The 61748-nt window shown below is 40.3% G+C and overlaps 5 protein-coding genes across 5 annotated transcripts; all 5 read right to left on the bottom strand.

Moving 5' to 3' along the window:
- Nucleotides 1-2092: 2092 nt before the first annotated feature.
- Nucleotides 2093-3013, bottom strand: LOC117038479 (olfactory receptor 7A17-like). Its single transcript, XM_033135447.1, has one exon. The coding sequence runs from the start codon at nt 3011-3013 to the stop codon at nt 2093-2095; it is 921 nt and encodes a 306-aa protein (XP_032991338.1).
- A 17138-nt stretch (nt 3014-20151) lies between these two features.
- LOC117038478 (olfactory receptor 7A17-like) lies at nt 20152-20982 on the bottom strand. The gene is made up of 2 exons (XM_033135446.1): nt 20635-20982; nt 20152-20349 (listed from the first exon to the last, which is right to left on the bottom strand). The coding sequence occupies exons 1-2, from the start codon at nt 20980-20982 to the stop codon at nt 20152-20154; spliced, it is 546 nt and encodes a 181-aa protein (XP_032991337.1).
- An 8281-nt stretch (nt 20983-29263) lies between these two features.
- Nucleotides 29264-30193, bottom strand: LOC117038477 (olfactory receptor 7A17-like). Its single transcript, XM_033135445.1, has one exon. It carries the CDS (start codon nt 30191-30193, stop codon nt 29264-29266), a length of 930 nt encoding a protein of 309 aa, XP_032991336.1.
- A 276-nt stretch (nt 30194-30469) lies between these two features.
- Nucleotides 30470-42318, bottom strand: LOC117038476 (olfactory receptor 7A17-like). Its single transcript, XM_033135443.1, has 3 exons — nt 41411-42318; nt 39954-40002; nt 30470-30502 (listed from the first exon to the last, which is right to left on the bottom strand). Exons 1-3 carry the CDS (start codon nt 42316-42318, stop codon nt 30470-30472), a joined length of 990 nt encoding a protein of 329 aa, XP_032991334.1.
- An 11040-nt stretch (nt 42319-53358) lies between these two features.
- LOC117037933 (olfactory receptor 7A10-like) lies at nt 53359-54288 on the bottom strand. The gene has a single exon (XM_033134470.1). The coding sequence runs from the start codon at nt 54286-54288 to the stop codon at nt 53359-53361; it is 930 nt and encodes a 309-aa protein (XP_032990361.1).
- Between the last annotated feature and the right edge of the window lie 7460 nt (nt 54289-61748).

Raw genomic sequence — 61748 nt, 5'->3', positions numbered from 1 at the left:
CGAATCACTTAATAAAGCCAATTCCATCTCCAAATGTACTTGGTTGATTTTTGGTGTTTTGGTAGGGATTGCATTAAATCAATAAGTTGTTTTGGGTAGTATGGACATTTTAACGATGTTAATTTCTCCTGTCCAATACCACAATATACGCTTCCATTTATTGTATCTTCTTCAATTTCTTTCTTCAGTGTATGTACTCTTCTGAGTATAGGTCTATTCACTCCTTGGTCCAAATTATTCCTAGGGATGTTTTTGATGCAATTATAAATGAGATTGTTTTCTTTATTTCTCTTTCTGATAGTTCAGTATTACTGTATAAATATTCAATTGTTTTCAAAATATTAACTATGCATTTATCAAACAAATAGAACAAATGATCTTAAAATTGATATGGAACCACAAAAGACCATGAATAACCACTTGACCTCTTGAGAAACAGCAAAGTTGGAGATATCCTGTTACCTGATATCAAGCTATACTACAAGGCGACAGTAATGAAAACAGCATAGTATAGGCATAAAAACAGACACTTAATTCACAATGGAATAGAATAAAGAGCCCAGAAATAAACCCACACTTACATGATCCTTTGTCTCTGACAACGAGGCAAGAATATGCAGTGAGGTAAAGACAGTCTCTGCAATAAATGTTGTTGGGAAAAGTGAACATATACATGCAAAAATATGAAACTGGAACACAGTATACAAGAATAAACTCAAAATGGATGAAAGACTTAAATGTAAGTCTTGGAACCATAAAACTCCTGGTAGAAAACACAGACAGTAAATTCTCTGACATTGCTCTTAGTAACATTTGTTTCTGATATATACCTCCTTGGGCAAGGGAAACAAAACAAAAAATAAACAAGTGGAACTACATCCTACTAAAAACTTCTTGCACAGCAATGAAAACCATCAAAAAAAGAAAGACAACCTTCTGATTGGGAGTAGACATTCTCCAATGATACATCGGATAAGGGTTATATTTCAAATTTGTAAAGAATACCTTAACCTCAAAACAACAAACAATCCGCATTTTAAAAAGGGCACAGGGCCTGAATAGACACTTCTCCAAAGTGGACATACTGATATCGAGTAGGTATATAAGAAGACGGTCAAGGTCACTAATCATCGCTAAATTAAAACCGCAATGAGATATCGACTCACACGTGTCACAATGTCTGTTGTAAATCAACAAGCAACAAGTGCCGGTCAGGACGTGGATAAAAAAGGAACTCTCATGCACTGCCAGTGGGATTGAAATTGGTGCAGCCAATATGGAACACAGCAATTCCACTTCTGAGTAATTATCCAAAGAAATCCAAAACACTAATTAGGAAAGATATGTGAACCCCTATGTTCACTGCAACACTATTTACAAGAGCCAAATATGTAAGCAACCTAAGTGCTCGTCAATTGACAACTGGATAAAGAAGAGGTGGTACATATATACAATGGATTATTACATGGTCATAAAAAAGAGTGAAATCTAAATACTAGTGACAACATGAGTGGACCTGGCGGGTATTATGCTAAGTAAAAACAATCAGACAGAGAAAGACAAATACCATATGATCTCGCTTATACGTGGACTGTAAACACAAAAATAAACAAAACAGAAACTACTCATATTTACAGAGAACAAATTGATGGTTGCCAGAGAGGTGAGGGTTCCGGGGCTGGGTAAAAAAAAGAGAAGGGATTAAGAAATACAACTTGGTAGTTACAAAATAGTCACAGGGATGTAAAGCACAGCATACAGAATATAGTAAATAATATTGCAGCAACTGTATATAGTGCCAGGAGGTACAGACTAATGGGGGGGTCACTACATAAATTATATAAATGTCTAAACACTATGGTGCACACCTGAAACTCATATAAAATAATATTGAATGTCAACTGTAATGGAAACAGGAAATAATTTTGAAAAATTATATAGACAAGTTGAACTCAAACAAATGGAAATTCCAGAATATAAATAAAAGAAGGCAATTCCACAAACACAATCTGATCAAAGAATCACAATGTCTGGTTTTAGACTTGGAGCCATGAAATCAAGGGCACTTTTTCAGTCAGGACGACCGTCCCTTTTATGCTGTCATCCCAAAGGACCTTTTCAGAGCCCCCTTTATGTCTTTATTCCTGAGACTGTAGATGAAGGGGTTCAGCATGGGGGTGACCACTGTGTACAGGACCGAGGCTGTAGCACTAGAGCGTGCATTGTGGGTAGCAGGAGAGCTGAGGTACACTCCTAGGCTTGTTAAATAAAATAAGGAGACGACCGAGAGGTGAGACGCACAGGTAGAAAATGCTTTATACTTCCCCTGAGCAGAGGACATCGCACGTATGCAGGAAACGATCCTATAGTAAGAGCAAAGGATCCCAGTCAGGGGACCACCACCTACCAGCACTGTTACAAAATACATCACCAGGTTATTAACAAAGGTGTCAGAACAGGCAAGTTGGACCATCTGGTTGAGTTCACAGAAAAAGTGGGGGATTTGCAAGTCTGCACAGAAGGAAAGTCTGAGCACCATTAAGCTTTGTAATAAGGCGTTGAGGGCACTCATGATCCAGGACACCAGAACCAACAGTCCATACACCCGGGGGTGCATGATGACCGTGTAGTGCAGGGGGTGACAGATGGCCACAAAGCGGTCATAGGCCATCACGGTCAGGAGGAAGGTATCCAACCCTGCAAAGAGTATAAAAAAGTACATCTGCGTGATGCAGCCTTCGTAGGTTATGACTTTGCTCTGTGTCTGGATGTTCACCAGCATCTTGGGGATGGTGGTGGAGGTGAAACAGATGTCCACAAAGGACAGGTTGGAGAGGAAGAAGTACATGGGCGTGTGAAGGTGGGAGTCTGAGCTGACGGCCAGGACGATGAGCAGGTTTCCAAACACAGTGATCATGTACATGGAGAGGAAAAGCCCAAAGAGGAGGGGCTGCTCCTCTGAAAGTCCCAGGAGAACAAATTCTGAAACTCTTGTAAGATTCTCTGGGTCCATGAGGAAGACGTGACTTCCAAGACAGAAATATCACAAGTAATTTTCATACAAATAGACTTTACTCAGATTCTCTAATACTACGATTTATATTTTGTAGCCAAATAATTACTTCAATATTTTTGTATGGATCTTGTTCCCTCTAGGGGTTTCCCGTGCCATCACAGATTAGGAATCTTTCCCCCAATCTGCTTCTTTCCAAAGTGTAATGTATTCTACAGTTTTCATGAGAAATTCTTCATGTATTTCAGGAATATAAATTGAGTGCTCACCATGTTTTAGGTACTGTCTAGCCTGTGAGTACTAGAGTGCTGAGAAACAGAAGTTTATACAAGTCAATGAAGGAGAAACAATATGTAAGCTAAAATAAAAATATATAACATTTCATGTGGTGACAGATCATGTGAAGAAAAGGAAAGGAAGAGTAAAACAAGACAGTGACTAGTTTTTTATTTTTCAAGATCATTTAGTAAAGTCCAGTAAACAAGGTGACATTTGAACAGAGACCTCAGTGAAGAAAGTGAGGGATAGGCAAGGAAATGTGGGCAGTGTGTACTTGGAAGGAGGAATGGACAGTACAGAGGCCCTGGAGTGGAACAGAAAGGCTTTAGTGATCAGTCCCAAGTGAATATTGGAGTATCTGATGGACCTTGATTATAATTATTTTTGGCTGCTTCTCGGCAGTGTTTCTCATCCAGAAATGATTTTGTGCCTGGGGTATCTGGCATTGCCTGAAGGAATCCTGATAACATCTACAATCCACAGGAAAGCACCCACACCCAACCATTATTCAGCCTCCAAGTCAACAGAGAGAAGGTGAGCAAACCTAGTCAAGACCAGCACTTCAACCTGTATGTACCTACGATCAACAGCATCCTACCAGACGCAGAATGTGAGTCAGCAGGTCCTGGGGGCTCAGAGAGTCTGCATTTCTAACGAGCTCCCAGGGGGTGTTGATGCTGCAGCTCCTGGTCTGTGGCCCAGGCTCTGAGGAGCAAGGTGAGGTCCTGTGTCACCATCAGGGGCAGGCAGGTTCAGGTTTTCTGAATCAAATATTTCTCTGCATATATTAATATTTAAAGCAATTGTATAGTCACTCATTCCAGAAACTATGATAAAAAATGCGTTCATTTATCTTATATAAGGGCCCCTGAATGTATAATACTACACTTTTAAGAGACTTTGTAGTGAGCAGAATAAAGGCCTCCAAAATATGTCCACACTCTATCTCCAGTGCCTTTGCATTTGGCACTTTTATAGCAAGGGGGGATTAGGGTAGGAGATGGGACAGGCTTGCTAACCGGCTGACGTTAAGAAGATGACCCAGTGTCATCCAGGTGGCAGGAACGTAACCACAAAGGTCCTCTATGTAGAAGCGAGAGACAAGATGAAGAAGCTAACTGTTGGCTTTGAAGGTGGAGGAATGGCCATGAGCCAGGAAAGGCAGGTGGCCAGAACACAGACTGAAATAGGAAGGGAAACAGCATTTCACCTGAACCTCTAGAAGGAACCCAGCTCTGCAGACATCTTGATATTAGTCCATGACACTCATTTCGGGCTTCTCACATCCAGAACTGTGAGAGCATATACTTGTTCATTTTAATCAACTAGGACAGGAATATTTTACAGCAGTGAAAGACTCTGATAGAGACATTTATTCAATAAAATTTGCCTAGGCAACTGTGTTGAAGCCTCACCATTCATTCATTCATTAGCTTCCCCTGGATGAGGGCATTTTACTTTGAAAACCCACATGAAGTGGAAAAACCTTTAAATCAAACTGGAGACATCGCACCCCATTAGCAGGTGCACTGAAGTCCTCATTGCATAAATGTAAACGTGGTGCGAGATGCCTTTGTGGCATTAAGATTTAAGGTACAAATGGGGAACATTTATTTCTCCATCAGCGAAGTGTTTTGTTCTCAGCACTGTGTCCTCTTTCCCTAAAATTTGGTCAATCCTCAATTTATATTCTCCAAGTATATGACAGAATTTCATTAAAAATATAGAAGACAATGACCACATGGGGAAAAACTCTGAGTGTGGGGTGGAAATCCCTACTAATTGTTCCAAAATAAAAGTAAACAAGTAACAAACCAAAATATATGTAGCCTTGCCAGGAATGCAGTAATGCAACGAAAACAATTTAGTATTCCTCTTTAGACATATGAAATACTTTTTCCATGTAAATACCCAGCATGAGAGAAGTTACTTAATGTATGTCTCACAACTGTGTGTTGCAAGGTAGCTCCTACCTACAATGACCTGGAACTTTCCATTGAAAAGAAAACATGCTCAAATACACCCCATTTTAGAAATTTCACTTCAGTGCACCGGCCTCCGCACTTAACACTATTTTCCTACTCCCTGAACAGGAAAAATCCTCAGATACTGCAACCATTTTATGCATCTCACTCATTTTACAGGTCACCTAACAGTACATCCATATCCATCACTTAATTGTTAACTATGGTCCTTTTATGGAAGATTCAAGCATCCTTATTAACGTATCAAATGAATTAGTTATAAATCAATTAATAACCCAAGAACACTGACACGGAGATCTCTAGTCTCCTGGCTGGGCTGTTAGGGTAGCAGTGACTCAGGTGAGTGTTCTCAGTTTCTGACCTCTCTGACCCTTTCCTTCAGTACCTGCTGGGCTCTCAGACTCACCTGGATGGGGTCTCTGAGAGGCAGTACTCTGTGTGGAAGTCAGAATTACTCCCTGGAAGGTTCATGATGGAGACTGAAGCTCTGTCCCCACATGAGACAGCAGGAAGGAGTGAAGCATCAGTTCACAGCCAGCTCAGGAGTCAAACGCAACACCAAGGTCTTGTCCACCAACGTGGTACAAGCTGAGGGACCAACAAAGGAGGCGTTACAGCACTCCGTGTATCTGCTCATCAGGCAAACTTCCCTCTTCTTATTCCAACTGCTAAGATTCCGATTTCCCCCAGGGGCCTCTGGACTAAACAGAAATTTTTCCTAATGAATCTCTGATCCCAGGAGACTGGGTTAGAATTCTGTTTTTAATTTAATTTTTATTTCACTATGTTCATGATCTCCCTGAATTTAAAAGGACATCAGTCCCTGAATCTGCAAGTATCCTGTGCCTGGACCATATTTATTAGAATTACACAATACAAATATTAGATGCCTTAAAATATAATAAATCTAGAATTGTTTTTTTTAATTCAACATACAAGGTACCAGCCTACTGAAGACATAGTCATTTAGGAAAGAAATTCTCCCCAAAGATAAATTTTTCATCTTTACACTATTTCCTTAAAACAGCTTTCATAATTTTGTCTACGAGCATTAGTATAGAAGAGGCACATCTTTAAAACACAACTTGCATTAGAAAAATGGTCTCAGGGATGGATAGAAGGTGAACCGCATTTGGCCTTATGGTCCCCCGTTTTTACTGCTGGTCTGGTGAACACTGTGAGTCGTGCTGTAATCCTCTTGACTATCAATGGCCTGAGGGACATTTGTCTTGGGAGCTAAGAGCTGTGCTATACAACACAGTAGCCCCTAGGTACGTGTGACTATTAAAAATTGTAATTAAAATTAAATTTAAAATTCAGTTCCCCAGTCATACCAGCCTCAATATAGCCGCTACCACATTAGACAGTGCAGACATAAAATATGTCCCTCACAGAAAGTTCTATTGGACGCTTTGCCTTAATGTCTTTCAAAATCCCCAGGTGTTGCTGGGCTGTTTCTCCACCACCCTAACCCTACCTCACTGAGCCCTCTCCTCCAACTTTATCACTATTTCAGGAACATTCTTGCTCTCCAGGCAGCTCCACATTGACTGTTGTGAAAACGGGGGCTGTGTTTTAAATCACCGTTTACTAAGTGCCATGCAAAGGAACGTGAGGCACATATCACTCAAGTCTGACTGTTACTCCCTGTTTGCTGGCTCGCACCCAATCTGCCTATTGAGTCCCAAACGGCCCTCTCGCTGATGATGCAGGAAGACACGGAGAGCCGCACGCAGACTTGAGGGCAGTAAATCCATGTATTTCTTCAGTACTTTTCACAAGTCACGTGTCGGTTTAGATCCTTTGTGATAATTGCTTTTCCATAATAAGAAATTTTACCAACGCGGGGACAGAACTTTGTCTCAAAACTTTCCCCAGGGGAAATTTGAATGTGAATTAAATATTAAATAGCAGGAAGTTCTTGCCGATGTTCCCACCTCCAATAGTGCTGACAGAGGAAAGTTGACATGAAACAATGCATGCGTAGTATTTCAACGAAGTGTCCTACTTTGTGCTTTCAAATGCCTCCTAGCAGAAATGTAATGCAGAGAAAGGAAATAATGCAAATGTTATGTGGCAAATGAAGGTGATGAACATGTAGGTGATCACTGTACTAGTCTTTCAGTTTTCCTCTATGTTTAAAATATGTCATTATAAAAAGTTGAAAAATATGTTATGCCACTGGCATATCCTCTGGGCTTCAGTGTTGGTTTTTTTCCTCTTATTTTTTTTGTAGTTTGTTCCTTTTTATTGTTTATTGCTAAATAGTATTCGACATATCACATTTCGTTTATCTACTCACCAGTTTGTGGACATACAGAGGGTGCCAAAAAAAATGGACACACGTTAAGAAAGGAAAAAACTGTACTAAAATAGTAATACAATGAATGACGCTAGTATTCATTTGATTAACGCCATCTTTTGAGCGAATGTCATACTACATGTTGCTACTGTAATTCAATTCAACTTCAAAAAGTAATATGTAGATAACATCTTTTAAAATATGCACATTTTTTTGACACATCCCTCGGTATGCATTGTTTGGGCCAAATGAATAAAGCTGTCTTGATTATTCAAATACCAGTTTATGCGGCTTCAATGTTTTTATAAAAAAGTAGCTTAAAACATTAATAATGTTTTTAAAAAATGGCTTGTGCTCCAGCCGCATACAGTAATGTTATTGTTCAAGCCTCAAGTTCAATAAATTTCAATAAAACCAGAAACACTAGAATTTTCAGAAAAGGTTCTTCTGGGTAATTTAGCTTTCAGGTAAACGGAGGGTTTGATGACACGGTATCTTTTTGTTTTGTTTCAATGTGTCCCCAAATTCTGCTTTTGCAAGCATAGTACAATAAGCCTAACAATGTTTCACACAAAATTAAAGGTTTGCAGGGTCTCCTGATGACCAAACAGGGAGCTCAGTCCAGGACTGCAGAGAACAATGTCCAGCAGAATGCGTTCTCTGGGCTTTGAATCTAGAACACAGCAGGAGGTTGCTTTCCAAGTAATTCCTTATATGGGTTATTTTTGTAAAACCTGCTCCTAATGATCTCAGAACCATTTCTTTGTGCCTGACTATATGTGAGGCACTTTACATAAACGTTCATACTCTCCTAAGCTCACAGACTCCTGGTGGACAGGTGTCACACCAGTGAAGATGGTGGCCCTGCAGTGCTCTGGCCACATAGCACACGCACCTTCATTGTAATCAGGTGTGTCTTCCAGGTCTGTTCTTTCTATTCTACTGCTTGGTGCCAACCTGCACATGTAACTGCGTCTCTGAAAAGAAAATTCTACGGACTCAGGAGTAAGCGATTTGGTTTGTTTTCATAGTCTCCTACCAGGGCCAGTTGATATGCTAGCAAATTCCTGCACTAATTTCTGGGAAGCAAGCTGATTACCACCTATGTATTCTTGCTCATCTCCTGAGCAGAATAATAATTGCCAGCACTTATTGGAACATAATGTATGTCAGATACCGTTAGGGTATTTTTAGTGATTTTCTCATTCAATCTTCTCCAATATCTATGGAAAAGGTACTATTAGCATACACATTTCACAACTGAGAAAACTGAAGAGTCTCAAGGAAGTGAAGTTGCCCATGGATGAAAAGATTATTCCCTTCATTCTCTTTTTATTAGTTTCAGGTGTACCAAAGTATGTAACGGTGAGGCATTTACACCCCTCCAAAGTGATAACCCCCTTCCCCAATCTACTACCCCTCTGACATCGTATGTAGCTGTTACAATTTCGTTGACTCTATTCCCTATGCTGTACTCCACATTGCATGACTATATATATATTAAATTATAGTTGATATTAAATATTATTCAGCTTCAGGTGTAAACAGAAAATATGTTTTTTAATTATTTAAATAAAATTTTTAATGAAATATTTTTAAAATAAAATTATTTTTATAAATTCATTCAATTTTAATTACTCATACATATATTAGAATTCTTAACCTTTAAAAACCTTACTTTCTAGTGAAAAATAAGAAACAAGCAATTGTGAATTGTCTGTTACATGAGACTTTATACATTTATGAACACATATTATAATTTCTAGAAATATATTTTTGCATAACACATACCTCAAGGCTATGGGCCCCCCCAGTACTTAGCACAATTATCCCCAGAAATTACTGCTTCTCATGGTGAGCTTCTTCCCTGTCTCCTGGGTGAAGCATTGGATGCAAGTCTCTCTCACAATTCTTAAGTAACGCTATCATCCTTTCTTCAAGAATTTCAAAAGTAGAGAACCAATGATTTCACTGATATGTGGTATATAAAACTGAAAACAACAAAAGAACAAGACAAGCAAATGAAGGATCAAAAACTCATAGACATAAACAATAATTTAGGAGTTACCATAGGGTAAGGGGGGAGGGAGGCTTCTAGAAGAGGGTAACCGGGGTCTAATATATTTGATGGAAAGAGAACTGACGCTGGGTGGTGAACACACAATTTGAGATATAGATAATGTATTACAGAATTGTACACCTGAAATCTATGTAACTTAACTAACAATTGTCACCCCAATAAACTTTCACTTAAAAAAAAAAGAATTTCAACCAATTATACAGGTCTGGTTTAGTAGACTGTTGTTTCCCACACCTATTTTATATGAGGTCTGACAATTACGTTTGTGAACTCATCCTAGAAAAAGTGCTACATACCTCATTGTTGAATGTCACTGTGGTCACCTTTGAAGTACTCCCCTGAGAGGCTATGCACTGACACCAGCATCTAGTCCACCCTTCAAAGCAGTTTTAGAACTCTTTATGGAAAGGCCATCAGAGCTGCATCATATTACGCTTGATGTCCTAAATGTCATCAAAATGTCTTCCTTTAAATATTTCTTTCATCTTTGGGTGAAGAAAGAAGTCATTGGGGGCCAGATCAGGACAGTAGGGAGGGTGTTCCAATACAGTGATTTGTTTACTGGCTAAAAACTCCCTCACAGACAGTGCCGTGTGAGCTGGTGCATTGTCGTGATGTAAGAGCCATGAATTGTTGGTGAAAAGTTCAGGTCGTATAACTTTTTCACGCAGCCTTTTCAGCACTTCCAAATAGTAAACTTCTAAAACTGTTTCTCCAGTTGGTACCAATTCCAAATGAATAATCCCTCTGATATCAAAAAAGGTTAGCAACATTGTTTTGACTCTTGACTTGGACTGATGGAACTTTTTTGGTCATGGAGAATTGTCTGACTTTTTTGTGCACTTTGACGCTTTGTTTCAGGTTCATATTGGTACACCCATGTTTCATCACCAGTGATAACATCTTCTTGCCTCTCCAAAAGGTCTTAGCAAACTTTGACTCTCCTTTGCTTTTGTTCATCAGTGAGCTCCTTCGGAACCATTTTTGTACACACCTTTCTCATGCCAAGATTTTCAATTAAGATTTTCCTAACTGTTTCTCTATCAATGTTTACTTGGTCTGCTACGCTTCTCACAGTCAGCCGACCATTCTGATGCACATTTTGACAAATTTTTGCAATGTTTTCTTGTCAGTTCTGCTCATTACTGGCCGCCCTGACTTCTTTTCATCAGTGACGCGTTCTCTCCCCTCGGAAAAACATTTAATCCATTTGTACACTGCCGTTTTCTTCATGGCTGTCATGCAGGGACTCTGGTCCCACTGTCCGCACAAGAACTCAGGATATGGTGAGTCCCAAAAGGAACACCAACGGAGCCATGGATGGGGGCTCATACCACTATGTTCTTGCTGGCGGCTGGGTTGGAGACACAGGAAGCAGGATCTATATGATCTGCAATCCGCCGTCTTCTCTGCCAACCAAACAACCCCCTAGCGTAGCCACAGTAGTTATATTAGTGGCTAATGGTTAACCGGTTGCAGCTGATGGCCAACTAGTTACAGCTAATGGCCATCTAATAACCGAGCCAGCACCTTTCCACGTGAGGCCGAGAGCCTGGAACTGCTCTCTGGGACTCTGTCCCTACAATAGCATTATCCCCATAAACTTGGACTAATGTGTCCCTGATTTCACCTCCACTTTTGCCAAATTTAACAACAAATGTAATGTTTGTTCATTGCTCTAATTCAAGCTCAGAGATTCTCACGACAGCACACAAAAACACACAACGGTAATAATGAACGCCACTCAGCAAGACACCGCCACACATCGATACGAACACAGCTGTGAGACACTGATATGCCACGGCTATGAAACCTCCCCGAGCTGTTTGTACAAACCTTACCGAGGTACAAACCTCCCCGAGCTGTTTGTACAGTGCTGCCTATGTAAGTGCATGGTGGCAAAGGTAATTATAGTCTCAAAAACTATAAACACATTGAAATTAGAACATGACTTACTGGCAATCAAAAATAACACAGGGGCCAAAACCCTTGGAATGTGGTCGTCAACGACGTGGCTTACATGCACATCACCCCACCGCAGCCTCTGCAGACGAAAGCTCAGGAAGCCACAGGCAGCCACTGCGAAGCCCTCCAAGGTCACATGGTCCTCATGGTCCCACAGTCAAGTCTGAAGCAGCAACCTCAGCCAAGACCACGCTGGGTTGTTGGATCCAAAAGTGTGACATTTCTGCACATTTCTTTAATGTCTGGCTTAATAAAAGACAGCTAGATCTCAACAAACAAGTGAAAAACCGGGTTTTCAGTCTGGGATCTACCCCATCTTAGCATTTTGAACCTGGAGAGACAAGCGGAACATTGCAAATGCTAAAATGGTCACCCAAGCAGTGCAGACAGTGGTGTCCATCAGGGTGGCGACAGATCTGAGCAGTGTGTGTAAGAGGCTCAGCCCAGTCCCTCCTGTTGGAAACTGAACGGCTATCTCTGATGATGAGGTGAAATGTCTCCATTGCTTCCTTACCTCTTGGTCCCAATTCCACAGCCCCGTTTCAGTTCCTAGTCATCTCCCATCTAGCACAGGCTGGAACCCCTCTAGCCAGATATTCGCATTGACCCATGGACATCTCAGGACATTACGAAGCTGATCATCGAACTCCCTGATTTGTATCCCCCCTACTGACTCTCCAATGGAGATAGAAGCCAAAATTCTGTAGCTCCAAACAGGAGGCTCAAGTCTCTGTGACCTTCGTGCCAGCTTCACCGTCACAGGGCCCTGCCCTCGCTCACACTGATCTCCTTAACGTTGAACTTGACTCCCAGCTTCACCTGACACCACAGCATGAGGCTCAGAGCCTTTACACACCCAACTTTCCTCTGCTTGCAGTCTCCCCACTGGTCTTTCTGGAATTTTTTACCCCATCTCCTTTCTCAAAATGACGGATCCTCTCCTTCATGAACCTTTTTTTTTCCTTAACATTATCAAGGTTTTCCTGGGATAATGCACATTCTCATGCACTTAATTTAGGTGTTAGGGTTCCCATGATATAATTTTTATTTAATTCAATGTCTTTTTTTCCCTGCCAGACAGTGAGTGCCTCCCCCACCAGACTTGGTTCAGTTGGGAACAGCAGCTGAATAAGTATCTATTCCATGATGGAGAGAACATATTCTCACAACAATTGCCGATGATAAGAGGGAAAAGAGAAGGAGAAAATACTAACCTAAGTAGGGAGGACACGCTAGAGGAATGTTTTCCATAATCTGAGGTCTGGACACATTAAGGTGTCAGACGATGGCCTGTAAGAATGAAATAGAGTATAATTAGTAAGTCACAAAAGAACATATTTGTATATGCATAGTGAGGGTACATAAATAATCATCTCATGGTTCTCTTTGTTCAGGCGTGTGTGTGTGTGTGTGTGTGTGTGTATTGCTGTTTTGTGTGCAGGCATGCTGGATCGCAATGTATAAGGAATATCTTACTTTGGGACACACTCAAAAAAAACCAGGAATCCACTGCCATAAATGCAAGATTAGTTTAAAACGGTCAGTTGCTGCCGATGAGGGAAAAGCAATAAGATGATGAGCCCAGCAGAGAGCCAGATGGAGAAAAGAGGCAGCCAGCGTGGGTGTTCAAGTTACCCAGGAATCAAGGGACCACACACCGATGGGACCTTCCTTCTCCTCTGGCCTCGTTACGCGTCCACCTCAGCCCCTGAGCTAACTCTTATTCCTGTCCTATCCGTGTTTATTTGATCATCCTTGTTTTTATGTGGCCCAGTAGTGGGTCAGGCTGGCCCTTCTCTCACTTTTTTTGTGGAATTCTTTCCTTTGCTCTTCTTGGCCTTTGAGTTTTGACCTCTTTTGTGTCACATCTGATGGGTACGCTCATCTTGGTTCCGTTTACTGTCCAACATGCAAAGTCCTCCCCAGACATGTTCTATGAGCTCCAGCTAAGGCCACAACTATTGATAAATCCCCTTTCTTCATACATTTATCCCCGAGGACATGACATCATACCACAACCATTTCATTATAATGTGAGATCAAATAGCAAGGACCACCCTTATTTTGTTCACTTATGTGGTTTCACAAAGGTATGCATTTATATGGAAAAAATGTTGACAAATGGAAATCTCATAAAATTAAAAGAATGGTTGGGAAAATAAAATCAGGTTCAAAACAGTGGATTCCAGTAACTCTATGTAGTAAAACTGAATAAAAATGTAAGACTAATCCTTCAAATACAATAATTTAATCACATCAATATGGGTCTCTAATTCATATAAATGGGCAAAGACCTGGAATGAAACACATAGAAATATACTTTTGAAAAGCAGTGGAGAAAGCAGTATCTACTGTTATAATTTCTACCCGCAACTACATAAATGGATTCAAATATGCTTAGGGAAAGATAGAGGCAATCATTAATGAATGCAAAAAAGTGCTTTTCACAAGATGGGAGAGGATGTATAAGTTTTTACATTTAAAAGTAATGGGGGGAAGACACAATATGACAGAGTGATAGAATTGACTACACAAAATTTATAACCTCTCATACAATTCCCCAAACACATCTGTACATATATAAAGGATTCGAATGCCAAACAGGAGAGTCAGTGGAAAAAACTTCAATTTAACGTATTAAAAAATTAATTAGTGGGTATCTACCCCAAAAAATCTGAAAACATTTATCTATAAAGGCATATGTACCCCTATGTTCATTGCAGCATTATTCACAGTGGCCAAGACATGAAAACAACCAAAGTGTCCTTTGATAGATGATAGAATAAAAAAGCTGTGGTACATACACACAATGGAATATTATTCGGCCATAAGAAAAGATGAAATACTGCCATTTGGGACAACATGAATGGATCTTGAGATTATCCTGCTAAGTGAAATAAGCCAGACAGAAAAAATTGAGAACCATATGATTGCACTCCTATGTGGGATATAAAAACTGAGAGCAATAAACGAACAATAGAAACAAAGAGACAAAAACTCATAGACAGAGACAATAGTTTATCTGTCAAATATGTGGTGATGGAAGGAGAATTGAGTTTTGGTAATAAACATATAATGCAATAAATACATGATGTATTATAAAATTGTACACTTGAAACCTACGTGATTTTACTAACCAATGTCACCCCAATAAATTTAATAAAAATTTCTTGAAAAGAAACTGTAAAAAAAATTTAATTAGTCTGCCTAGCAAGCAAAGATGGTCATCTCTGAACTCTGAGCTAAGCTGGTTAGGCTCTTAGGTGACCTCAGGTGAATGTTCTCAGCTTCCATCCTCTCTGACCCTTTCCTGACATCTCTGCTGGGCTCTGACTCACCTGGATGGGGTCTCTGAGAGGGAGGACTCCGTGTGGAAGTCAGAATTACTCCCTAGGAGGTTGATCATGGCAATTGAAGCTCTGTCCTTAGACAAGACAGCAGGAAGGAGTGAAGCAATGGTCCCCACCAGGCTTAGGAATCCAAAAGCAACAAACATGTCTTGGAAAGCCCAGGCTTGCATATGTTGCAGTGGAGATACTTTCAGCTCCCTTTATCTGCTCATTAGGCACTGCTTCCGTTGTGACTGCCACCTCTGGGCACCCGATTTCCCTGTGGGACACTGGTCTGGACTGAATGGAAATTTTTCCTGCTGATTCTTAAAATTAACCAGCCTAAAATAATCCTTATGCCAAATTGACAAATTCTGTTCCCCTGCAGCTCCTAGTCCACACACCTGTTCAGCATGTTACTATACTGAGTACTGTCCGCAACTGTAACAGGATGGGAAGTATTCGTGCAATGTGTTGCATTACTGTTACCATGGCTACGATGCCACTAGGCGATAGGAAGTTTTTAGCAACATTATAATCACATGGAGCATCATTGTATATGAGGTTCCCTCCTGGACCTAAGTGTGATTATGCGGTGCATGACTGTATTCACTCATTTCAGAGCTTATGATAAATTCTGTGTTGTTTCGTTTACACGGGAGCCCTTGAATGCCACTAAATAACACAGTTCTGAAAAAGACTTTGTAGGCAGAATAATGGCCTCCAAAAGATGTCCACCTCCTAGTCCCTGGAAACTGTGAATATACTATTTCTTACAGTAAGGGGAGGACTAGGGTAGCCCTTGGAATATGGTTGCAATCAGCAGGCTTTAAGATAGGAAGAAGATTATGCAGGTGAGACTAATGTAACGACCGCAGTCCTAGAATGTGGAAGAAAAGGAGGAATAGTCGGAATCAGAGGGAGATTGGAAGATGCTCCAAGCTGCTTTAGAGATGGAGAGAGGGCCATGAGGCAAGAAATGCCTGTGGCCATGAGAAAGTGGAACAGGAGAGGAAAGGGACTCTCTCCTAAAGCCTCCAGAACGAAGCAGGTGGCAGACATCTTGATTTTAGTCCATGGAGATTTGTTTCAGGGTTCTGAAATCTGAACCGGTAACTATATGAATTTGTTTCTTTTATGCTCCTACTGTTGTAATTTGTTATGACAGGAACTTAACACATTTATTGAATAATTTTTTTTTGATAGGAGAGTAAATTTTAGCCTCTCGGTTTATTCTATTTGCCTCCCTTGATTAAGTGCATTTGTATGGAAATCCCACCTTAAGCGGAAGAAGACATCTGAAGTCAGTTTGGGGCATTTGTTCCCTGAGCTGCTGTAAGGAAGTCTCCATTGCATAAAGGAAATGTGGTTCTGACTTTGAAGCCTTTGTGCATTAAGATAGGAAATGTATTCAGTACTGACATTCAGGTCAACCATTCTTCTTTAACTCCATGCGCCTAAAAGTTCTAATTCTCCTAGTTTCATGTTAATTTAACCACTCATTCTTTTAAATTCTATTCTCTCCAAATTTCTTTCCAGTTTCCTTTCACATGAAAGATGACATTAATGAGTCTGTGTTACTGTGTGTGTGTGTGTGTGTGTGTGAGTGTGTGTGTGTGTTTACCTGAAATAGAGTCAGGCAAAAATGTACATATATGTACGTGTACATACACTCCTTACCTGTGAAAGAGTTCTTAGACTCACCGACTATTTCCAAACAGTTTATTTATTCTAACAGCATCCACCTGGTCTAGGTTCATCATCCCATATCACCATCAGAAATGCAGAAATAAGGGTGCTTACATTTTTTACAATCAAATAAAAAAGCAATTAATTATATATTGATTACATATATATATTAATTACATATATTTATATAATTTATATATATATACATATATATGTATATATATACATATATATATATATATATATACTCATGCAATATGTATAGTAACTTTTGTATGGCTCATTTAATTCAGCAATGGATGTATTTTAAAGGAGACTCAAATTTGGAAAGATATTCTGTGCTCAAATTAGAAGAATCAATATTGTTAAAATGTCCATACTACAGTTAAAGAGAAAATCACAAGCCCAAAATCGCATCTAAAAGTTCAAAATCGTGCTAAAAGTTCATGAGGCCAAACTTAGATTTAATATGGGACCTCTCGGCAGTTTCAACCTCTGTTAGAAATGTAATCTTAATCAACCAGTCTGCAATTTTCTGTGAAAGCACTGGTCACAGGGTCCCTCTCCATCCCCCACGGAAGGAAGAGGGAATCCGTAGGATAATAAACCTCGCTGTTCCCTTCCTCGCCCCCAAAAAACCCAGGTCTAAAATTTATCTTTTCTTTTCCTTTGTTAATAGCTCCTCACCCCACCCTTCCTCCTGTGAAAGCTTTCCATTTTGTGCAACCACTGGCTGTTCCCTTCTGGTTGCTGGAAGGGATGCTGCCTCATTCACAAATCACTTAATAAATAAGCCAATTACATCTCCAAACGTACTTGGTTGATTTTGGGTGTTTTGTTGGGAATTGCATTAGGTCAACAGATTGCGTTGGGTAGTATATGTTGTGTCATTAAAATTAACCCCTGGTTGTTTGCAAAAGGTGAAAAGAATTCACAGATTCAGCCCTAAATGAGGAGAGCAAGGAAATAAGTTTATTCAAGATGAAGGAAGGTGGCCTAGATATTGCCAGGGCAGAGGACTGCACCTACCTTCAGGTTAGCTTTTTCTTATATAGCAAAGTGTAGGTAAATTTCCTTATGGCAGGAGATGTGACCTATAGACTGAGGTCATTTGATTGACATATGTCGGTTATATCACTAGTTTCTTTCTGCACATGCTCTTTCCCAGAATGCATACAGAAAAACACACGGGGGGTGGGGGGTGGTGTGGGGGGGGGACGGTAAGCCTTAACGTTCATTCCATTCTAATTGCATTATAATTAGGCTAGAATTCAACTAACGGGCAGGTTTTGGCCGTCTGCGCATGTGTGAAGAACCAGTTAAAACCAGTTGGGTCTTATCTCCTCTTTTTAGGAGGGTTTAAACATCTTAGATTTACTTCTAGGGGATGAGTCTGGGCAGTTCCTGGGGCGGGGATGCAGGCCTGGGCAGTGCCCCTTAAGGTTCACTTTTATTAACCCTTTTCTGCCTCATCAGTATGGACATTTTAACGATGTTAATTTTTCCTGTCTGATACCACAATATAGGCTTTCATTTATTGTATCTTCTTCAATTTCTTTCTTCAGTATCATGTACTTTTCTGAGTATAGGTCTATTCTCTCCTTGGTCCAATTTATTCCTAGGAATCTTTTTGATGCAATTATAAGTGAGATTGTTTTCTTTATTCTGATAGTTCGGTATTAGTGTATACAAATTCAACTGATTTCTAAATATTAACTATGCATGTTTCTCAGGACTAGAACAAATCATCTTAAAATTGATTCACAAAAGACCATGAATAACCACAGCACTCTTGAGAAAGAACCAAGTTGGAGATATCATGTTACCTGATATCAAGCTATACTACAAGGCTACAGAAATGAAATGGCATGGTACGGGCATAAAAACAGACACTTAATTCAATGGAATAGAATAAAGAGCTCAGAAATAAACCCACACTTACATGGTCCTTTGGCTATGACAATGAGGCAAGAATATACAGTGAGGTAAAGACAGTCTCTTAGATAAATGGTGTTGAGAAAACCAGACATATACATACAAAAATATGAAACTGGAACACCTTCTTACACCATATACAAGAATAAACTCAAAATGGATGAAAGACTTAAATGTAAGACTTGGAACCATAAAACTCCTAGAAAACAAAGTAAATTCTCTGACATTGCTCTTAGTAACATTTGTTTTCTGATATATCTCCTTGGGCAAGGGAAAGAAAACAAAAAATAAACAAATGGAACTACATCCAACTAAAAAATTTTTGCCCAGCAATGAAAACCATCAACAAAATGAAAAGACAACCTAATGAACAGGAGAAGACATTTGCCAGTGATGCTTCGGATAAGGGTTATACACCAAATTTATAAAGAACTCATATAACTCAACCTCAAAAAAAAACAAAAAATCCCATTTGAAAAAGGACACAGGACCTGAATAGACATTTCTCCAAAGAGGACATATCAATGGCCATATCAATAGGTATATAAAAAGATGGTCAAGGTCGCTAATCATCACATTAAAACCACAATGAGATATCAACTCACAAGTAGCATGGCTGTTGTAAATCGATGAGCAACAAGTGTTGGTCTAGGATGTGGAGAAAAGGGAACCCTTGTGCACTGTTGGTGGGATTGCAAATTGGTGCAGCCACTATGGAACACAGTATAAAGTTTCCTGAAAAAATTAAAAATAGGACTACTGTATGAGCCAGCAATTCCACCTCTGAGTAATTCTCCAAAGAAATCCAAAACGCTAATTAGGAAAGATACATATACCCTATATTCACTGCAACACTGTTTACAAGAGCCAAATATGTAAGCAACCTAAGTGCTCGTCAGTTGACGACTGGATAAAGAAAATGTGGTACATATGTACAATGGACTATTACGTGGTCATAAAAAAGAGTGAAATCTAACCAATAGTGACAACATAGGTAGATCTGGAGGGTATTATGCTAAGTAAAACCAGTCAGACAGAGAAAGCAAATATCAAAGGATCTCACTTATATGTGGAATATAAAGACCAAAATAAATAAAACAGAAACAGACGCTTATTTACAGAGAACAAATTGATGGTTGCCAGAGAAGTGCGGGTTAAGGGGCTGGGTAAAACAGTGAAGTGATAAAGAAATACAAATTGGTAGTTACAAAATAGTCCCAGGGATGTAAAGCACAGCATACAGAATATAGTAAATAACATTGCAGCAACTGTATATAGTGCCAGGAGGTACAGACTAATGGGGGAATCACCACATAAATTATATAAATGTCTAACCACGATAGTGCACACCTGAAACTCATATAAAATAATATTGAATGTCAAATGTAACAGAAAAAGCAAATTTTTTTTAAAAATTATGGACAGATGTTGACCTGAAACAAATGGAAATTCCAGAGTATAAATAAAAGAAGGAAATTCCACAAACATAATCTGATCAAAGAATCACAATGTCTGGTTTTAGACTTGGAGCCATGAAACCAAGGGCACTTTTTCAGTCAGGACGACCGTCCCTTTTATGCTGTCATCCCAAAGGACCTTTTCAGAGCCCCCTTTATGTCTTTATTCCTGAGACTGTAGATGAAAGGGTTCAGCATGGGGGTGACCACTGTGTACAGGACCGAGGCTGTAGCACTAGACTGTGCATTGTGGGTAGCAGGAGAGCTGAGGTACACTCCTAGGCTTGTTAAATAAAATAAGGAGACGACCGAGAGGTGAGACGCACAGGTAGAAAATGCCTTATACTTCCCCTGAGCCGACGACATTGCACGTATGCAGGAAATGATCTTGGAGTAAGAGTAAAGAATTCCAGCCACGGGACCACCACCCAGTAGCACAGTTGAAAAATAGATCACTAGGTTATTAACAAAGGTGTCAGAACAGGCAAGTTGGATCATCTGATTGAGTTCACAAAAAAAGTGGGGGATTTGCAAGTCTGCACAGAAGGACAGCCTCAGCACCATTAAGCTTTGTAATAAGGAATTAAGGACACACGTAATCCAGGAAACAAGAAGCAGCAGTCCACAGATCCGGGGGTGCATGATGACCGTGTAGTGCAGGGGGTGACAGATGGCCACAAAGCGGTCATAGGCCATCACGGTCAGGAGGAAGTTATCCAACATTACAAAGAGTAGGAAAAAGTACATCTGTGTGATGCAGCCTTCATAGGTTATGACTTTGCTCTGCGTCTGGATGTTCACCAGCGTGTTAGGGACAGTGGTGGAGGTGAAACAGATGTCCACAAAGGACAGGTTGGAGAGGAAGAAGTACATGGGCGTGTGCAGGTGGGAGTCTGAGCTGACGGCCAGGATGATGAGCAGGTTTCCAAACACAGTGATCAGGTACATGGAGAGGAAAAGCCCAAAGAGGAGGGGCTGCAGGTCTGGCTCCACTGAAAGTCCCAGGAGAACAAATTCTGAAACTCTTGTAAGATTCTCTGGTTCCATGAGGAAGAAATGACTTCCAAGACAGGAAAATCACATGAGTAATTTTCATACAAATAGACTTTACTCAGATGCTCTAATGCTACAATTTATATTTTGCAACCTAGTAATTAACTTCAATATTTTTGTTTGGATCTTGTTCCTTTTAGGGGTTTCCTGTGCCATCTCAGATTAGGAATTTTTGTCCCAATCTGCTTCCTTCCAAAGGTATCATGTATTCTTCAGTTTTCATGAGAAATTCTTCATGTATTTCAGGAATATAAATTGAGTGCTCACCATGTTTTAGGTATTGACTTGATGCAAAGTAATTGTGGTTTTTGCAATTATTTTAACCTTTTAAACCACCATTACTTTTACACCAACCTAATACTACTATCTAGTGTGACTATTAGAGTTCTGAAAACCAGTAGTTCATACAAGTCAATGAAGGAGAAAAAATACGCAGGCTAATAATAAAAATATATAGAGTTTCAGATGGTGACAGATCATATCAAGAAAGGAAAAGCAAGTTTTAAAATATAGTGACTAGTGTGTTCTCTTTTTCATGGGCATTTAGTCAAGTCCTGCAAACATGGTGACATATGAACAGAGACCTCAGTGAAGTAAGGTAGGGAAAGCAAGGAAAAGTGGGCACGTATGTATCTGGAAGAAAAAATAGCCAGTGCAAAGGGCCTGGCGTGGAGCAGAAGGCCTTTAGTGACCTGTCCAAAGTGAATATTGGAGTATCTGATGGACCTTGATTATGTATTTTCAGGCTGCTTCCCAGCATTGTTTCTCACCCAGAAGGATTTTGTGCCTGGGGTACCTGACATTGCCTGAAGGAATCCTGATAACGCCTACAATCCACAGGAAAGCACCCACACCCAACCATTATTCAGCTCCAAGTCAACAGTGAGAAGGTGAGCAAACCTAGTCAAGACCAGCACTTCAACCTGTAAGTACCTACGGTCAACAGCATCCTACCAGACGCAGAATCTGAGTCAGCAGGTCCTGGGGGCTCAGAGAGTTTGCATTTCTAACGAGCTCCCAGGGGGTGTTGATGCTGCAGCTCCTGGTCTGTGGACCACGCTCTGAGGAGCAAGGTGAGGTCCTGTGTCAGCGTCAGGGGCAGGCAGGTTCAGGTTTTCTGAATCAAATATTTCTTTGCAAGAATTGTTAAAGCAATTAGTGTGCTTACGCATTCCAGAAACTGCAATAAATTCTGTGCTCATTTCTCTTACGTAAGGGCCCCTGAGTGACACATAATAATGCACTTTGGTTTTATTTTAGTGAGGAGGGCACAGCGGGGATCAAACCGGACATCTTGGGGTTATTAGCACCATGCTCTAACTAACTGAGCTAAGCGGCCACCCCAATAATACACTTTTAAGAGACTTTGTAGTGAGCAGAATAAGGGCCTCCAAAATATGCCCACACCCCAGTGCCTTTGCATTTGATATTTTTATAGCAAGGGAGGATTAGGGTAGGAGATGGGACAGGCTTGCTAACCGGCTGACATTAAGAAGATGACCCAGTGTCATCCAGGTGGCAGGAACGTAACCACAATGGTCCTCTATGTAGAAGCGAGAGACAAGATGAAGAAGCTAAACTGCTGGCTTTGAAGGCGGAGGAATGGCCATGAGCCAGGAAAGGCAGGTGGCCAGAATACAGACTGAAATAGGAAGGGAAACAGCATTTCACCTGAGCCTCTAGAAGGAACCCAGCTCTGCAGACATCTGATATTAGCCCATGACACTCATTTCGGGCTTCTCACATCCAGAACTGTGAGAGCATATGTCTGTTTGTTTTAATCAACTCATGCGGGAATATTTTACAGCAGCAATAGAATCTAATACAGACATTTATTCAATGTAATTTGAAGAGGGGACGGAGTTGAAGCCTCTCCATTGGTTCATTAGCTTCCCTGGTTAAGAGCATTGTGTTTGAAAACCCACATGAAGTAGAAAAGAAATTTTAAATCAAGTTGGAGATATTCCACCCCATTAGCTGATACACTGAAGTCCTCATTGCATAAATGTAATGTGGTCTGACTACAATGCTTTTGTAGCATTAAGATTTAAGGTACAAGGGTGACCTTCATTTCTCCATCACTAAACTCTTTTGTTCTCAGCACTGTGTCCTCTTTGCCCAGAAGTTGATCAGTCCTCAATTTATACTCCCCAGTGCATGACAGAATTTCTCATTAAAAATATAGAAGACAATGACCACCAGGGTGAAAAGGCTGAATGTAGGCTAGGAATCCCTAATTAACTGTTCCAACAGAGAAAGAGAACAGGCAACAAACCGAAATATAGGCAGCCTCGCCAGGAATGAAATAATTCAAAGTAAAATTATTTGGTATTCTTCTTTCTACTTAATAAATTACTTCTTCATGTGAATACCCAGCAGGAGAGAAGATACTGCAATGTACGTCTCACAAACGTGGGTGGCAAGGGAGTTCCTACCTCCACTGGCCTGCATCTTACCAGTGAATACAACACATGCTCAAATACACCCCATCTTAGAAATTTCACTTCACTGCACTGGGCTCCCCACCTAACACTCCATTTTCCTACTCCCCGAACAGTGAAACTCCTCAGATATATTTTCATTGTACTGCAACCATTTTATGCATCTCACTCATTCTACAGGGTCACCTAACGGTACATCCATGCCCATCCCTCAGTTGTCAACTATGGCTCCTATATTGCAGATTTAAGCATCCTATTAGAATATTAAATGAATTAATTAAAAATCAATTACTTAACCAAGAACACAGACACGGAGATCTCTAGTCTCCTGGCTGGGCTGATTAGGGTCGCAGTGACTCAGGTGAGTGTTCTCAGCTTCTGACCTCTCTGACCCTTTCCTTCAGTACCTGCTGGGCTCTCAGACTCACCTGGATGGGTCCCTGAGAGGGAGGACTCTGTGTGGAAGTCAGAATTACTCCCTGGAAGGTTCATGATGGAGACTGAAGCTCTGTCCCCACACGAGACAGCAGGAAGGAGTGAAGCATCAGTTCACAGCCAGCTCAGGAGTCAAACGCAACACCCAGGTCCTGTCCACCCACGTGGTACAAGCTGAGGGACCGCACAGAGGAGCGTTACCGCGCTCTGTGGATCTGCTCATCGGGCACAGTTCCCTCTTCTTATTCCCACTGCTAAGCATCCAATTTCCCCCGGGGCCTCTGGACTAAACAGAAAGGAAATTTTTCCTAATGAATCTCTGATCCCAGGAGACCGGGTTAGAAGTCAAGTGAATTTGGGTTTTATTTCTTCATGTGCTTGATCTCCCTGTTTTAAAAGGACATTAATCCAGGGCTGGCCCAGTGGCTCAGGTGGTTAGAGCTCCATGCTCCTAACTCCGAAGGCTGCCGGTTTGATTCCCACATGGGCCAGTGGGAATCATTCTGCCGCAGCCCAAGGAAACACACAATGTCCCTTCTACCTCACGGCTGTGGGCCCCCCAATACTCGGCACAGTTATCCTCGGGTGTAACTGCTTCTCATGGTTCATTTCTTCCCTGTCACTGCGTGAAGCACAGTGATGCCACGTCTCTCTCACAATCACAAATTCATGCTATCATCCTTTCTTTAAGAATTTCATCCGTCATATGGGTCTGCATTAATTCTTCCTTTTGCAAAGAGAACTGGCATTTTAAGGAAACTGATCAGGCTGCGAGGTCTAAATGGGGAGATAAGTTCGCGGAAGTTTATGAGCCCACGTAGTAAAACTCTATGGTCCTAACTTCCTTTTCAAAAAAACTCTGTGGTTCCTGTCCCCCTTATACATATGTACAGATATCTATCTACCGTTTTAGAACACGGGCCTCACTGGGTCTCCAGGTGCAGGTGCAGGGTGGCAGCCATCTTTTTCCTTGTTCTTTCTTTTTCCCAAATAAAACCTTTTAGAGGATGAACTGCCGACTCAATATTATTTGTCAGCCGACAGCATTGAGATAAGTCAATTTGGGGAATTTGTTCCCTTAAACGCTCTAATGAATTCTCCATTGCATAATATATTGTGGTTCTGACTCAGGCCTTTGTGCATACAGAAAGGAAATGTATTCATTACTAAAATTAAGGTCAAACATTCTACATTAAATCCATAGGCATAAAGTTATAATTCTTCTAGTTTCATGTTAATTTAACCATTCATTCTTTAAATTCTATTCTCTCCAAATTTCTTTCCAGTTTCCTTTCACATGAAAGTGATATTAATGAGTCTGTGTGATGCGGTTGTGTGTGTGTGTGTGTGTGTGTGTGTGTGTGTGTGTGTGTGATGGTGTGTGTGTATATTTACCTGAATTAGAGTCTGGTAAAAATGTACATATATGTATGTGTACCTACACTCCTTACCTGTGAAAGAGTTCTTAGACTCATCAACTATTTCCAAACATTTTATTTTTTCTAACAGCATCCACCTGAATTAGCTTCATTATCCCATATCACCATCAGAAATGCGTAAATAAGATCCAGGAGATTATATTATGTACAATCACACAACAAAGTAATTAATTATGTATTGATTATATATATAAATTATAAATAGTTATATAATTTATATACATAATTATCTATAAATGTATATATATATACATATTCATGCAATATGTATTCTTAATTTTTGTATGGCTCAGCAATGGATGCATTTTAAAGGAGACTCAAATATGGAAAGATGTTCTCTGCTCAATTTTTGGAAGAATTGATATTGTTAAAGTGTCCATACTACAGTTAAAGAGAAAATCACAGGCCCAAAATGGCATCACTGGTGGTAAAAACCCATGAGGTCAAACTTAGATTTAATATGGGACCTAATGGCAGTTTCAACCTCTATTAGAAATGTAATCTTAATAAACAAGTCTGGAATTTTCTGTGAAAGCACTGGTCACGTAGGAATTCTCAATCCCCCATGGAAGGAAGAAGGAATCTGAAGGATAAAAAACCTTGCAGTTCCCTTCCTGCTCCCAAAAAAACCCTGGTCTAAACTGAATCTTTTCTTTTGTTAATAGGTCCTCGCCCCACCCTTCTTCATTGAAAACCTTCTATTTGGTACAACCTTGGCTGTTCCCTTCTGCTTGCTGGAAGGGATAATGCTTTATTCACAAATCACTTAGTAAAGCCAATTACGTCTCCAAATGTACTTGGATGATTTTTGGTGTTTTGATAGGATTGCATTAAGTCAATAGATTGCTTTGGGTAGTTTAGACATTTTAACGATGTTAATTTCTCATCTCCGATACCACAATATAAGTTTCCATTTATTGTATCTTCAATTTCTTTTCAGTGTCATGTACTTTTCTGTGTATAGGTCTATTCTCTCCTTGGTCAAATTTATTCCGAGGAATTTTTTTGATGATATTATAAATGAGATTGTTTTCTTTATTTCTCTTTCTGATGGTTCAGTATTGGTGTATAAAAATTCAACTGATTTCTAAATATTAACTTTGCATTTTTCAAGGACTAGAATAAATAATCTTAAAATTTATATGGGACCACAAAAGACCATGAATAACCACAGCACTCTGAACAAAGAACCAAGCTGGAGATATCATGTTACCTGATATCAAGCTACACTACAAGGCTACAGTAATGAAAACAGCATGGTATGGGCATGAAAAAGGACACATAATTCTTTTTTTTTTAATTAAAGTGTATTGGGGTGACAATTGTTAGTAAAGTTACATAGATTTCAGGTGTACAATTCTGCAATACATCATCTATAAATCCCATTGTTTGTTCACCACCCAGAGTCAGTTCTCCTTCCATCACCGTATATTTGATCCCCCTTACCCTCATCTCCCACCCCCCACCCCCTGTCCCGTCTGGTAACCACTAAACTATTGTCTGTGTCTATGAGTTTTGTTTCTCATTTGTTTGTCTTGTTCTTTTGTTGTTTTTGGTTTATATACCACATATCAGTGAAATCATATGGTTCTCTGCTTTTTCTGTCTGACTTATTTCTCTTAGCATTATGTTCTCAAGATCCATCTATGTTGTCACAAATGGTCCTATTTCATCTTTTCTCACCGCTGAATAATATTCCATGGTGTATATATACCACAACTTCTTTAGCCATTCATCTTTCAAAGGACATTTCGGGTGTTTCCATGTCTTAGCCACCGTAAATAAAGCTGCAATGAACATTGGAACACACGTGTCTTATGGATAAATGTTTTCTGATTGTTTGGGTAGATACCTAGGAGTGGGATTGCTGAGTCATATGGTAATTCTATTGGTAATTTTTTTGAGGAAACTCCACACTGCCTTCCATAGCGGCTGCACCAATCTGCATTCCCACCAACAGTGTATGAGGGTTCCTTTTCCTCCACAGCCTCTCCAACACTTGTTACTATTTGTCTTGTTGATGATAGCCATTCTGACTGGGGTGAGGTGATATCTCATTGTGGTTTTTATTTGCATTTCTCTGATGATTAGTGATGTTGAGCATTTTTTCATATGTCTATTTGCCATTTGTATGTCCTCTTTGGAGAAATGTCTCTTCTGGTCCTCTGCCCATTTTTCAATTGGGTTGTTCGTTTTTTTGTTGTTGAGTTTCATGAGTTCCTTGTATATTTAGGATATTAGCCCCTTATTGGACGCACTGTTTGCACTAATCTTCTCCCATTCAAAGGACACATAATTCAATGGAATAGAACAAAGTGGTCAGAAATAAACCCACACTTGCGTGGTCGTTTGTGTATAAAAGTGAGGCAAGAATATACAGTGAGGTAAAGACAGTCACTGCAATAAATGGTGTTGGAAAACCTACATATATGGGAAAATATGAAACTGGTACACGTTCTTCCACCATACACTAGGTAAACTCAAAATGGATGAAAGACTTAAATGTAAGACTTGCAACCATAAAACTCCAGAAGAAAACATAGGCAGTAAATTCTCTGACATTGCTCTTAGTAATATTTGTTTTCTGATATATCTCCTTAGGCAGAGGAAACAAAACAAAAAATAAACATGTAGAACTACATCCAACTAAAAGCATTTTGAACCGCAATGAAAACCATCAACAAAAAGAAAAGACAACCTACTGATTGGGACTAGACATTTGCCAAATACACATCAGATAAGGGTTATGTCCCAAATTTATAAACAACTCATACAACTCAAACTCAAAACAACAAACCATCTCATTTAAAAAGGGCAGAGTACCTGAATAGACATTTCTCCAAAGAGGACATACTAATGGCCAATAGGAATATAAAAAGAAGGCCAAGATCACTAATCATCAAATTAAAACCACAATGAGATATCAACTCACACGTGTCAGACTGGCTGTTGTACATCAATAAGCAACAAGTGCTGATGAGGACGTGGACAAAAAAAGAACCCTCGTGTACTGTCAGTGGGATTGCAAATTGGTGCAGCCAATATGGGCCACAGCAATTCTACTACTGAGTAATGATTCAAAGAAATCCAAAACACTAATTAGGAAAGTTATATGAACCCCTATCTTCACTGCAACACTATTTACAATAGCCAATATGTAAGCAACCTAAGTGCTCATCTGTTGCAACTGTCTATAGAAGATGTGGTACATACGTGCAAAGGATTATTATGTGGTCATAAAAAAAAAATTCTTACCATTTGTGACAACATGGATGGACCTGGAGGTTATTATGCTAAGTAAAACTGTCAGACAGAGAAAGACAAATACCATATGATCTCGCTTATATGTGGAATGTAAAGAGAAAAAAAATAAAACAAAAACAGATTCATATTTATAGAGAACAAAGTGATAGTTGCCAGAAAGGTGAGGGTTGTGGGGCTGTGTAAAGAAAGTGAAGGGATTAAGAAATACAAATTGATATTTACAAAATAGTCACAGGGATGTAAAGCACAGCATACAGAATATTGTATATATTCACAGCATAAAAATAATATTACAGCAACTATATATAGTGCCAAGTGGGTACTAGACTAATGGGGAGATCACTACATAAATTATATAAATGTCTAACCACTATGGCGTAAACCCAAAACTAATGTAAAATAATATTGAATGTCAACTATAATGTAAAAAAATAATTTTTAAAAGTCATATACGGAAGTTGAACTCAAAGAAAAGGAAATTCCAGATTATAAACAAAAGAAGAACAAACACAATCTAATTAAAAAATCATAACGTCTGGTTTTAGACTTGGAGCCATGAAATCAAGGGCACTTTTTCAGTCAGGACGACCGTCCCTTTTATGCTGTCATCCCAAAGGACCTTTTCAGAGCCCCCTTTATGTCTTTATTCCTGAGACTGTAGATGAAGGGGTTCAGCATGGGGGTGACCACTGTGTACAGGACCGAGGCTGTAGCACTAGAGCGTGCATTGTGGGTAGCAGGAGAGCTGAGGTACACTCCCAGGCCTGTTAAATAAAATAAGGAGACGACCGAGAGGTGAGACGCACAGGTAGAAAATGCTTTATACTTCCCCTGAGCCGACGACATTGCACATATGCATGAAATGATCTTGGAATATGAGTAAAGGATCCCAGCCACGGGACCACCACCAACCAGCACAGCTACAAAATAGATCACCAGGTTATTAACAAAGGTGTCAGAACAGGCAAGTTGGATCATCTGGTTGAGTTCACAGAAAAAGTGGGGGATTTGCAAGTCTGCACAGAAGGACAGCCTCAGCACCATTAAGCTATTAAACAAGGAAATCAGGACACTCATGATCCAGGACACCAGAACTAACAGTCCACAGAGCTGGGGGTGCACGATGACCGTGTAGTGCAGGGGGTGACAGATGGCCACGAAGCGGTCATAGGCCATCACGGTCAGGAGGAAGTTATCCAATTCTGCAAAGAGTAGGAAAAAGTACATCTGTGTGATGCAGCCTTCATAGGTTATGACTTTGCTCTGCGTCTGGATGTTCACCAGCATCTTGGGGACGGTGGTGGAGGTGAAACAAATGTCCACAAAGGACAGGTTGGAGAGGAAGAAGTACATCGGCGTGTGCAGGTGGGAGTCTGAGCTGACGGCCAGGACGATGAGCAGGTTTCCAAACACAGTGATCAGGTACATGGAGAGGAAAAGCCCAAAGAGGAGGGGCTGCAGGCCTGGCTCCTCTGAAAGTCCCAGGAGAACAAATTCTGAAACTCTTGTAAGATTTTCTGCTTCCATGAGCAAGACGTGACTTCCAAGACAGGAAAATCACATGAGTAATTTTCATACAAACTGACATTACTCAGATAGCTCCAATGTTACAATTTATATTTTGCAGCCAAGTGATTAACTTCAAACTTTTATATGGACCTTATTCCTTTTAGAGCTTTCCTGTTCCATCTCAGATTAGGAATTTTTGTGCGTTCTTCTTTCCAAAGGTGTTTATGTTTTCTACTGTTTTCATGAGAAACTCTTCATGTATTTTAGGAATATAAATTGAGTGCTCACCATGTTTCAGGTACTGTCTCGTCTGTGAGTATTGGAGTACTGCAAATCAGAAGTTTATACAAGTCAATGAAGGAAAAAACATATGCAAGCTAATAATAAAAATATATAACATTTCATATGGTGACAGATCATATGAAGAAAAGGAAAGCAAGTGTAAAACAAGGTACCGACTAGTTGTTTGTTTGTTTTTCAAGGGCATTTAGTCAAGTCGTGCAAACAAGGTGACATTTGAACAGAGACCTCAGTGAAGAAAGTGAGGGAGAGGCAAGGAAATGCGGGCGTGTGTACTTGGGAAAGGGAATGGCCAGTGCAAAGGCCCTGGGGTGAAGCAGAGGGCTTTAGTGATCTGTCCGAAGTGAATATTATAATCAAGGCCCAGTATCTGATGGTCCTTGATTATAATAATTTCAGGTTATTTCCCGGCAGTGTTTCCAACCCAGAATTGATTTTGTGCCTGGGGTACCTGGCATTGCCTGAATGAATACTGATAACACCTACAATCCACAGGAAAGCAACCACACCCAACCATTATTCAGCCTCCAAGTCAACAGAGAGAAGGTGAGCAAACCTAGTCAAGACCAGCACTTCAACCTGTATGTGCCTACGATCAACAGCATCCTACCAGACGCAAAATCTGAGTCAGCAGGTCCTGGGGGCTCAGAGAGTCTGCATTTCTAACCAGCTCCCAGAGGGTGTTGATGCTGCAGCTCCTGGTCAGTGGCCCACACTCTGAGGATCAAGGTGAGGTCCTGTGTTAGAGCCAGGGGCAGGCAGGTTCAGGTTTTCTGAATCAAATATTTCTTTGCATGTATTAATACTTAAAGCAATTGTATAGTCACTCATTCCAGAAACTATGATAAATACTGCGTTCATTTCTCTTATATAAGGGTCTCTGAGTATATAATAATACACTTTTAGAGAACTTGTAGTGAGCAGAATAAGGGCCTCCAAAGTATGTCCACACTTTATCCCCAGTGTCTTTGCATTTGATATTTTTATAGCAAGAGAGGATTAGGGTAGGAGATGGGACAGGTTTGCTAACCGGCTGACGTTAAGAAGATGACCCAGTGTCATCCAGGTGGGAGGAACGTAACCACAATGGTCCTCTATGTAGAAGTGAGAGACAAGATGAAGAAGCTAAACTGCTGGCTTTGAAGGTGGAGGAATGGCCATGAGCCAGGAAAGGCAGGTGGCCAGAATACAGACTGAAATAGGAAGGGAAACAGCATTTCACCTGAGCCTCTAGAAGGAACCCAGCTCTGCAGACATCTGATATGAGCCCATGACACTCATTTCAGCCTTCTCACATCCAGAAGTGTGAGAGCGTATGTTTGTTTGTTTTAATTAACTAGTAGAGGAATATTTTACAGCAGCAATAGAATCTAATACAGACATTTATTCCATAAAATTTGCAGACCGAACTGAGTTGAAGCCTCTCCACTCATTCATTAGCTTCCCTGGATGAGGGTATTTTAGTTTGAAAACCCACATGAAGTGGTAAGAACTTTAAATCAAACTGGAGACATCCCACTCCATTAGCAGGTGCACTGAAGTCCTCCTTGCATAAATGTAAACGTGGTGTGAGATGCCTTTGTGGCATTAAGATTTAAGGTACAACGGGTGCCTTTCCTTTCTCCTTCATTGAAGTGTTTTGTTCTCAGCACTGTGTCTTCTTTGCCTAAAATTTGGTCAGTGCTCAATTTACCACCAGGGGGAAAACTCAGTGTGGGACATAAATTTCTACTAACTGTTCCAAAATAAAAGTAAACATGTAACAAACCAAAATATATGCAGCCTTGCCAGTAATGAAATAATGCAATGAAAACAATTTAGTATTCCTCTTTCGACTTATTGAATAACTTTTTCCTGTGAATACCCAGCAGGAGAGAAGATACTGCAATGCATGTCTCACGAACAGCTGTTGCAAGGTAGTTCCTGCCTTCACTGGCCTGGATCTTTCCAGTGAATACAAAAAACATGCCCAAATCCACTCCATCTTAGAAATTTCAATTCAGTGCACTGGCCTCCGCACCTAACATTATGTTCTCCTACTACCGGAACAGCAAAAATCCTCAGATATGTTTTCATTGTACTGCAATTACTTTAGGCATCTCACTCATTCCAAAATGTCACCTAACGATACATCGACGCCCATCACTTAATTGTTAACTATGGTCCTTTTATGGAAGATTCAAGTATCCTTATCAATGTATTAAATGAATTAGTTATAAATCCATTAATAACCCAAGAACACAGACCCGGAGATCTCTAGTCCCCTGGCTGGGCTATTAGGGTCGCAGTGACTCAGGTGAGTGTTCTCAGCTTCTGACCTCTCTGACCCTTTCCTTCAGTACCTGCTGGGCTCTCAGACTCACCTGGATGGGTCCCTGAGAGGGAGGACTCTGTGTGGAAGTCAGAATTACTCCTGGAAGGTTCATGATGGAGACTGAAGCTCTGTCCCCACACGAGACAGCAGGAAGGAGTGAAGCATCAGTTCACAGCCAGCTCAGGAGTCAAACGCAACACCCAGGTCCTGTCCACCAACGTGGTACAAGCTGAGGGACCGCACAGAGGAGCGTTACCGCGCTCTGTGGATCTGCTCATCGGGCACAGTTCCCTCTTCTTATTCCCTCTGCTAAGCATCCAATTTCCCCCGGGGCCTCTGGACTAAACAGAAAGGAAATTTTTCCTAATGAATCTCTGATCCCAGGAGACCTGGTTAGAAGTCAAGTGAATTTGGTTTTTATTTCTTCATGTGCTTGATCTCCCTGTTTGAAAAGGACATTAGTCCGAGTATCCTTTGTCTCAACCACTTTTATTAGAATTGCACTATATGAATATTGGAAGCCTTCAAAGGTGATAGGTCTTGGTTTTGTTTTTTTAAATTCAACACACAAGGTACCAGCCTCCTGAGAAGGCAAATTCAAGTAGGAAAGTGGTTCTCCCCAAAAGATGACATTTTCATCTGTTCAGTATTTACTTAGAACAGCTTTCATAATTTTTGCTACGATCATTAGTAGAGAAGAGACACATCTTTAAAAACAGAACTTGTATTAGAAAAATGGACTCAGGGATGGATAGAAGGTGAACCATATTGTGCCTTATGGTCCCCCGTTTTTATTACTGGTCTAGTGAACACTGTGAGTCTTGCTGAAATCCTCTTGAAATCAATGGCCTGAGGGACATTTGTCTTGGGAGCTAAGAGCTGTGCTATACAACACAGCAGCCACTGGTACTTGTGACTATTTCAAAGTTACTATTAAAATTAAATAACATTTAAAATTCAGTTCCCCAGTCATACCAGCCTCAATACAGCAGCTACCACATTAGACAGTGCAGACATAGAATATGTCCCTCACAGAAAGTTCTGTGGGACAGTTTTGCCTTAAATGTCTTTCAAAATCCCCAGGTGTCGCTGGGCTGTTTCTCCACCACCTTAACCCTACGTCACTGAGCCCTCTCCTCCAATGTTGTTACTATTTCAGGAACATTCTTTTTGCTCTCCCCGCAGCTCCGCATTGACCTTTGTGAAAATGGAGGCTGTGTTTTAAATCACCATTTACTAAGTGCCATGCAAAGGAACATGAGGTGTAAGAGACCGTTAGCATGAGAACTGCTATCTTAAGGTCAGGGTTAACAGCCCCTGGCTTGAAACACAACCTAATTGTAAATTCCAGGATGTGGGCAGTTGCAGCACGGAGACCAGAGGTCCTGTAGCTTATCTTGTACTCCTTGAAGCTATGTAATTCCTGTAGTTTATCTTGTACTCTCTGAAGCTATGGAAAATTACTGAGTGCCTTGAAAATGCTATATAAACCCTTGGCTTTAAGGGTTTGGGGTCCTTGTTAAAACCCGCTGCGTCGGGCAGAGATCGGACCCCAGCTAGCTGGAAATAAACCTCACTGTGTGACTTGCATTATCGTGTGTGTCCTCTGTCTGTCTGAGGGGTGGACGATTCCAGACCTTAACAGAGGCACATATCACTCAAGTCTGACTGTTACTCCATGTTTGCTGGCTCGCACCCATTCTGCCTATTGAGTCCCAAACGGCCCTCTCGCTGATGATGCAGGAAGACACGGAGAGCCACACGCAGACCCGCTGCTAATGAAGCTCTACTTTGGGCTTGCCCTCCATCGGGGCCCGTTTCTCATCTCGGGGTCGCACACTGGTGTTTCTGCTCCATCAGGGCTCCTTACAGCAACTTACAGTAACCCCAGGTATTTCTTCAGTACTTTTCACAAGTCAGGTGTCAAATTAGATCCTTTGTGATGATTGCTTTTGTATACGAAATTTTACCAACGTGGGGACAGAACTTTGTCTCAAAACATTCCCCAGGGAAAATTTGAATGTGAATTAAATATTAAATATACGGAAGTTCTTGAATATGTTCCCAAGTCCAATAGTGCTGACAGAGGAAAGTTGATATGAAACAACGCATGCGTAGTATTTCAATGAAGTGTCGTTCTGTGTACTTTGAAATGCTTCCTAGCAGAAATGTAATGTATATAAAGCAAATAATACAAATGTTATGTGTTAAAAGTAGGTGATGAACATAGAGGTGATCATTGTAGTAGTCTTTCACTTTTTCTCTCTGTTTAAAATTGTCATAATAAAAACGTTGAAAAATTACATCACACCTCTGGTATATCCCACGGGCTTCAGTAGGTTTTTTTTGTTGTTTGTTTTTTTAGTAGTTCATTACTTTTTATTGTTTATTGCTAAATAGTAGTCGACTGTATGGATACATCACATTTTGTTCATCTACTCACCAGTTTGTGGACATACAGAGGGTCTCCCAAAAATCTATACATATTAAGAAAGGGAAAAACTGTATTAAAATAGTAACACAATGAATGATGCTAGTGCTCATTTGATTAAGGGCCATCATTTGAGCGAACGTCATACTACACGTTGCTACTGTAATTCATTGAACTTCAAAAAGTAATACATAGATAACATCTCTTAAAATATGTACATTTTTTGGCACCCCTGTTCTCCCTGCCAGTATGTATTCTTTGGGGTGACATGAATAAAGCTGCCTTGATTATTCGCATACCAGTATATACAGACTTCAACGGTTTTATAAATAAGCTTAAAACATTAATAATGTTTTTTTCTAAATAACTTCTAATCTGGCCGCATGTAGCAATGTTATTTTTCAGCCTCAAGGTTTAATAAATTTCAATAAAACAGAAACACTAGAATTTTCAGAAAAGGTTCTTCTAGTTAATTTAGCTTTCTGGTAAAGTGAGGATTTGATGACATGGTATCTTTTTGTTTTGTTTCTAAGTGCCCCCAAATTCTGCTTTGGCAAGCATAGTACAATGAGCCTAAGAATGTTTCACAGAAAATTAAAGGTTTGCAGGGTCTCCTGATGACCAAACAGGGAGCTGAAGTCCAGGATTGTAGAGAACCAGGTCCAGCAGAATGCGTTCTCTGGGCTTTGAGTGTAGAACATAGCATGAGGTTGCTTTTCAAGTAATTCCTTATATAACTTATTTTTGTAAAACCTGCTCCAAATGATCTCAGAACCATTTCTTTGTGCCTGACTATATGTGAGGCACTTTATATACATGCATAGTCTCCTAGGCTCACAGACTCCTGGTGGACAGGTGAACTGGTGGACACGAGTGAAGATGGTGGCCCTGCACTGCTCTGGCCACACAGTACATGCACCTGCATTGTAATCAGATCTGTCTTCCAGGTCGGTTCGTTCTATTCTACTGCTTGGTGCCAACCTGCACATGTAACGGCCTCTCTGAACAGATAATTCTGCAGACTCAAGGAGTAAGTGATTTGATTTGTTTTCATAGTCTCCTTCCAGGGCCAGTTGATATGCTACCAAATTCCTGCACTAATTTCTGGGAAGCAAGCTGATTACCACCTATGTATTCTTGCTCATCTCCTGAGTAGAATAATAATCGCAGCATTTATTGGGATATAATATATGACAGATACCATTAAGCTATTTTTAATGATTTTCTCATTCAATCTTCTCAAATATCTATGGAAAAGGTACTTTTGTTATACATATTTCACAATTGAGAAAACTGAAGAGTTTCGAGGAGGTCAAGTTGTCCACGGATGAAAAGGTTATTTCTTTCATATATTTTTAAATTAAGAAATAATTGTCATTTCCATTAAATATTGATTAAGAACACTGGTGACTTAGTAACTAGGTCATTCCAGAAATTGAAAGAATTTACAATAATAATGTTATTGCCATAGCCAGCATCTTACATGAAACTATCTTGACCACGAAAGCCAATATTGTCCTTCCCTCAATCACTTCCTCGGATCATGAACTCATCTGGAGTCAAGTTGTCCAAGAAAAATCCCCAAATTGTGAAGAAAACAAATACACTTCTGTTGAGAAAAATCAAAGCTAGAATGTTTAGCCATTAAAGTGTTTCCCCCAAGTCGCCTCAGCTCAAGTGCCTTCACTGCAGTGACTCAGGAAGGAGCAGGCTCCCTTCTTCCGTATCACCCATCACAGAACACCCGTTGCCAAACAGCCAGCCAGGGGCTTAGATGGGACACCACATACAAGGGGACTTCGCTGTGTTCTGACGTTCACATCTGGCTTATGAAGTAAAAAATATCTTCATTCAGGAGTGACAAGTAAACACTTTAGGATCACTTCCTCCAAATCTACATTCTGCCACAATCCAAGGAAACACGCAAAGTCCCTTCTACCTCAAGGCTGTGGGCCCCCCAATACTCGGCACAGTTATCATCAGGTGTAACTACTTCTCATGGTTCACTTCTTCCCTGTCTCTGCGTGAAGCACAGTGATGCCACGTCTCTCTCACAGTCACAAATTCATGCTATCATCCTTTGTTTAAGAATTTCAACCGGGGGCGGGCCCGGTGGCTCAGGCGGTTTGAGCTCTGTGCTCCTAACACCGAAGGCTGCTGGTTCATATCCCACATGGGCCTGTGGACTCTCAACCACAAGGTTGCGGGGTTCGACTCCCAAAAAGGATGGTGGGCTGCGCCTCCTGCAACTAAAAAATGGCAACTAAAAATGGCAACTAGAGTTGGAGTTGAGCTGTGCCCTCCACAACTAAGATTGAAAGGATAGCAGCTTGACTTGAAAAAAGTCCTGGAAGTACACATTGTTCCCCAATGAAGTCCTATACCCCTTCCCCAATAAAATCTTTAAAAAAAAAGAATTTCAACCAATCATTCAGGTCTGGATTAATTCTTCCTTTTGCATTAGTAGAAAACTGGGACTTTAAGGAAACTGATCAGGCTGGGAGGTCAAAGGGGGGAGATGAGTTCATGGAAGTTTATGAGCCCAGCTGGTTGAACGCATTGGTCCTAACTTCGTTTTCTAAAAAACTCTAGGTTCCTGTCTCCCTTATGTCTATATCTACCTTTTTAGAACACGTGGCTCAGTGGGTCTCCATGTGCAGGTGCAGGGTGACATTATTAACGAGTCAGTGTGATGGTGTGATGGTGTGATGGTGTGTGTGTGTGTGTGTGTGTGTGTTTGTGTGTGTGTGTTTACCTGAAATGAGTCAGGCAAGAATGTACATACATGTATGTGTACATACACTGCTTACCTGTAAAAGAGTTCTTGGACTCACCAACTATTTCCAAACAGTTTATTTATTCTAACGACATCCACCTGATTTAGCTTCATCATCCCATATCACCATCAGAAATGCGGACACAGGATCAGGGTGATTACCTTTTTTACAGTCACATAACAAAGCAATTAATTACATATTGATTACATACATAAATTATAAATACTTATATAATTTACATATATAATTATCTGTAAATATATTTACAGATAAGTATATATATATATATATTCATGAAATATGTATTCTTAATTTTTCTATGGCTCTTTTAACTCAGCACTGGATGCATTTTAAAGGATACTCAAATATGGAAAGATATTCTGTGCTCAATTATTGGAAGAATTATTATTGTTAAAATGTTCTTACTACAGTTAAAGAGAAAATCACAGGCACAAAATGGCATCACTGGTGCTAAACACTCATGAGGCCAAACTTAGATTTAATATGGGACCTAATGGCAGTTTCGACCTCTATTAGAAATGTAATCTTAATCAACCAGTCTGGAATTTTCTGTGAAATCACTGGTCACAAGGGCCCTCTACATCCCACATGGAAAGAAGAGGGAATCTATAGGATAAAAAAACCTTACAGTTCCTTTCCTCCTCCCAAAAACACCCAGGTCTAAAATTTATCTTTTCTTTTCCTTTGTTAATGGCTCCTCGCCCCACCCTTCTTCCTATGAAAACCTTCCATTTTCTATAAGCACTGGCTGTTCCCTTCTGGTTACTGTAAGGGAAACTGCCTCGTTCATGAATCACTTAATAAAGCCAATTACGTCTCCAAATGTACTTGGCTAATTTTTGGTGTTTTGATAGGGATTGCGTTAAGTCAATAGATTGCTTTGGGTAGTATGGACTTTTTTTTTTTTAAGATTTTATTGGGGAAGGGGAGCAGGACTTTATTGGGGAACAGTGTGTACTTCCAGGACTTTTTCCCAAATCAAGTTGTTGTCCCTTCAATCTTAGTTGTGGAGGGCGCAGCTCAGCTCCAAGTCCAGTTGCTGTTGCTAGTTGCAGGGGACACAGCCCACCACCCCTTGCAGGAGTCGAACCGGCAAACTTGTGGTTGAGAGGATGTGCTCCCACCAACTGAGACATCTGGGAGGCAGCTCAGCTCAAGGTACCATGTTCAATCTTAGTTGCAGGGATTGGAACCTACCATCCCTTGCGGGACTCGAGGAATTGAACTGGCAACCTTCTGGTTGAGAGCCCGCGGCCCATATGGAATCCAATCAGCAGCCTTCAGAGTTAGGATCATGGAGCTCCAACCGCCTGAGCCACAGGGCTGGCCCAGTATGGACATTTTAAGATGTTAATTTCTCCTGTCTGATACCACAATATAGGCTTCCATTTATTGTATGTTCTTGAATTTCTTTCTTCAGTGTCATGTACTTTCCAAGTATAGGTTTATTCCCTCTTTGGTCCAATTTATTCCTAAGAATTTTTTTGATGAAATTATAAATGAGATTGTTTTCTTTATTTCTCTTTCTGATAGTTCAGTATTAGTGTATAAAAATTAAACTGATTTCTAAATATTAACTTTGTATTTTTCACAAGACTAGAACAAATCAGCTTATAATTGATATGGAACCACAAAAGACCATGAATAACCACAGCACTCTTGAGAAAGAACCAAGTTGGAGATATCATGTTACCTGATATCAAGCTATACTACAAGGCTACAGTAATGAGAACAGCATGGTACGGGCATAAAAACAGACACCTATTTCGATGGAATAGAATAAAGGGCCCAGAAAAAAATCCCGCACTTACATGGTCCTTTGGGTATGAAACGAGGCAAGAATATACAGTGAGGTAAAGACAGTCTCTTAGATAAATGAAATTGGGAAAACTAGACATATACATGCAAAAATATGAAACTGGAACACTTTCTTACACCATATACAGGAATAAACCCAAAATGGATGGAAGACTTAGATATAAGACTTGGAAACATAAACTCCAAGAAGAAATCACAAGCAGTAATTTCTCTGACATTGTTCTTAGTAACATTTGTTTTCTGATATATCTCCTTAGGCAAGAGAAACAAAACAAAAAATAAACAAGTGGAACTATATCCAACTAAAAATTTTTTGAACAGCAGTGAAAACCATCAACAAAAAGAAAAGACAACCTACGATTGGATTGGACATTCACCAGTGATACATAGGATAAGGGTTATATCCCAAATTTATAAAGAATACATACAACTCAACCTCAAAACAACAAACAATCCCATTTAGAAAGGACAGAGGACTGAACAGACATTTCTCCAAAGAGGACACGCCGATGGCCAATAGGTATAAAAAGATGGTCAAGGTCACTAATCATCAAATTAAAACGACAATGAGATATCAACTCACACGTGTCACAATGGCTGTTGTAAATCAATAAGCAACAAGTGCTGGTGAGGACGTGGAGAAAAAAGGAAGTCTCGTGTACTGTCGGTGGGATTACAAATTGGTGCAGCCAATATGGAACACAGTGTAAAGTATACTCAAAAAATTAAAAATAGGATTACTGTATGACCCAGCAATTCCCCTTCTGAGTAGTTCTCCAAAGACATCCAAAACACTAATTAGGAAAGATATGTGAACCCCTATGTTCACTGCAACACTATTTACAAGAGCCAAATATGTAAACAACCTAAGTGCTCATCAGTTGACGACTGGATAAAGAAGATGTGGTACATATGTACAATGGATTATTACATGGTCATAAAAATCTTACCATTTGTGACAACATGGGTGGACCTGGAGGGTATTATGCTAAGTAAAACAAGTCAGACAGAGAAAGACAAATACCGTGTGATTTCGCTTATACGTGAAATATAAACACAAAAGTAAACAAAACAAAAACAGACTCATATTTACAGAGAACAAATTCATGGTTGGCAGAAAGGTGAGGGTTGTGGGGCTGGGTAAAAAAATAAAGGGATTAAAAAAATACAAATTGATATTTACAAAATAGTTCCAGGGATGTAAACCACAGGATACAGAATATAGTAAATAATATTGCAGCAATTGTATATTGTGCCAGGAGGTACAGACTAATGGGGGGGGTCACTACATAAATTATATGAATGTCTAACCACTATAGTGCACTGCCGAAATTAATATAAAAAATAATTTTGAATGTCAACTATAATGTAAAAAAATAAAAAAAATTTTAAATTATATACAGAAGTTGAAATCAAACCAAAGGAAATTCCAAAATATAAAAAAAACAAGGAAATTCCACAAACACAGTCAGATTAAAGAATCACAATGTCTGGTTTTAGACTTGGAGCCATGAAATCAAGGGCACTTTTTCAGTCAGGACGACCGTCCCTTTTATGCTGTCATCCCAAAGGACCTTTTCAGAGCCCCCTTTATGTCTTTATTCCTGAGACTGTAGATGAAGGGGTTCAGCATGGGGGTGACCACTGTGTACAGGACCGAGGCTGTAGCACTAGAGCGTGCATTGTGGGTAGCAGGAGAGCTGAGGTACACTCCTAGGCTTGTTACATAAAATAAGGAGACGACCGAGAGGTGAGACACACAGGTAGAAAATGCTTTATACTTCCCCTGAGCAGAGGACATCGCATGTATGCAGGAAACGATCCTATAGTAAGAGCAAAGGATCCCAGTCAGGGGACCACCACCTACCAGCACAGCTACAAAATACATCACCAGGTTATTAACAAAGGTGTCAGAACAGGCAAGTTGGACCATCTGGTTGAGTTCACAGAAAAAGTGGGGGATTTGCAAGTCTGCACAGAAGGAAAGTCTGAGCACCATTAAGCTTTGTAATAAGGCATTGAGGGCACTCATGATCCAGGACACCAGAACCAACAGTCCACAGAGCTGGGGGTGCATGATGACCGTGTAGTGCAGGGGGTGACAGATGGCCACAAAGCGGTCATAGGCCATCACGGTCAGGAGAAAGTCATCCAACACTACAAAGAGTATAAAAAAGTACAACTGCGTGATGCAGCCTTCATACGTTATGACTTTGCTCTGCGTCTGGATGTTCACCAGCATCTTGGGGATGGTGGTGGAGGTGAAACAGATGTCCACAAAGGACAGGTTGGAGAGGAAGAAGTACATGGGTGTGTGCAGGTGGGAGTCTGAGCTGACGGCCAGGACGATGAGCAGGTTTCCAAACACAGTGATCAGGTACATGGAGAGGAAAAGCCCAAAGAGGAGGGGCTGCAGGTCTGGCTCCTCTGAAAGTCCCAGGAGAACAAATTCTGAAACTCTTGTAAGATTCTCTGGTTCCATGAGGAAGAAATAACTTCCAAGACAGAAAAATCACATGAATAATTTTCATACAAATAGACTTTACTCAGATGCTCTAATGCTACAATTTATATTTTGCAGCCTAGTAATTAACTTCAATATTTTTGTTTGGATCTTGTTCCTTCTAGGGGTTTCCTGTGCCATCTCAGATTAGGAATTTTTGTCCCAATCCGCTTCTTTCCAAAGGTATCATGTATTCTTCAGTTTTCATGAGATATTCTTCATGTATTTCAGGAATATAAATTGAGTGCTCTCCATGTTTTAGGTATTAACTTGATGCAAAAGTAATTGTGGTTTTTGCAATTATTTTAACCTTTGAAACCATTGGTTTTGCACCAACCTAATACTACTATCTAGTTTGTGAGTATTAGAGTTCTGAAAAACAGTTGTTCAACAAGTCAATGAAGGAGAAAAAATATGCAAGCTAATAAAAAAAAGTAGATAGCGTTTCAGATGGTGACAGATCATATGAAGAAAAGAAAAGAAAGTCTTAAAAATATAGTGACTAGTGAGTTCTCTTTTTCATGGGCATTTAGTCAAGACCTGCAAACAAGGTGACATTTGAACAGAGACCTCAATGAAGGAAGGTAGGGAGAGGCAAGGTAATGTGAACACATGTGTATTGGAAGATAGAATAGCCAGTGCAGCCTTTGCCTGGGGTGGAGCAGGAGTTTAGTGATCTGTCCAAACTGAATATCACATTATCTGATGAGCCTTGATTATAATTATTTTCAGGTTATTTCCCAGCATTGTTTCTCACCCAGAAATGATTTTGTGCCTGGGGTACCTGGCATTCCCTGAATGAATACTGATAACACCTACAATCCACAGGAAAGCAACCACACCCAACCATTATTCAGCCCCCAAGTCAACAGTGAGAAGGTGAGCAAACCTAGTCAAGACCAGCACTTCAACCTGTATGTACCTACGGTCAACAGCATCCTACCTGATGCAGAATCTGAGTCAGCAGGTCCTGGGGGCTCAGAGAGTCTGCATTTCTAACCAGCTCCCAGGGGGAGTTGATGCTGCAGCTCCTGGTCTGTGGCCCACGCTCTGAGGAGCAAGGTGAGGTCCTGTGTCAGCGTCAGGGGCAGGCAGGTTCAGGTTTTCTGAAGCAAATATTTCTTTACATGTATTGTTAAAGCAATTAGTGTGCTCACTCATTCCAGAAACTGTAATAAGTTCTGTTCATTTCTCTTATATAAGGGCCCCTGACTGACACATAATAACACACTATTTTTTGTAAGGAGGGTGCAGCAGCGATCCAATCAGCAATCTTGGTGTTATTAGCACCATGCTCTAACTAACAGAGCTAAGCGGCCACCCCAATAATACACTTTTAAGAGACTTTGTAGTGAGCAGAATAGAGCCTCCAAAGTATGTCCACACTCTATCTCCAGTGCCTTTGCATTTGATACTTTTATAGCAAGGGAGGATTAGGGTAGGAGATGGGACAGGCTTGCTCACCGGCTGACGTTAAGAAGATGACCCAGTGTCATCCAGGTGGGAGGAACGTAACCACAATGGTCCTCTATGTAGAAGCGAGAGACAAGATGAAGAAGCTAAACTGCTGGCTTTGAAGGCGGAGGAATGGCCATGAGCCAGGAAAGGCAGGTGGCCAGAACACAAACTGAAATAGGAAGGGAAACAGCACTTCACCTGAGCCTCTAGAAGGAACCCAGCTCTGCAGACATCTGATATTAGCTCATGACACTCATTTCAGGCTTCTCACACCCAGAACTGTGAGAGCATATGTCTGTTTGTTTTAATCAACTCATGCGGGAATATTTTACAGCAGCAATAGAATCTAATACAGACATTTATTCAATAAAATTTGCAGAGGGGACGAAGTTGAAGCCTCTCCATTCATTCATTAGCTTCCCTGGGTAAGAGCATCGTGTTTGAAAACCCACATGAAGTAGAAAAGAAATTTTAAATCAAGATGGAGATATTCCACCCCATTAGCTGATACACTGAAGTCCTCATTGCATAAATGTAACGTGGTCTGACTACAATGTTTTTGTGGCATAAGATTTAAGGTACAAGGGTGATCTTCATTTCTCCATCACTGAAGTGTTTGTTCTCAGCACTGTGTCCTCTTTGCCTAGAAGTTGATCAGTCCTCAATTTATACTCCCCAGTGCACGACAGAATTTCTCATTAAAAATACAGAAGACAATGACCACAGGGGGAAAAGGCTGAATGTGGGCTAGGAATCCCTAAGTAACTGTTCCAACAGAGAAAGTAAACAAGCAACAAACCAAAATATAGGCAGCCTCGCCAGGATTGAAATAATTCAAAGTACAACTTTTTGGTATTCCTCTTTCTACTTATTAAATAACTTTCCCACGTGAATCCCCAGCAGGAGAGACGATACTGCAGTGTATGTCTCACAAACAGCTGTTGCAAGGGAGTTCCTACCTCCACTGGCCTGGATCTTTCTAGTGAATACAAAACATGCTCAAATACACCCCATCTTAGAAATTCCATACAAATGCTCCCACTTCACTGCATTGGTCTCCACACCTAACACTCTATCCTCCTACTCCCCCAACAGCAAAACTGCTCTGACATGTTTTCATTGTACTGCAACCATTATATGCATCTCACTCATTATACAGGGTCACCTAATGGTACATCCATGTCCATCAATCACTTAATTGTTATATGGTCCCTGTATGGAAGATTCAAGCATCCTTATTAATTTATTAAATGAATTAGTTATAAATCCATTAATAAGCCAAGAACACAGACACGGAGATCTCTAGTCCCCTGGCTGGGCTGTTAGGGTCGCAGTGACTCAGGTGAGTGTTCTCAGCTTCTTACCTCTCTGACCCTTTCCTTCAGTACCTGCTGGGCTCTCAGACTCACCTGGATGGGTCTCTGAGAGGGAGGACTCTGTGTGGAAGTCAGAATTACTCCCTGGAAGGTTCATGACGGAGACTGAAGCTCTGTCCCCACACGAGACAGCAGGAAGGAGTGAAGCATCAGTTCACAGCCAGCTCAGGAGTCAAACGCAACACCCAGGTCCTGTCCACCCACGTGGTACAAGCTGAGGGACCGCACAGAGGAGCGTTACCGCGCTCTGTGGATCTGCTCATCGGGCACAGTTCCCTCTTCTTATTCCCACCGCTGAGCCTCCGATTTCCCCCGGGGCCTCTGGACTAAACAGAAGGAAATTTTTCCTAATGAATCTCTGATCCCAGGAGACCGGGTTAGAAGTCAAGTGAATTTGGGTTTTATTTCTTCATGTGCTTGATCTCCCTGTTTTAAAAGGACATTAATCCGGGGCCGGCCCTGTGGCTCAGCTGGTTAGAGCTCCATGCTCCTAACTCCGAAGGCTGCCGGTTCGATTCCCACATGGGTCAGTGGGCTCTCAAGCACAAGGCTGCCAGTTCAATTCCTCGAGTCCCGCAAGGGATGGTGGGCTGCGCCCCCTGCAACTAGCAACAGCAACTGGACCTGGAGCTGAGCTGCGCCCTCCACAACTAAGATCGAAAGGACAATAACTTGACTTGGAAAAAACTCCTGGAAGTACACACTGTTCCCCAATAAAGTCTTGTTCCCTTTCCCCAATTAAAAAAAAAAAGAAAAAGAAAAAGAAATATCACTACTTAAAAAAAAAGACATTAATCCGAGTATCCTTTGTCTCAACCACGTTTATTAGAATTACACGATATGAATATTGGAAGCCTTCAAAGGTGATAGATCTTGGTTTTGTTTTTTTTAAATTCAACATACAGGTACCAGCCTCCTGAAAAGGAAAAATCAATTAGGAAAGTGGTTCTCCCCAAAACATGATGTTTTCATCTGTTCAGTAATTCCTAAAACAGCTTTCATAATTTTTGCTATGATCTTTAGTGGAGGAGACATATCTTTAAAAACAGAACTTGTATTAGAAAAATGGACTCAGGGATGGATAGAGTGAACCACATTGGGCCTTATGGTCCCCGTTATTACTGCTGGTCTGGTGAACACTGTGAGTCTTGCTGAAATCCTCTTGGATTTCAATGGCCTGAGGGACATTTGTCTTGGGAGCTAAGACCTTTGCTATACAACACAGTAGCCACTAGATATGTGAGACTATTTCAAAGTTATAATTAAAATTAAATAACATTTAAAATTCAGTTCCCCAGTCATACCAGCCTCAAGTGTTCAATACAGCAGCTACCACATTAGACAGTGCAGACGTAGAATATGTCCCTCGCAGAAAGTTCTGTGGGACAGCTTTGCTTTAAATGTCTATCAAAATCCCCAGATATTGCTGGGCTGTTTCTCCACCACCCTAACCCTACCTCACTGAGCCCTCTCCTCCAACTTTATTACTATTTCAGGAACATTCTTGCTCTCCCCGCAGCTCCACAGTGACCTTTCTGAAAACGGGGGCTGTGTTTTAAATCACCGTTTACTAAGTGCCATGCAAAGGAACGTGAGGCACATGTCACTCAAGTCTGACTGTTACTCCATGTTTGCTGGCACCACCCATTCTGCCTATTGAGTCCCAAACGGCCCTCTCGCTGATGACGCAGGAAGACACGGAGAGCCGCACGCAGACCCGCTGCTAATGAAGCTCTACTTCGGGCTTGCCCTCCATCGAGGCCCGTTTCTCATCTCAGTGTCGCACACTGGTGTTTTTGCCCCATCAGAGCTCCTTACAGCAAGTTGAGGGCAGTAACCCCACATATTTCTTCAGTACTCTTCACAAGTCAAGTGTCGGGATAGATCCTTTTCATAATTGCTTTTATATAATAAGAGAAATTACACGATGCGGGGAAAGGACTTTGTCTCAAAACTTTAAGCAGGACAAATTTGAATGTGAATTAAATATTAAATATCAGGAAGTTCTTGCCGATGTTCCCAATATGTTCACTATTGTCAAGCACAATAGTGCTGACAGAGGAAACTTAATATGAAAAAATGCTTTCATAGTATTTCAATGAAATGTCCTACTGTGTGCTGTCAAATGCTTCCTAGCAGAAATGTAATGCAGTTAAAGCAAATAATACAAATGTTATGTGTTAAATGTAGGTGATGAACATATAGGTGATCGCTATACCTGTCTTTCAGTTTTCATCTACGTCTTAAATTTGTCATTATAAAGCTAAAAAATATGCCACGCCATTGACATAACCAATGGGCTTTTTCTCTCTCTCTTTTTTTTTTTTAGTAGTTTGTTACTTTTCATTGTTTATTGCTAAAAAGTATTCGACTGCATGGATATATCACCACTTTGTGGACATACAGAGGGTGCCAAAAAAATGGTATACACATTTTAAGAAAGGAGAAAACTGTATTAAAATAGTAATACAACGAATGAAGCTAGCATTCATTTGGTTAATGCCATCTTTTCAGGAAATATACCACACGTTGCTACTGTAATTCAATTCAACTTCAAAAAGTGATACATAGGTGACATCTCTTGAAATATGTACATTTTTTGACACCCCCCTTGGTATGTATTCTTTGGGGTTAATTGAATAATGCTGCTTTGATTATTCACATACCAATTTATGTGGCTTCAAGAGTTTTATGAATCAGCTTAAAACATTAATAATGTTTTTAAAAATGATGTGTGCTCCAGCTGCCTGCAGTAATGTTATTGTTCAGCCTTGTGTTTAATAAATTTCAATGAACCAGAAACACTAGAATTTTCAGAAAAAGTTCTTCTAGTTAATTTAGCTTTCTGGGGAAGTGAGGGTTTGATGACATGGTATCTTTTTGTTTTGTGTCAATGTGTCCCCAAATTCTGCTTTTGCAAGCATAGTACAATAAGCCTAACAATATTTCACAGAAAATTAAAGGTTTTGCAGGGTCTCCTGATGACCAAACAAGGAGCTGCAGTCCAGGACTGTAGAGAACAATGTTCAGCAGAATGCGTTCTCTGGGCTTTGAATCTAGAACACAGCAGGAGGTTGCTTTTCAAGTAATTCCTTATAAGGTTATTTTTGTAAAACCTGCTCGTAATTGATCTCAGAATCATTTCTTTGTGCCTCACTGTATGCGAATCACTTTACATACCTTCATACTCCGTAGGCTCACAGACTCCTGGCGGACAGGTGTCACACCAGTGAAGATGGTGGCCCCGCACTGCTCTGGCCACACAGCACACGCACCTGCATTGTGATCAGGTCTGTCTTCCAGGTCTGTTCTTTCTATTCTACTGCTTGGTGCCAACCTGCACATGTAATGGCCTCTCTGAAAAGATAATTCTGCAGACTCAAGGAGTAAGAGATTTGGTTTGTTTTTACAGTCTCCTACCAGGGCCAGTTGATATGATAACAAATTCCTGCATAACTTCTGGGAAACAAGCTGATTACCACCTATGTATTCTTGCTCATCTCCTGAGCAGAATAATAATAGCAGCATTTATTGGGACATTATATATGTCAGATACCATAAGGCTATTTTTTAATGATTTTACTCATTCAATCTTCTCAAATATCTATGGAAAAGATACTTGTATTATCTACATTTCACAACTGAGAAAACTGAAGGGTCTCAAAGAAGTGAAGTTGTCCATAGATGTAAAGGTTATTTCTTTCACATATTTTTAATTGAAGAATAATTGTCATTTCCTTTAAATATTGATCAAGAACACTGGTGGCTAAGAAACCAGGTCATTCCAGATATTGAAAGAATTTACAATAGTAGCATTATTTTAAAATATATTTTTTAATATTTCAGTTTTGCCTTAGTAGCAGCTGACTTGAAGCGATCTTGCCCTTGAAAGCCAGTGTTGTCCTTTCCTCAATCTCTTTCTTGGATCATGAATATATTTGGAACCAGGTCTTCCAAGAAAAGTCCCCAAATTGTGAAGAAAACAAATACACTTCTGTTGAGAAAAATCAAAGCTAGAATGTTTAGCCATTAAAGTGTTTCCCCCAAGTCGCCTCAGCTCAAGTGCCTTCACTGCAGTGACTCGGGAAGGGGCAGGCTCCCTTCTTCCGTATCACCCATCACAGAACACCTGTTGCCAAACAGCCAGCCAGGGGCTTGGACGGGACGCCACATACAAGGAGACTTCGCTGTGTTCTGATGTTCACGTCTGGCTTCTGAAGTAAAAAATATCTTCATTCAGGAGTGACAAAGTAAACACTTTAGGATCACTTCCTCCAAATCTACATTCTGCCACAGTCCAAGGAAACACGCAAAGTCCCTTCTACCTCACGGCTGTGGGCCCCCCAATACTCGGCACAGTTATCCTCGGGTGTAACTGCTTCTCATGGTTCACTTCTTCCCTGTCTCTGCGTGAAGCACAGTGATGCCACGTCTCTCTCACCGTCACAAATTCATGCTATCATCCTTTCTTTAAGAATTTCATCCGTCATATGGGTCTGCATTAATTCTTCCTTTTGCAAAGAGAACTGGCATTTTAAGGAAACTGATCAGGCTGCGAGGTCTAAATGGGGAGATAAGTTCGCGGAAGTTTATGAGCCCACGTAGTAAAAATCTATGGTCCTAACTTCCTTTTCAAAAAACCTCTGTGGTTCCTGTCCCCCTTATACATATGTACAGATATCTATCTACCGTTTTAGAACACGGGCCTCACTGGGTCTCCAGGTGCAGGTGCAGGGTGGCAGCCATCTTTTTCCTTGTTCTTTCTTTTTCCCAAATAAAACCTTTTTGACGATGAACTGCCGACTCAATATTATTTGTCAGCCGACAGCATTGAGATACGTCAATTTGGGGAATTTGTTCCCTTAAATGCACTAATGAATTCTCCATTGCATAAAATAAACGTGGTTCTGACTCAGGCCTTTGGGCATGAAGAAAGGAAATGTATTCATTACTAAAATTAAGGTCAAACATTCTACATTAAATCCATATGCCTAAAGTTCTAATTCTTCTAGTTTCATGTTAATTCAACCATTCATTCTTTTTTTAAAAATTTTTTTTTAATTTATTGAGGTGACAATTGTTAGTAAAATTGCATAGATTTCAGGTGTACAATTCTGCATTACATCATCTATAAATCCCATTGTGTGTTCACGACCCGGATTCATTCTTTAAATTTCCAGTTTCCTTTCGCATGAAAGGTGAGATTAATGAGTCTGTGTGATGGTGTGTGTGTGTGTGTGTGTGTGTGTGTGTGTGTATGTGTTACCTGAATTAGAGTTTGGTAAAAATGTACTTATATGTACGTGTACATACACTCCTTACCTGTGAAAGAGTTCTTAGACTCACCAACTATTTCCAAACATTTTATTTTTTCTAACAGCATCCACCTGAATTAGCTTCATCATCCCATATCACCATCAGAAACGCATAAATAAGATCCAGGTGACTACATTATTGACAATCACACAACAAAGTAATTAATTATGTATTGATTACATATATAAATTATAAATAGTTACATAATTTATATACATAATTATCTATAAATATATATATACATATTCATGCAATATGTATTCTTAATTTTTGTATGGCTCAGCAATGGATACATTTTAAAGGAGACTCAAATATGGAAATATATTCTCTGCTCAATTTTTGGAAGAACTGATATTGTTAAAGTGTCCATACTACAGTTAAAGAGAAAATCACAGGCCCAAAATGGCATCACTGGTGGTAAAAACCCATGAGGTCAAACTTAGATTTAATATGGGACTTAATGGCAGTTTTGACCTCTATTAGAAATGTGATCTTAATAAACAAGTCTGGAATTTTCTGTGAAAGCACTGGTCACATGGGCATTCTCAATCCCCCAGGGAAGGAAGAAGGAATCTGAAGGGTAAAAAACCTTGCAGTTCCCTACCTCCTCCCAAAAACACTCAGGTCTAAACTGAATTTTTTCTTTTCTTTTGTTAATAGGTCCTCGCCTCACCCTTCATCACTGAAAACGTTCTATTTGGTACAACCACTGGCTGTTCCCTTCTGGTTGCTGGTTGCTGGAAGGGATACTGCTTCATTCACAAATCACTTAATAAAGCCAATTACATCTCCAAATGTACTTGGTTGATTTTTGGTGTTTTGATAGGGATTGTATTAAGTCAATAGATTGCTTAGGGTAGTATGGACATTTTAACGATGTTAATTTCTCTACCAATACCAATACCACAATATAGACTTCCATTTATTGTATTTTCTTCAATTTCTTTTCAGTGTCATATACTTTTCTGTGTATAGGTCTATTCTCTCCTTGGTCAAATTTATTCCGAGGTATTTCTTTGATGATATTAAAAATGAGATTGTTTTCTTTATTTCTCTTTCTGATGGTTCAGTATTAGTGTATAAAAATTCAACTGATTTCTAAATATTAACTTTGCATTTTTCAAGGACTAGAATAAATAATCTTAAAATTTATATGGGACCACAAAAGACCATGAATAACCACAGCACTCTGAACAAAGAACCAAGCTGGAGATATCATGTTACCTGTATCAAGCTACACTACAAGGCTACAGTAATGAAAACAGCACAGTATGGGCATGAAAAAGGACTCATATTCAATGGAATAGAATAAAGAGCTCAGAAATAAACCCGCACTTACATGGCTGTTTGTCTATGAAAATGAGGCAAGAATATACAGTGAAGTAAAGACAGTCTCTGCAATAAATGGTGTTGGAAAACTTTCATATATGGAAAAATATGAAACTGGAACACATTCTTACACAATATACTAGAATAAACTCAAAATGGATAAAAGATTTAAATGTAAGACTTGGAACCATAAAACTCCTAGAAGAAAACATAGGCAGTAAATTCTCTTTCATTGCTCTTAGTAATATTTGTTTTCTGATATATCTCCTTAGGCAAGGGAAACAAAACAAAAATAAACAAGCGGAACTACATCCAACTAAAAACTTCTTGAATCACAATGAAAGCCATCAACAAACAGAAAAGACAACCTACTGATTGGGACTAGACATTTGCCAAATATACATCAGATAAGGGTTATATCCCAAATTTATAAACAACTCATACAACTCAAACTCAAAACAACAAACCATCTCGTTTAAAGAGAGCAGAGGACCTGAATAGACATTTCTCCAAAGAGGACATACTGATGAAAAATAGGTATATAAAAAGATGGTCTAGGTCGCTAATCATCAAATTAAAACTACAATGAGATATCAACTCATACGTGTCACAATGGCTGTTGTACATCAATAAGCAACAAGTGCTGGTGAGGACGTGGAGAAAAACAGAACCCTAGTGTACTATCGGTGGGATTGCAAATTGGTGCAGCCAATATGGACCACAGCAATTCCACTGCTGAGTGTTGATTCAAAGAAATCCAAAACACTAATTAGGAAAGTTATACGAACCCCTATGTTCACTGCAACACTATTTACAATAGCCAGATATGTAAGCAACCTAAGTGCTCATCTGTTGTGACTGGATATAGAAGATGTGGTACATATGTACAAGGGATTATTACGTGGTCATAAAAAAAAAACGAAATCTTACCATTTGTGACAACATGGATGGACCTGGAGGGTATTATGCTAAGTAAAACTGTCAGACAGAGAAAGGCAAATACCATATGATCTCGCTTATATGTGGAATGTTAAGAGAAAAATAAACAAAACAAAACAGACTCATATTTACAGAGAACAAACTGATGGTTGCCAGAAAGGTGAGGGTTGTGTGGCTGGGTAAAAAAAGGGAAGGTATTAAGAAATACAAATTGATATTTACACAATAGTCACAGAAATATAAAGCACAGCATACAGAATATTGTATATATTCACAGCATATAAATAATATTGCACAAACTATATATAGTGCCAGCTGGGTACTAGACTAATGGGGAGATCCCTACATAAATTATATAAATGTCTAACCACTATGGCGTAAACCTGAAACTAATATAAAATAATATTGAATGTCAACTATAATGTAAAAAAATAAATAATTTTTAGAAATCATATACTGAAGTTGAACTCAAACAAAAGGAAATTCCAGACTAGAAAGAAAAGAAGAACAAACACAATCTGATCAAAGTATCACAATGTCTGGTTTTAGACTTGGAGCCATGAAATCAAGGGCACTTTTTCAGTCAGGCCGACCGTCCCTTTTACACTGTCATCCCAAAGGACCTTTTCAGAGCCCCCTTTATGTCTTTATTCCTGAGACTGTAGATGAAGGGGTTCAGCATGGGGGTGACCACTGTGTACAGGACCGAGGCTGTAGCACTAGACTGTGCATTGTGGGTAGCAGGAGAGCTGAGGTACACTCCCAGGCATGTTAAATAAAATAAGGAGACAACCGAGAGGTGAGACGCACAGGTAGAAAATGCTTTATACTTCCCCTGAGCCGACGACATTGCACGTACGCAGGAAATGATCTTGGAGTAAGAGTAAAGGATTCCAGCCATGGCACCACCACCCAGTAGCACAGCTACAAAATACATCACCAGGTTATTAACAAAGGTGTCAGAACAGGCAAGTTCGATCATCTGGTTGAGTTCACAAAAAAAGTGGGGGATTTGCAAGTCTGCACAGAAGGACAGCCTCAGCGCCATTAGGCTATATAACAAGGAAATCAGGACACTCATGATCCAGGACAACAGAACCAACAGTCCACAGAGCTGGGGGTGCATGATGACCGTGTAGTGCAGGGGGTGACAGATGGCCAAGAAGCGGTCATAGGCCATCACGGTCAGGAGGAAGTTATCCAACCCTGCAAAGAGTAGGAAAAAGTACATCTGCGTGATGCAGCCTTCATAGGTTATGAGGTTGCTCTGCGTCTGGATGTTCACCAGCATCTTGGGGATGGTGGTGGAGGTGAAACAGATGTCCACAAAGGACAGGTTGGAGAGGAAGAAGTACATGGGCTTGTGCAGGTGGGAGTCTGAGCTGACGGCCAGGATGATGAGCAGGTTTCCTAACACAGTGATCAGGTACATGGAGAGGAAAAGCCCAAAGAGGAGGGGCTGCAGGTCTGGCTCCTCTGAAAGTCCCAGGAGAACAAATTCTGAAACTCTTGTAAGATTCTCTGGTTTCATGAGGAAGACGTGACTTCCAAGACAGGAAAATCACATGAGTAGTTTTCATACAAATAGACTTTACTCAGATGCTCTAATGCCACAATTTATATTCTGTAGCCAAGTGATTAATTTCAATATTTTTCTATCAATCATGTTCCTTCTAGGGTTTCCTCTGCCATCTCAGATTATAAATTTTTGTCCCATTCTGCTTCTTTCCAAAGGTGTCATGTATTCTACAGTTTTCATGAGAATTCTTCATGTATTTCAGGAATATAAATTGAGCGCTCACCATGTTTTAGGTACTGTCTAGCCTGTTAGTACTCGAGTGCTATAAAACAGAAGTTTATACAGGTCAATGAAAGGAAAAAATATGCAAGCTAATAATAAAAATATATAACATTTCAAACAGACAGATCATATGAAGAAAAGGAAAGCAGGTATAAAACAAGATACTCACTAGCATTTTGTTATGTTTTCATGGGCATTTAGTCAAGTCCTGCAAATAATTTGAACAGAGACCTCAGTGAAGAAAGTGAGGGAGAGGCAAGGAAATGTGGGCGTGTGCACTTGGAAAAAAGAATGGCCAGTGCAAAGACCCTGGGGTGGAGCAGAAGGGCTTTAGTGATCTGTCAAAGTGAATATCGGAGTATCTGATGGACCTTGATTATAATTATTTTCAGGTTATTTCCGGCAGTGTTTCTCACCCAGAAATGATTTTGTGCCTGGGGTATCTGGCATTGCCTGAAGGAATACTGATAACACCTATAATCCACAAGAAGGCACCCACACCCAACCATTATTCAGCCCCCAAGTCAACAGAGAGAAGGTGAGCAAACCTAGTCAAGACCAGCACTTCAACCTGTATGTACCTACGGTCAACAGCATTCTACCAGACGCAGAATGTGAGTCAGATGGTCCTGGGGGCTCAGAGAGTCTGCATTTCTAACCAGCTCCCAGGGGGTGTTGATGCTACAGCTCCTGGTCTGTGGTCCACGCTCTGAGGAGCAAGGTGAGGTCCTGTGTCAGAGTCAGGGGTAGGCAGGTTCAGGTTTTCTGAATCTATTATATCTTTGCATGTATTAACATTTAAAGCAATCGTGTACTCTCTCGTTCCAGAAACTACGATAAATTCTGTGTTCATTTCTCTTATATAAGGGCCCCGGAGTATATACTAATACACTTTTAATAGAGTGTGTAATGAGCAGAATAAGAGCCTCCAAAATATGTCCACACCCCATCCCCAGTGCCTTTGCAATTGATATTTTTATAGCAAGGGAGGATTCAGGTAGGAGATGGGACAGGCTTGCTAACCGGCTGACGTTAAGAAGATGACCCATTGTCATCCAGGTGGGAGGAACGTAACCACAATGGTCCTCTATGTAGAAGCGAGAGACAAGATGAAGAAGCTAAACTGCTGGCTTTGAAGGTGGAGGAATGGCCATGAGCCAGGAAAGGCAGGTGGCCAGAATACAGACTGAAATAGGAAGGGAAACAGCATTTCACCTGAGCCTCTAGAAGGAACCCAGCTCTGCAGACATCTGATATTAGCCCATGACACTCATTTCGGGCTTCTCACACCCAGAACTGTGAGAGCATATGTCTGTTTGTTTTAATCAACTCATGCGGGAATATTTTACAGCAGCAATAGAATCTAATACAGACATTTATTCAATGTAATTTGCAGAGGGGACGGAGTTGAAGCTTCTCCATTCGTTCATTAGCTTCCCTGGGTAAGAGCATCGTGTTTGAAAACCCACATGAAGTAGAAAAGAAATTTTAAATCAAGATGGAGATATTCCACCCCATTAGCTGATACACTGAAGTCCTCGTTGCATAAACGTAAACGTGGTCTGACTACAATGCTTTTGTGGCATAAGATTTAAGGTACAAGGGTGACCTTCAGTTTCCATCACTAAACTCTTTTGTTCTCAGCACTGTGTCCTCTTTGCCTAAAATTTGGTCAATCCTCAATTTACACTCCCAAGTGTATGACAGAATTTCATTAAAAATGTAGAAGACAATGAGCACAACAGAGAAAAAGCTGAGTGTGGAATAATATTCCTACTAACTGTTCCAATATATAAGTAAACAAGTAACAAACCAAAATATATGCAGCCTTGTCGGTAAGGAAATAAGTCAATGAATTCTATTTAGTATTCCTCTTTAGACTTATTAAGTAGTTTTTTCATATAAATATCCAGCAGGAGAGAAGATACTGCAGTGTATGTCTCACAAATGTGTGTTGCAAGGTAGTTCCTACCTCCACTGGCCTGGATCTTTCCACTGAACACAAAACATGCTCAAATACACTCCATCTCACAAATTTCACTGCCGTGCACCAGCCTCCACACCTAAAGCTATTGTCCTACTCCCGGAACAGCAAAATCCTCAGATATAGTTTCATTGTACTGCAACCATTTTATGCATCTCACTCATTCTACAGGGTCACCTAACGGTACATCCATGCCCATCACTTAATTGTTAACTATGGTCCTTTTATGGAAGATTCAACATCCTTATTAATGTATTCAATGAATTAGTTATAAATCCATTAATAACCCAAGAACACAGACCCGGAGATCTCTAGTCCCCTGGCTGGGCTGTTCTGGTCGCAGTGACTCAGGTGAGTGTTCTCAGCTTCTGACCTCTCTGACCCTTTCCTTCAGTACCTGCTGGGCTCTCAGACTCACCTGGATGGGTCCCTGGGAGGGAGGACTCTGTGTGGAAGTCAGAATTACTCCCTGGAAGGTTCATGATGGAGACTGAAGCTCTGTCCCCACACGAGACAGCAGGAAGGAGTGAAGCATCAGTTCACAGCCAGCTCAGGACTCAAACGCAACACCCAGGTCCTGTCCACCCACGTGGTACAAGCTGAGGGACCGCACAGAGGAGCGTTACCGCGCTCTGTGGATCTGCTCATCGGGCACAGTTCCCTCTTCTTATTCCCTCTGCTAAGCATCCAATTTCCCCCGGGGCCTCTGGACTAAACAGAAAGGAAAGTTTTCCTAATGAATCTCTGATCCCAGGAGACCGGGTGAGAAGTCAAGTGAATTTGGTTTTTATTTCTTCATGTGCTTGATCTCCCTGTTTTAAAAGGACATTAGTCTGAGCATCCTTTGTCTCAACCACGTTTATTAGAATTACATGATATGAATATTGGAAGCCTTTAAAGGTGATAGATCTTGGTTTTGTTTTTTTTAAATTCAACATACAAGGTACCAGCCTCCTGAGAAGGCAAATTCAAGTAGGAAAGTGGTTCTCCCCCAAACATGAAGTTTTCATCTGTTCAGTATTTCCTTAAAACAGCTGTCATAATTTTTGCTACGATCATTAGTAGAGAAGAGGCACATCTTTAAAAACAGAATTTGTATTAGAAAAATGGTCTAAGGGATGGATAGAAAGTGAACTACATTTGGCCTTATGGTCCCCTGTTTTTATGCTGGTCTGGTGAACACTGTGAGTCTTGCTGAAATCCTCTTGGATTTCAATGGCCTGAGGGACATTTGTCTTAGGAGCTAAGAGCTGTGCTATACAACACAGCAGCCACTAGGTATGTGTGACTATTTCAAAGTTATTATTAAAATTAAATAACATTTACAATTCAGTTCCCCAGTCATACCAGCCTCAAGTGTTCAACACAGCAGCTACCACATTAGACAGTGCAGACGTAGAATATGTCCCTCGCAGAAAGTTCTGTGGGACAGCTTTGCCTTAAAATTCTTTCTAAAATCCCAGGGCTGTTTCTCCACCACCCTAACCCTACCTCACTGAGCCCTCTCCTCCAACTTTATTACTATTTCAGGAACATTCTTGCTCTCCCCGCAGCTCCACATTGACCTTTCTGAAAACAGGGGCTGTGTTTTAAATCACCGTTTACTAAGTGCCATGCAAAGGAACGTGAGGCACATATCACTCAAGTCTGACTGTTACTCCATGTTTGCTGGCTCGCACCCAATCTGCCTATTGAGTCCCAAACGGCCCTCTCGCTGATGACGCAGGAAGACACGGAGAGCCACACGCAGACCCGCTGCTAATGAAGCTCTACTTGGGCTTGCCCTCCATCGGGGCCCGTTTCTCATCTCGGGGTCCCACACTGGTGTTTTTGCCCCATCAGGGCTCCTTACAGCAACTTGAGGGCCGTAACCCCATGTATTTCTTCAGTCCTTGTCACAAATCAAGTGTCGGGATAGATCTTTTGTGATGATTGCTTTTATATAATAAGAAATTATACGAAGGCGGGGAAAGGACTTTGTCTCAAAACTTTCCCCAGGAGAAATTTGAATGTGAATTAAATATACGGAAGTTCTTGCTAATGTTCCCAAGTCCAATAGTGCTGACAGAGGAAAGTTGATATGAAACAACGCATGCGTAGTATTTCAATGAAGTGTCGTTCTGTGTACTTTGAAATGCTTCCTAGCAGAAATGTAATGCAGATAAAGCAAATAATACAAATGTTATGTGTTTGATGTAGGTGATGAACATAGAGGTGATCACTGTACTAGTCTTTCACTTTTTCTCTATGTTTAAAATTGGCATAATAAAAACGTTGAAAAAATACGTCACACCACTGGTATATTCCATGGGCTTCTGTAGGTTTTTTTTGTTTTTTGTTTTTATAGTAGTTCATTACTTTTTATTATTTATTGCTAAACAGTAGTCGACTGTACGGATACATCACACTTTGTTTATCTACTCACCAGTTCGTGGACATACAGAGGGTCGCCCCAAAATCTATACATATTAAGAAAGGAAAAAAACTGTATTAAAATAGTAACACAATGAATCACACTAGCGCTCATTTGATTAACGGCCATCTTTTGAGCGAACGTCATACTACACGTTGCTACTACAATCCAATTCAACCTCAAAAAGTAATACAGTGATAACATCTCTTAAAAGATGTACATTTTTGGCACCCCTGTTCTCCCCACCCAGTATGTATTCTTTGGGGTGACATGAATAAAGCTGCCTTGATTATTCGCATAACAGTTTATACAGGCTTCAACGGTTTTATACATAAGCTTAAAACAATAATGTTTTTTTCTAAATAACTGCTAATCTGGCCTCATGTAGTAATGTTATTGTTCAGACTCGTGTTTGATAAATTTCAATAAAACTGGAAACACTAGAATTTTCAGAAAAGGTTCTTCGGGATAATTTAGCTTTCGGGTAAAGTGAGGATTTGATGACATGGTATTTTTTTGTTTTGTTTCACTATGTCCCCAAATTCTGCTTTTGCAAGCATAGTACAATAAGCCTAACAATGTTTCACAGAAAATTAAAGGTTTGCAGGGTCTCCTGATGACCAAACAGGGAGCTCAGTCCAGGACTCCAGAGAACAATGTCCAGCAGAATGCGTTCTCTGGGCTTTGAATCTAGAACACAGCAGGAGGTTGCTTTCCAAGTAAATCCTTATATGAGGTATTTTTGTAAAATCTGCTCCTTATGATCTCAGAACCATTTCTTTGTGCCTCACTGTATGCGAGGCACTTTACATACGTTCATACTCTCCTAGGCTCACAGACTCCTGGAGGATAGGTGTCACACCAGTGAAGACAGTGGCCCTGCACTGCTCTGGCCACACAGCACACGCACCTGCATTGTAATCAGGTCTGTCTTCCAGGTCTGTTCCTTCTATTCTACTGCTTGGTGCCAACCTGTACATGTAACGGCCTCTCTGAACAGATAATTCTGCAGACTCAAGGAGTAAGTGATTTGATTTGTTTTCATAGTCTCCTTCCAGGGTGAGTTGATATGCTACCAAATTCCTGCATAACTTCTGGGAAGCAAGCTGATTACCACCTACGTACACTTGTTCATCTCCTGAGCAGAATAATAATTGCAGCATTTATTGGGACATAATATATGACAGATACCATTAAGCTCTTTTTAATTATTTTCTCATTCAATCTTCTCAAATATCTATGGAAAAGGTACTTTTATTATCCACATTTCACAACTGAGAAAACTGAAGAGTTTTGAGGAGGTGAAGTAGTACACGGATGAAGATTATTTCTTTCATATGTATATATTTTTTAAATTTTTTTTAATGGGGAACATTGGGGAACAGCACGTTTTTCCAGGACTCATCAGCTCCAAGTCAAGTCATTTTCAATCCAGTTGTGGAGGGCGCAGCTCAGTGGCCATTGTGAGAATCGAACTGGTGACCTTGGTGATATGAACGCTGCACTCTAACCAACTTAGCCAGCCGGCCGCCCTCTCTTTCATATATTTTTAAATTGAGAAATAATTGTCATTTCCTTTAAATAGTGATCAAGAACACTGGTGACTTAGAAACCAGGTCTTTCCAGAAATTGAAAGAATTTACACTAATAATATTATTGCCTTAGCCAGCATCTTACATGAAAATATCTTGACCATGAAAGCCAATGTTGTCCTTTCCTCAATCACTTCCTTCAATTATGAATTCAACTGGAGCCAAGTCTTCCAAGAAAAATCCCCAAATTGTGAAGAAAACAAATATACTTCTGTTGAGAAAAATCAAAGCTAGAATGTTTAGCCATTAAAGTGTTCCCCCAAGTCGCCTCAGCTCAAGTGCCTTCACTGCAGTGACTCAGGAAGGGGCAGGCTCCCTTCTTCCATATCACCCATCACAGAACGCCTGTTGCCAAACAGCCAGCCAGGGGCTTGGACGGGATGCCACATACAGGGAGACTTCGCTGTGTTCTGATTTTCACGTCTGGCTTATGAAGGAAAAAATACCTTAATCCAGGAGTGACAAAGCAAACACTTTAGGATCACTCACTCCAAATCTACATTCTGCCACAGACCAAGGAAACACACAAAGTCCCTTCTACCTCATGGCTGTGGGCCCCCCAATACTCAGCACAGTTATCATCGGGTCTAAGTGCTTCTCATGGTTCACTTCTTCCCTGTCTCTGTGTGAAGCACAGTGATGCCACGTCTCTCTCACAGTCACAAATTCATGCTATCATCCTTTCTTTAAGAATTTCATCCGTCATATGGGTCTGCATTAATTCTTCCTTTTGCAAAGAGAACTGGCATGTTAAGGAAACTGATCACCTTGCGAGGTCTAAATGGGGAGATAAGTTCGTGGAAGTTTATGAGCCCACGTAGTAAAAATCTATGGTCCTAACTTCCTTTTCAAAAAACCTCTGTGGTTCCTGTCTCCCTTATACATATGTACAGATATCTATCTACCGTTTTAGAACACGGGCCTCACTGGGTCTCCAGGTGCAGGTGCAGGGTGGCAGCCATCTTTTTCCTTGTTCTTTCCTTTTCCCAAATAAAACCTTTTTGACGATGAACTGCCGACTCAATATTATTTGTCAGCCAAGAGCATTGAGATACGTCAATTTGGGGGATTTGTTCCCTTAAACGCTCTAATGAATTCTCCATTGCATAAAATAAATGTGGTTCTGACTCAGGCCTTTGGACATGAAGAAAGGAAATGTATTCATTACTAAAATTAAGGTCAAACATTCTACATTAAATCC

Source organism: Rhinolophus ferrumequinum, chromosome 18 (genome assembly GCF_004115265.2).
Source record: "Rhinolophus ferrumequinum isolate MPI-CBG mRhiFer1 chromosome 18, mRhiFer1_v1.p, whole genome shotgun sequence".
Lineage (NCBI taxonomy): Eukaryota > Metazoa > Chordata > Mammalia > Chiroptera > Rhinolophidae > Rhinolophus > Rhinolophus ferrumequinum.
This window is presented reverse-complemented; position numbering and strand designations above follow the sequence as displayed.

Coding starts and splice junctions, on each gene's coding strand:
- LOC117038477 (XM_033135445.1), bottom strand. CDS start 30,193: ATGGAAGCAGAAAATCTTACAAGAGTTTCAGAATTTGTTCTCCTGGGA.
- LOC117038476 (XM_033135443.1), bottom strand. CDS start 42,318: ATGGAACCAGAGAATCTTACAAGAGTTTCAGAATTTGTTCTCCTGGGA. Junction 40,003..41,410: donor ATAAAGGGGGCTCTGAAAAG/GTCCTTTGGGAT, acceptor TATGTTTCCAAG/TCTTATATCTAAGTCTTCCA. Junction 30,503..39,953: donor GGTTTATTCCTGTATATGGT/GTAAGAAAGTGT, acceptor TCTGATTTGCAG/TACTCCAATACTCACAGACG.
- LOC117038479 (XM_033135447.1), bottom strand. CDS start 3,013: ATGGACCCAGAGAATCTTACAAGAGTTTCAGAATTTGTTCTCCTGGGA.
- LOC117038478 (XM_033135446.1), bottom strand. CDS start 20,982: ATGTACCTGATCACTGTGTTTGGAAACCTGCTCATCATCCTGGCCGTC. Junction 20,350..20,634: donor TGCTGCTTCTTGTTTCCTGG/ATTACGTGTGTC, acceptor TGTGCGTCTCAC/CTCTCGGTCGTCTCCTTATT.
- LOC117037933 (XM_033134470.1), bottom strand. CDS start 54,288: ATGAAACCAGAGAATCTTACAAGAGTTTCAGAATTTGTTCTCCTGGGA.